This window comes from Cornus florida, unplaced genomic scaffold, assembly GCF_030987335.1.
Source record: "Cornus florida cultivar Cherokee Brave unplaced genomic scaffold, ASM3098733v1 CherokeeBrave_3.0.0_Hap2_Chr02, whole genome shotgun sequence".
Taxonomy (NCBI): domain Eukaryota; kingdom Viridiplantae; phylum Streptophyta; class Magnoliopsida; order Cornales; family Cornaceae; genus Cornus; species Cornus florida.
In genome coordinates, this window is record NW_026775572.1 from 46,755,761 (window position 1) to 46,827,849 (window position 72,089).

A 72,089-nucleotide genomic window follows, 5' to 3' on the forward strand; every position below is an offset into this window, starting at 1 on the left:
TATAAGAACTTTTGAGGCTTTAAAGATGAATTATTTTATAAGATGTTTAATGGGACATTAACCAGTTGTGAGCACTTTATGTGATCTAAAGAGAAATGGCTCAAGGGTGTTAAAAGTGAATCAGCTCATTTTGCCTTGAATAGTAATGGCATGAATAACTGTAAGAAAGTAGGCAGCAAAAAAGGAATCAGGCAAACAAAAAAAAGGGGGAGCAAAAAATTAAAAGAAAGAATAATGATACAGAGTCTGAGAGTCAGACACATTCGACTAAAATTACGTGAGTGAGGGATGACATCATTAAGTCAGATACATCCATCATTATTTTAAAAGAAATCTTCAAATGGAAAGGACATCAAAAGAAAAAGAAAGGTTATTATGGTTTTATAAAATAAGGTAGGAAAGAAAATTGCAACATTACTACTTGAGCCCAACTTGGTAAAAGTATATATATATATATATATAGACATAGTGGATAGATTACATATTCACAACAACATAAAACGGTACTATTATCAAAGTTTTTTTTTTTTTTTTTTTTTTTTTGATTAAAGGGTAAGCTTGTATTAAGAAGGGAAAAGAATGTACATGAGGTCCAAGTATGACAAAAGAAAACTGCCAGAGGCAGGACCCCAATGGCTCAAAACAAACACAAGCTATGTGCAAAACAATAGCTTGGGACAATACACTGCTAAAGAAAAATGTGTGCCATACCACCTGAACCACAGATGGACAGCCCCTTGAGCTGAGACAAATGCCGTAACCATCAATACTTAGTCAAAGGCAAGAGCTTGAGCATTAGCAAAGCAGTAACCTTCGATGAAAAGCCTCTGCAAGTCCTCAACTTTATCAATCTTCCTCAAGTCTGTTGCTCTTTTAAGGATGATTGAAACAAGCCTCCCTCTGATACACTTCTTGATTTGGTTAATGATAGAGGTAGTGGATGATGAAGTATTTCTGAAAGCCCTATTGTTCTTCTCCATCCAGATGAAATAAACTATAATAGAGAGCAACAACCTATTCAATAGAAAGCCTTTGGACCTCCAACTAGCTGAACGCCATAAGATTAAATCTTTCCAGGATGATGGTTGGATGTAAAATCTTGTTAAGTGCTGTACAAAAGACCAGATCTCTTTTTAAAACTTACGTTGAAAGAATAAGTGATCCAATGACTCATTGTTAGCCAAACAGAGATAACAGGCATTGATATGATGCTTGTGCTTCATTGGTTTCCTGTCAAGTGTGTTTAACCTACCATTTGTGGCAAGTCAATCTATAAAACTGTGGTTGGGGATATGATGTTTGAACCATATGATGTGGTGCCAAGGGAAGATGAATATGGGAGGAAGAAGGTATTTGATTGTATATGCAAAGGAGAAGTTAACATTTGGTGAGGATACCCAAATGATTGTATCTGATTCATCTAATGGGGTTGGTAGTTCTTGTAGTTGGGAGTGAAAGTTATGTTATTGGAAGAATGGAATGTGTGCTAAAGCTACTGGAACAACCCAATGATTAAAGGAAATTAGACTATCAACTTTGACTCTCAAGTCCAGTTGAAGAATTTCAGCTGGTTCAAAAGTGGCCCATTTGGTAATCAATAGTCCAACCACATCATTGTGTCTATACCCTTCCCCACCCTATGCTTTACTAAGCCCCTTGCCATATCCCTTAACTCCAGCAGCCTTCTCCAGAAAACTGAGCTTAAAGCTGTAGGTTTTACAGTCCAAAAGCTCCTATTTTTTATTAGGTATCTATAGGACCATGCAACCCAGAGATTATCCTTTTTTCTAGCAAAGAGCTTCCATATATGCTTCAGGTTAGCAATTTTGTTTGTCATTTCCAGGTTTTGGAAACCCTAGACCCCCATTAATCTTGGGCCTACAAACCATCTCCCAAGCCACCTTAGCACATGATCTCTTCAATTCTGAACCAGACCACAAAAATCTCTTCAATATCTAGTTCACTTCCTCAATAACCTTCTTAGGTAAAACAAATGTTTGAGCCCAATAGGATTGCATTGAGCAAATGATGGATTTAATGAGAACAACTCTTCTAACAAAGGAGAAAAATCTGGATGTCCACCTCTTCACTCTTGCAATGATTTTTTCAACAAGGGCGGTGCAGGCAGTTGAGCTAATGGCTTTAGATGATAATGGCAAGCCCAAGTAACCTGTAGGTAGTGTGCCAATCCCAAATTAAAGAAGTGAAAGTATATCAGCTCTTACTTGGCACTCCTGAAAAGAAGACTAAGCTCTTGGAGAGGTTTATGGTTAATCCAGATAGAGCTAAGAAATGGTTGAGAGCTTAAAAAATAATTTACACTAAGGAAAGGCTACCATGGGAAAACAATAACACATCATCAGCAAAAGTTAGGTGTGATGATGCCAATTTGCTACATCTCCAATGGTATTTAAAGCCTGAATTACTACCAATTGAGCTATTTATGGAGAGAGTGGGAACCTCCATTGCAATGACAAACAATAATAGAGAAATGGGATCCCCCTATGTAATTCCTTTTTGTCCCTTAAAGAAACCAAAGAGTGCACCATTGAGAGAAATGGAATAAGATGGGGTTGTAATGCATTGAGTTATCTAATGGACTAAGCAAGCAAGGAAGCTCGTACGCTTCAAGGTATCAATGATGAACTGCCAATGTATACTATCAAAAGCTTTTTTAAGGTCAACCTTCATTGCACAATTAAGAGGATATGATGCTCTATGATATGCATTAAACAATTCATGTGCCAAAATCACATTATCAGATATGTGTCTTCCCTTCACAAAGGCATTCTGTGAGGGACTAATTAAAAAGGGTAAGGTAGAGCTAATTTTTTCTGCTAACAACTTAGAGATATATGCATTCGTAGATCAAATTGCAACAAGATATGGGTCTAAAATCATGAACAGAGGTTGGGTTGGGGATTTTGGGCACTAGAGCAATTGATTTAAGTGAGTAATTTGCCAGAAATGAAGAAGTCATTTATGGTAGCAGTGACTTCTAGTCCAATAATGAGCTATGAGAGTATCAAAAATATATATACATTTTTGAGTTTATCAATCAAAAATGTATATATATTTTTCTGTATATCTACAAGGTTGTGTCATTTTTTTTTTTTTTTTTTTAATTTATGAAAAAAAGAAATGACAAAACCTTTTAGGATATACAGAAAAATATATATACACTTTTGATTAAAACAACTTTGATAATAGTGCCGTAATATGTTGTTGTGAATCTGTAATTTGCATTATGACTTCCAAATTTGAATTATGTTTACGCCTCTGTATTGTGTGTAAGTGTGTGTGTGTGACCAACAGGCTTGTGGCCTAGCGGTACAAGACTCCTACTTCCCAAAGGGAGGTCAGGGGTTCAAACCTCCGTGGAGGCAATGTGTGTGAGTCCCAACTAGGGAAAAAAAAAAAAAAAGTGTGTGTGTGTAAGTTTAATCTTTTAAATTATGTCAGTTTGATAGAATGAGAGAGAGTAAATACACTAATCTCATTCTGATTCTGTTTAACTTAGGCGATCGCCTAAGGCCCCTAAAAGTATTCTTTCCTTATTGTGTTAGACTTCTTAAAATTTTATTTCCTTTATCAGTTAGGCCCTAAAATTATTATTTCAACTTCTATTTCCTTACCTTATTAGATAGCCGAGCCAATAAGAAGACTCCTAAAATTATTATTTTCTTCTTTATTAGACTTTTTAAAAAAATTATTTCCTTATATTATTAAGCCCCTAAAATTATTATTTTATCTTTTTAAGTTCCTAACATTTTTATTTCCTTATATTATTTATTCCAACTAATTGTAACTATTTCCATACTATAAAACCCTAAAATTATTACTTTCTTACCGTATATTATTATTGTTATTATTATTACTATTATTATTTACAATATATATATATATATATATATATATATATATATAGTTAACAATATATTATAGATTTCTTTATTTTATTATATTATTATACTCCTCGTAGCTAAAGAATTTGATTAATTCTAAAATTTTCATTTCACTTTCTATCAAAATTCACAAATCTATCCTTATCTAATTTGTTTTCCTCCACCCCTTCTTCCATGTTTCTATTGAATATATATTTAACTAATAGTTAAGCTAAAAAAATTAACTAATAATTGTGGAAACTAATTTTTAAATAATTTAAAAATAATACAATAGTGAAAAAAAAATATTATTCACTTAGATTTGTGTTGCCCTACTCTCAAACAGTTTCATTTAACTAATATTATTAATATATTAAGAGATCACTTTTATAATTTTTGCCAAAGACCTCAAATTATATTGAGCCGCTCCTAACTACACGATGGCAGTGAGACTTTCGACCCCTCCCTCTCAACAATTAGTTTGCCATACTTAATCTCATTAAGGCTTGTAACAACTTCAAATTTGCTATCCAAGTTTTCTTATTTACTTATGGAAGCGAGAATCCCTTCTATATATGGGTGTGACATTGTCGATCATGTCGTCTTTTTTTTTTCCCCTCTCTCAAAATGCCAAATAACAAAAAGGATAAAAAGAAAAACGATAACAATAGCAATATTCTATTTTCAATCCTCTCCTTTTTCTTTGCCTAGCCTATGTAATTTGTAATAACAATATCGTTAGGCTTCACATCCATCCCAAAAGGTAAAGATGGAAGATAAAAAATGAAGAACAAAAATGTGTTTAGTTAACAAGGCCTGTTTGGATAGCAATTTAGTGCACCCGCGTCGCGGGTGAGTCTGGTCACTTGTGTCCCTGACTTGGCTTTGATCATATCCCACCTTGAGAATGGTTTCTTTTTGAGTGGTTCCCCAGATTCAACAAAGTACGCTCCATTCATCATCAGATCTCCATTGCCAATTCCTCCACACATTCTCTGGAGCATAGTCCCTCATAGTCACCTAAAACGGCACCAAAAATAATAATGTGTTACATTTCATCAATGACAGAAAATCATTCTTATTCTTCTAAACTTCTTCTCATTTATCATCATATTTTCTTTATTCTTATAAACTTCTTTCTGGAGAGTTAGTAAAAAATATGAAAAGGCCTTTGAATGTTTGGTTCAAACCTCAACTTATATCAAATTCTCCATGAATACATGACTATGTATGTGGATACATGTATATTTGTGTTTGTGCATTCATGAATCATGTAATGGTAATTTGTTGAAACTTGATTGTATAATTACCTGTTTACAATTATTATCAGGAGGGGCCATGAAACGATTGCCTTGGCTTGATGATGGTAGGATGCGAGCTACCACCAATGGCGTACATGAACCAATGAGTGCAGTCGTTGTTCACGACATGGACGAACCCCCATCTACACCTTGGCATCCTCTGTCTTAAACCCTGTCCAAAGTCGTTGAATGCCACTGTAATTTGCATCAGCGCATCGCCCGAGTACCCATCACTTGCACCAAACAACATCACCTGCATGGATCCATCCATCATTAATTTCTTAATCACACATTACGTATATTCTATACACTTACACGCATGGGCAAAGGTAAAAAGTCAAATTAGAATCATATATACCCTTTGCATGGGAGAAGGGCGGATATCACCCTCACATGAGACATAGTCGGTAGAGTACTGAACCCATCTCATGTGAGCTGATCTTCATCCTTTCCTCTGCGTGATCTGGATTCTTAAAAGGTCAATCATAAACTACCCCTGGTTGCACTTAGAATGAATAGTAATATGTAAACTTTAAAATATGACTGTAATAGTCTGTTATTGAATAAAAACTCTAAAAATATAGTATAAGCTAATAAAAAATAAACATACTAATTAATAAGCAACCAATTAAAAACCATCTTTTTGTACTTGAACACATGTTCTCTAATTTTAAAATTTTGCTCCTGTTTTGTCACTCGTACGTTGTCCAATTTTACTATTTTGATCACATTATATAATTACCTCATTGTGGTGAGTGAAATGGCAGTTGGAGATGGTGATGGCAGTTGAGCCCATGATAGCATCAATGAGACCATCAGTGCAGTTGGACATGGAAATATGGTCAATCCAGACACTGCTTGAACCAAAAATGGAAATCCCATCACCATCACTTCTGCTTCTTAAACCAAAATGGTTAGTAGAATCTCTGATGATACCACCATTTTCCGGAACAATGCATGCATGTGGAGTCCATGAATAACGATGTTCTTGACATACTGGATGGTAATGCCAGCACCATATGCAATGTGGACATTCACTCCCCTAGCATCAGTCGTCTTATCACTTATCATGATGAGTTCCTGATTGAGTCTAATAATCATAGGCCCCGAAAATATGATCCAGAGAGGCTTCTCCTGGATCACAGCATGGCGAAGGGTTCCGGGCTTGGGATTCTGCATGTCATTGTCCGAGGGATCGTTTACCAGATAGAATTCTCCGGACTTTCCACCGGTGGCATTGCGCCCAAAGCCAAGCACGCCGTCGGCCAGCCTCTTCCTGATGCTAGCCCAGTCAGGGCGGCACCTCCAGCACCGGTCAATGGGGTTCGTCGCCTTGCATTTGCTACCTTTTTCTGCAAGGTCCCTCCTTGTGCTATTAATACTACCACCTAATGCCCTGTGAGAAAACAAAAACAAAAAATAAAAAATAAAAAAAATTGAGAGGTATTGCCTGAATGATAAGGGCCAAGCCTTATTAATTAAGTAATTGCTAACTCTCTAACCATGGTCAAAAATAAGCCTCCTTCAACTTTCACCATTTTATAAAATTAAAAAAAAAAAAAAAAAAAAAAAATTACAAAAACTCTTCTAAATTGCACAAAATCCCCCTTTATACTATTCAAAAAGTATGCAGATACCCCCACTTTACAAAGTGACTGAAAATTGACAATTTTTGAACTTGAAATGTTTATAATACTCTTCTTCATTCATCAAAATGAGTTTGAATCATTTTTAAATCGATGAATTTACCCAGAATCTAAATGGGTTTTCTATATTTCTATTTTTGTGACAAGGGTTTATCCTCTTCTCTTTTTTTTTCTTCATTAGCAAGAAATTCACACACACCCTCTTTGCTCTTTAAATAATCGAACTCTCACCATCTATTTTGCAAGGTAGAAGGGATACTACTAGATCACAAGACCCTTTGTGGATTTATCCATATTTCGTATCATATATATATATATATATATATATATATATATACACACACACACACACATTATACCTAATTTTCTTGTCATAAATAGTTCTTCTGTCATTATAAACTTTTTTTAAAAAAATTTTAAGGGTAAAATGGTACTTTCAAAAAACCTATAAAAATGTATGAGAATTTAACTCACTTGACAACATGATTATTGAAATGATGAGTGACTTCCTCTGGGTTTGGATGATATGCCTCCAAGGTGGCTATATGGGCTTCCTTGGCCTTGATTTGCCAATACTCTGATGCGTGAGCATCCAAACTAGGCACTATTGAAGCCAAGGACAAGAAAAATAAGACAATAATTGAATTTCCATTGATGAAATAAGTCATTGTTGTAGTTTTTCTTTTTTTCCTTTCGATCTTTCACAAAAAAAGAACTTTAAATTTTTTGGCATCCACAAGCGAGCCACTGGGCAGTGACTGGCTTGGCTTGGTTCGGGATAGGGCAAATTGCTCTGAGAGAGAGTTTATACACTACACCACAGGAGTCCTAAGAACTTCCAAAGAACTGAGAGACGTTTGAGACTCATAACCTAAGAAATATGTGGCGGGAAAAGTGGGGTGCCACTTCTATATATAAATATCAATATTGGTTATAAATCTATTTAAAGAAAATTATTATCTGAGGAGTATAATAAAGTCGAGGAATTAAGGCCTTACTCTGATTGCCACTCAAAAAGCAGTCTACTGTTTTTCCGAGTGACAAAAAACCAAAAAAAAATAAAATTAAAAAAAAATTGTATTTGTTCCGCTTGAAAGCTGAGTTATAACTGTTATGGTTTTCAAGAAACCACTAGATAGTGTCAAAGTGTGACAGAATAAAAAGTTGTGAAATATTTACAAGAAACACGGATTATTTTGAATTCATAAAGTAATGTATTTCGAATTTACGAAGTCGATAAAATTCATAGAGAATTCTAGAATGTTATTGATAATTGAATGAATAGTCCGCTATGCAGTAAATGTATTTATAAATAAAAATCCTAATTAAAAAGAACACCCTAAAAAAAAACTAGCAGTATATTACCCATTTTAATACTTATAAGATTTTGTTAAATGAATTGTCACATGCAAATAATTAAAGAAAATAGATTTGCCTGGTAATTAAATCTTCGTTAGTGATAGTGATTACTAGAAGACAGAAAACAACTTGAATTACTTCTAAAAATTTCACATTAGTACCGGGAGCCATAGAAACTATAAACGGACTTCCAAAAAGTGTTTCTAATTAATTTCCAAGGAAAACCTAGCTGCATCTTTAGGTAAAAGAGAATTACCAATATTATGAGCATACTTTCTCGAACCCTCTATTGCGAGATTTGAGTAAGATCAAATGTATGCAATCTTACTTGCGCATTTGAAGAAATTATAGGACCTCCAAATTACAATGAAACAAACTTACCGTTACACCAAGACTCACCCCTCTATTCATACTCATTACATTCCAACTTATAGAATGGATCCATTTGAAAAAATACCCTTGCAAAGAAAATGTTTAAAATCATAAATTTAATAATCTCATACAGAGAAATGAACAATCCGGAATAAACAGCTACCCCAGTGCAAGAGACTCTCGCCATTACGAGATTTAGAAATTGTCGGATATACAAGGCCTTACCTCCGCATGAAGAAACTATTACTGATTTCGAAGCCGTGACATCCAGGTCACAATAGAGCTCCGGAATCATATGGGATATCCCCTATTTTAAAAATGTTTCCCTTCAAAATGATGATTTAAACCATCAACGGGTTCCATTTCAAGGAACTTCCAAACAGGGCCTTGAATCATTACTTCATACAATAAAATGGATATTCAAAAAAAAAGGAGCTATTAAAAGACAATAACAAGATGAGAATAAGGAAAAGGTCAAAAACATATTAATTAATTGAACATTAAGAGTTACAACAATTATACAAACTTTTACATTGTAGATGCCAGGTTATTATTCCCCAAGCATGTTTACCTCAATTGTTTCCAGAAGGTATTACAATATATATATATATATAATGTATACAGGTACATAATCCTGCCCTAGACTCAATAATTTATTCTCCTCGTCTTCATCTGACCCTACTACCTTAAGACAAGTTATTCTCACTCTTATCTTGATAAGAGTCTAGTCTGAGTATCTGCACTTAAAGGAGCATAGCTAGAAATCTTGAACAAGTGCAGCACCCCGACCTTGCGAGTTTCAAAACAACTAGTAGAAAAATTACGGTACCTCGGTACTGGATATATTCTGTCAAATGCTTCATATGCTTTTGACAAGAACAGCGTCACTGTCAAATGTCTTAAGACGCTTCCCAGACCTTGTAATCTTTTCCCTCAAAGGCCACAGACCATTTTTGGGATTCCGTTGGGGGCTCATAATGACCTGGTCCGATCTTCATTGCCACTTTTTTATCAATTATGGCAGCATAAACATCCCTTTCTGTCTTGGTTATTTTAACCTGAATTGCGCGTACAACATTAAGTGATATATGTATAGTCAACAGTTTTTGAGGCCTATGTTATACTATATATTAAAAGAAACATTATCAATGAAGCTAACTTCTTTATACTTACCGTACTACGACACTGTATCTTGTTCCGGTTTCGGATAGATAAAAGTGCTTTAATTTCAGAATGATAGTGAGAGAATAGGTGATCATAGAAAACTGCCGGTGTTCCAGGGTGAGTCAGGATGTAAGCATACCCTTGCATCTCCTTTCCGCCAGGAAATCTCCAATGACCCTTTAGGGAAGAAAAGGGAGAAACAAATTAGATTAAGTCTCCAGTGACATCAAAATTGACAAGCAGCATTGTAACATGATTCATATTTACATTCTCTATTTAGAAACCATTCGTGTCTCGTGGATTAAATTTTAACTCTCGCCACACCTGATGTTTTTTTTAAGGATCAATTTAACCATTCTACAAGTGAGGAGCACTGCTGAGTTTTAACCCGCACAAAGCCCCGGGTTCATACAGATTCAATGTCCACTTTTGTCGGGTCTATTGGAGAATCATCAAACATAATGTGTGCAAAGCTGTATCAAACTTGTTTCGGAGTGGAAATCCCTTTAAAAACAGGTCAACTCAACTTTCACTGAGCTGGTCCTTAAGGTGGATAACCCAGAGGCCTTCGAGGATTTCAGACCTATCCCATTGGGCATCATGTAGATCCCAGTTCAGAAAGGAACGGTAAAACCAAAATGTTTATAATAAAGATAAGAGTGGTTTAACCTTAAATCTGACAGAAGCTAATCTTTAATAATTGGGAAGGCTTACATGCCAAATGGTAGAACTTCTAAATTCACCAAAAACTGCACAGCAGGATTAGTCCAGTTACTCCAGTATGGCAATGTAACAAGTTACGCGAATAACGTCTCCCAGTCAAACAATCTTTTGAGTCCAGTAAGAAATTATATGGTGGAAATGAAATATCTCATCTATTGCAGCGGCATGTTTTTTCATAGTTGGTACTCACACTCACGTCTCTACTGAGACTTGAACCCCTGACCTCCCTTTGGGAAGTAAGAGGCTGATACCGCTAGGCCACTGGTCCGTTGGTAAAAAAATTGAAAAGTTAAGCAGGTGGAGTCAATCCACAAGAATGAAATGCAGGAAAGGGAACAATGAATTAGCAAGAATTCAAGATTGACCACTGCATGAGCCTTAAAATTAAGCAACTGCATTTAAACTTTACAGTAAATCACATTAAAAGCTGACAAGTTTATGAGTGAGTTTACCTCAAGGGTGGAGCCAAAAATTTTGATTTGGAGGGGGCGAACTCATACTATGTAGTTAACATTTGAAAATTTTATAAATCTATTGTAATATATATATATATATTTATAATACTAGTCTTAGTATATATTTTGAGAAAAATATAATCTAAAAAATGATAAAAATGCAACCTAAATAAATAGAGATGAAAAATTATATGAGAGAGAGAAAAAAAAACATAGAGAAGAGGAAACAACAAGTTAAATGTGAAGAGAGAAGTGGTAAAGAAAAAACATTGTTAAAAACTTAAACTTTGATTCTATTTTTAAAAAGATATATCATTATTACTTTGATTGAAGATTAATAAAAATATATATATATATATATATATGTACCATTTTAACTAAACTAAACAAGGAGTAGCTATAGAATTTGTCATGTAACAAATGAGAACTAAAAATATTAGCATATATGATACCATTATTGTTGTTGGCATTTTTGCAATCTTGGTCTCATAATACTTCATTTTTTCTTCCTTCCCAGTGCTCCCAAGACTCGACACTGGAGAATTAAGCAAACACCATCTAACAAAAATGTTTGACAAGGAAGGTTCTTGTATTTTTATTAAACATGGGGAGACATTAGTATAATTTTCCTTTTTCTCTCTTGCACTCATATAATGGCGATTATACATGTGTATATATAAATGTAAAATGGAGAAATAATATGTTTCAGTAAAGCCTATTGTTTCACAAAATTTGGACTTCAAAAGTAAGGCTAAAAAAGTTCAAGCTGAATTTTTATGAGTTTCAAGGAGACACGAGTTATATTTATTTCCACTCTCATTATTTTTGGAGCCAATAAACAAGTTTTTGGAAAAGAACCAGAGGGGCCAATCAGAATTTTGGACAAGTTTTGGGGACCAAAATTTAGGTTTATTTACAAAACAACTTTATTGTGGGGCTATAAACAAAAGTTTGAAAATTTCAAGGGGGACCTTGTGCCCCTCTCCCTCCGCCCCTGGTCCTCTTTGTCGGCAGAGTCTTACCATAAGTAGTAATATCCTAATCAATTTTCCATCAGGCATGAGATTGAAATTTTCTAATTACTCGAATATAAAACTAGAAAATAGCAAGAGTAAATGGTTAAAACAAATAGAAAGGAGTCTGTACCTGAGTAGAACCAGTATCATGATTCTCTATGAAGGTAACAGCACGAGACGGCCACCACCCAACAACCCCTGGAGGTTTTCCCTTCTGATCTGATAATCGCCAATATTCACATCTGTCAAGTGCCTACAGAAAGAACTGTGCTGTAAGTGCTATAATATCATACAATTAATAATAGAAAAGAAAAAATAGCTTGGAGGATAAAGTGTTACAAGAGATGAGAGCATTATTACAAACAAATTACTGTTTTTCTTTTCTTTTTTCCTTATTTTTGTTTAAGTTTTTGTTAACCCTAACTTTTAAAGGCAGAAGCTAGAGGTTCCACAACAACAGGCATGCCAGGAAGAGTAGCAGGTACGATTGATCCTATTAAAAAAGATATTTAAAATAAAATAAAGCTGGATGCATGAACTGCAGTTGGATTATTATGCAGATTGCATAGCACGTATCAAACTGAAGGGAAATCTTACATAGTAGCAAAAAAAACAACCATGTTTCATGCCGGGGTGGGGTGGGGTGGGGTGGGGTGGGGTGGGGAATAGGCCTAATAAGAAACAATAGTTTGTAAAGTGACTGGGTCTAAAGATGCGATGTTTGGACAATTGTCTGTCAAGACAATGGATGATTGAATTAGAAACAAACATATTCATAAAAGTTCGAAAATAAAAATCAAAGAAAAAATTTGTGAAAATAGTTTTTCCATGTGTGCAAAATCTAGAAACTGCAGAAGTGAGAATGGCTGACATGCTCTAGGCTGAAGTTTCCGCAAGGATGAGAAGAAGGTTGAATTGAACATGAATTGAAATAGTCAAAAGACATGCTAGCTTATGGTCCAAGTTGGTCTAGAAAAGTGGAATCCTAAAACACAAATCAGTAGCCTCCCATGAACATTTAGGACATTATCTTCATTGATTTGAAGATAGAAATGGGTTTTAGCAACTTGTATATAATTTATACTTTTAGAAATGCCAACAATGTTCCCCTTGTTCACAATTTGCAGTTACTTGTTCCCAGATATTGCATCAAATAAGTATCTCTTATATAGCATTTGAAAACACATTGACTCCTTAATATAAACAAAATCAAAATAATTCTCAAAATAATATAGAAATGAGAATAGTTAACAAGTCTCCACCAAAAATATATTTGTATATATATATATAATAATAATAATAATAATAAAATAAAAAGTTGTGGAAAGATTTTATACTCAAAAGCTATTAAAAAGAATTATAAAATTGTGTAAATACAAAAAGCAGGTTTAATCTCCATGCCAAGTCCGTACTCGCAAAAAGAGAATATTCTGAATGAATGCTTACAGCATGAAGAATTCCTTTGGTTGTGACATCAAATGCACCAGCAGTTCCATTTGTAGCATTGATCCAGTCAATAATTCTCTGCCTATGCGCATCTTGATTGTGATCCATCTCGCCATATGTGTAACTGAGGGAATCCCAATACTCGCCTACAGCGAAGTAAGGTTCAGTAGCATCCAAGTAGTCCTTGACATAGCCACCCCAAAATCCCCGAACAAAGTCAAGCCTCCATCCATCATATCCAACTTCTTCTCTGCAGGTCCCATATCACCAGCAAAAACGTTAGCAGGTCAATTATCCAGAGAAACGGAATGCAAGTATAAGCTCACAGAAATTACTCGTCAATTTAAGAATAATAGAACTCCCATTGAACTGTTAAAGATCAAATGCAAAAAATGCAATGTATGAATGAAACTTCTTCAACTCATACAACTTTGCATTTATATTTAGCTCATTCTTGTCTTGTTCAACTAACAAAGCGCTGAAACCTAGGAGTAAATGGTTAAACAGCACAACTATTCTTGTTGAACAAGCAAAACACAATCAAATCTACCCAAATAAAAAGAATAAGATACCCAAGTATATTGCAGAAATGATGCAACATGTCTTTACTTCAAAATACATACATACCAGAAGATATGTTCCCCTGCCTGACAAGTTAAGAAAAATACTACTCTTTTCTCATCATCCTTGCCTTGGTCCCATTCAAATGGGGTCAGCTACGTTACTTTTTCATTCTTCATTCTTTTCTATTAAGTCGTGTCGCATATCATATCTAATATCTTAAGATCTTTTTAGGTTCTCATCCCATTTTAGCTTTGGTCTTCCTCTTTGCTCCTTACCTTCTATGTTAACTAGTGTTCCTTTTCTTATTGACACATTTTCTGGTATAGATTGTACATGACCATACTGTTTAATCACACTTTCTCTTATTTTATTATCAATATGTGTTACCCCTATCTTTTCCTAACATGTTGATACTAATCATGTCTCTCCTAATTACTCCCATCATCAACCTCAAAATTCCCATTTATACAACACGAATGTACAACCACCACCACCAAGCCTTTCCCAATTACTTGGGGTTAGCTTTGACGACATGAATGTATCATTTTTATTTCTTATTCAACGGTGCTCCATATAAGATGGCCTAATAACTGACTAACCATTCTATAGAATTTTCCATTTAACCTATTTAATATCCTCATATCACAATACCGCCAGTTTGCCCCTACTTATTACATCATCATCTATCTCCCCGTTACTTTGTATTATTGATCCTAAATATCGAAAATGGTTACGTTGAAAATTTCTTTGACTTTAGAATTGTTATACATTATCAACATTGTCATACTACTGATTTACATTCCATATATTTTGTGATGGAGGTCGTGAGCCGAGTGGTCTACGCACTTGCTATAGGCATAGACACATAGGTTATTTACAATTTATTATGTCTTATTATATATTTGACTTTCCGATTTATTTAGGGTTTATGTTCCCTAATTTTTATGTTTGACTTTCTTTAATTATCTAGGGTTTTATGCCTATATAGATGGCTGATGCATACATTGTGAGGCACGCTTTTCTGATTATTGATATTGATATTCAGGATATTGCTTGAGTTTCTTCCCTCTATTCTTCTCTTTCTCCCTCATTCTCTATTCTTCTTCTTCCCCTACATCAGTTTTGGTATCAGAGTGAAAGATTCTTCGCTTATTGAATTTATTCAGCACAAAGGATCAAGTTGCACGCTGTTCACGCCACAAACAAAATACCCTAGCCTTCGTCATCACTCAACCCCAGCAAACATCAAGCCAACAGATTCTCGCCGTCAGTTCTTGCTGCCGTCTTCAGCCTTTGCCGGAACCTGCAAACAGCCTCGCCGTCTTCTTATTCATCATCGGAGCACTGTATCGTCAATGTCGGATTCATCCCTGGTCGTTGCCGGAATCTTTGCTGGTCATCGCCAGAATTGGAGCTTCCTGTCGTCGCTGATTTTTGATCGTCAACTAGCAGAAGCCTCAGGTCCCTGGTTCGCGATTTGGAAAGCCGTCCAGATTTATATCCTATTCCAAATTAGGCCTGTTTGGTTACAGTTACAGAGGTAGTCCAGTCCTGGAACTGAACCAGTTTCAGCAGAAGCCAGCCCAGAAGTAGACCAGTTCCAAAAACAAAACAAAAAATCAATTTCAGTTACTGCCGCTTTTGGATTACCTGCTTCACTTGGGATCCACTTATAGGACTTCGGAAAAGGTACTTTTTTCCTTCATTTGAAAATCGTTCTAATACTTTATATATTTATTTGGTAGTCTAGAAAATTTTGCATGGTCCTAGCTGAAACCATTTAAATTTTGAACCTTTTTCACAATCACAAAAATATAAAAATATAGAAGAAAAAAAAAAAATTTTGAAATCATCTCCACGCACCTTGTTTGCACCCAAACCCCTATCTCTTGTGCATGAACTTTTAGTATAATCGATTTCATTGCATTCTAAATTCCTATTTGTGCATCATAGTATTTAATAATTTGAATTACTTGGTTCAATTTAAAGTCAAATATTGGCACATATTCCATCAAGTCACCATGACCATTGGAGACTTATACAAAGGTCAATCTGAAATGGAAGAGAAAATTCAAAACATGGAACAAAATATGAATACTTTGCAGAATACATGGCCCGACTCAGTGAAGAGGTGGCTAAACTGACCACTTCTATGGGTAAGCGTCCTAGTAATGAAGTCTGTTTCTCCTATACTTGGGACAAGTCCCAATGGCAGTCATCATGATAATCCAATTGAGTCTTCAAATCCTCACCGCGGTCTTCTCCCTGTGCCAGAGACATCTCGAACCCCTCAACAAAGGGATTCTAACTTTAGGGAGAGTCAAGTTCCAAATTCTAGAAGACCTATATCACATGTTCAGCCTGATCATAGGTTTCCACAGGTATACTTTGAGGATTTAGATGACTTTGAGCCAGTGTTTGAGGATGACCGAGAGAATCTTAAGAGACCTTTTAGGCCCCAGGGTAGATACCAGGAGTCATCACTTCCCTCAAAGACATTACCATGACCAACCTAGGTACTATCCTAATGATTCGGGCGACATTACCAAGAAAGTTAAGGTCGATGCTCCTAGCTATGATGGTAGGTTAGATCCTAATGCGTTCCTTGACTGGTTAGCTGACATGGAAGACTACTTTGAGTGGTATGATATGCCAGATAGTCACAGAATAAGATTTGCAAAGATGAAATTGGTGGGCTCTACCAAGAGGCATTGGCTGGGAGTTCAAAGCAATTTAGAACGCTTGGGTGAACCACCTATTACATTGTGGGCTAAAATGAAACAGAAATTTAAAAAATATATATCTTCCCACATACTACAGGAGGCAATTGCTAGACCACCAATAGATGAATCTGAGACAGATGTCTTCTAGTGTGACTGATTACTTGGCTCATTTTGAAGAACTCATGATAAGATGTGAGGTAAACGAAGAGCAATGGGTAACAGTAGCTAAATTCATCAATGGGTTAAAGCCTGAGATCAAGAGAGAAGTCAATTTGCATGCGCCTGACACGTTGGAAGAAGCTTATCACAAGGCTTTAGAGATTGAAAAGTATTCTAAGCTTCCTAACCCAAGGCGAATGACTTCTCAAGCCGGGGAGTCCCAACAAACAAATCAATATCTTTCGAGGGATCCCGTGGGTTTGCTGCCTCCAAAGATAGCAATAATTTCAACCAAAGATCTAATATTTCCAAGGGTAAGGAAATTTCAATGTCCAACACTAGGCCTGACAAGTCATCTATTGAGTGTTTTCATTGTCACATTAAGGGTCATTATGCTTCACATTGTCCTCATCGTACAATGACAATAAACATTGAGATGAATGAAGTTGTTGAAGATGAAGGGCTTAGTCTAGTTGACGCTATGAAAGATCCCTTCGGAAATGAGAAGGTTGAGGCAGATTTGGATATCGAAGATACACACATTAGCGTCATGAGGTGCATTCTATCTACACATACTGGAGAGGATAATTGGAAACGCACCAGTATCTTCCATACATACCTAAGATGTGGAGATAAGTCTGCAAGATTGTCATTGATGGAGGAAATTCAATGAATGTAGTTTCCAAATCAGGTGTTGCTATGATGAAGCTTCAACCTGAACCGCACCCGCAACCATATAAGGTAGCATGGGTAGAGAAGACTTCCTTATCAGTGTCAGAGAGGTGTTTGGTTAGCGAATATTCAGATAAGATTTGGTGTGATGTCCTACTTATGGATGTAGCCCATATCCTTCTTGGTCGCCCTTGGCTTTATGATTTGGATGTTACTAATTATGGTAGAGATAACACACGTGTGTTCAAATATAAGGGAACAACCATCATATTAACACCCACAAAGCCAATTGAGAGAGAGAGTAAATCCAAACATAAGTTGCAATCTCAGTCTGATGCAAAGAAACACCTCCACATTTTGACCCGAAAGGAGTTTGAGAAAGAAGTAAAGGAATCAGGAATTGTACTAGCACTAGTTGCTAAGGAAGTTCCTGAAGAACCTTCTGATGAAGTGGTGGATCCACCTCCCTTTGAGGTCACTAAATTGGTACAAGAATTTCAAGATGTGACACTGGAGGAGTTGCCTGATGAATTACCTCCCATGAGGGATATTCAACATGCAATTGACTTAGTTCCAGGATCCCAATTGCCTAATCTTCTTCATTATCGAATGAATCCTAAGGAGCGTGTTGAATTGCTAAGGCAAGTTGATGGACTTTTGCAGAAAGGTTTTATTAGAGATAGTCTTAGTCCATGTTCTGTGCCAGCTCTTTTGACTCCTAAGAAAGATGGTTCTTGGAGAATGTGTGTTGATAGCCGAGCCATTAACAAAATCACAATCAAGTACAAGTTTCCCTTACCTCGTTTAGATGATATGTTAGATGAAATGGCTGGTTCCCGGTGGTTCTCCAAGATTGATTTGCATAGTGGTTATCACCAAATCCGCATTAGACCGGGTGATGAATGGAAAACCGTCTTTAAGACACAAGATGGACTTTATGAGTGGCTAGTCATGCCCTTTGGGTTGTCAAATGCACCAAGTACATTCATGAGGGTCATGACTCAAGTCCTGCGACCTTTCATAAGAAAATTTTTGGTGGTTTACTTTGATGATGTTTTAATCTATAGCCGGTCTAAAGGAGAGCACTTAAGTCATCTTCGACAAGTTCTTGACGTTCTTCGAGTTGAAAAGTTATATGTTAATCTCAAAGAAATGTTCTTTAATGAAGATTGAAGTGATTTTCCTAGGATTTATTGTCTCTGCGCAAGGAATTGCTGCAGATCCCGAAAAGATAAAAGCAATTAAAGAGTGGCCTGAACCTAAATCCATTTCAGAGGTTTGTAGTTTCCATGGTTTAGCTACTTTTTATAGGCGATTTATCAAGGGATTTAGTTCCATTATGGCTCCTATCACAGACTATTTGAAGAAAGGGTAGTTCAAATGGACTGCACATGCAGCACGAGCCTTTAATGAAATCAAGCAGAAAATTACTGAAGCACCAGTTCTACGTCATCCTGATTTCTCCAGAGTTTTTGAGGTTGCTTGTGATGCGTCTGGAGTTGGAATAGGAGGTGTCCTCAGTCAAGAGGGTCAACCCATTGTGTACTTCAATGAGAATCTTAACGAAGCTAAACAAAAATATTCTACTTGTCGGAAAGAGCTTTACGTTGTTGTACAGGCACTCCGCTATATGCGATATTATTTGCTTCCTCAAGAGTTTGTTTTATACTCTGATCACCAAGCCTTGGGGTACCTTCAGTTCCAAAGAAAGTTAAGTGCTAAACACGCAAAATGGATTGCTTTTCTGCAAGAGTACACTTCTGTGTTCAATCACCGTAATGGCTCAGAAAATAAGCCTGATGATGCACTCAGTCGAATTGTAGCTGTTCTTCAAGCTATGAGTATCAGGGTTGTAGGCTTTGAAAGGATGAATGATGAGTATTCCACTTGTCCTGACTTTGGGGAAATATTTCAAGAGATTCAGAATGGTAACCGTAGAGATTATGTTGACTTTGTGATTAGAGACGATTATCTATTCCGAGGTTCTAGACTTTGTACTCCTCGCATGAGATTTCTTAGTCTGGGAGTTACATGCAAGAGCACTTGCTGGTCACTTTGGTAGAGATAAAACAATTTCCCTAGTAGAGGTCAGATTTTATTGGCCTTCTTTAAAGGGTGATGTTGCTAGAATCGTTTCTCAGTGTCGCACATGTGAGTTGGCTAAAGCTAAGAAGAGGAACACTAGATTATATACCCCTTTGCCTGTTCCACACACACCATGGAGGGATCTTAGCATGGATTTTTTTCTAGGGTTGCCTAAGACCTTTTAGAGGACACGATTCGATTTTAGTTGTTGTGGATAGCTTTTCTACTAAGAAGCAAAAACACGCTAGAATGGGCGAAGAATCCGTGTCCGACACGCGTCGGACACGGACACGCCCCGACATGTGTTGGACACACCAAAAAACGTGTTTGGAATTTTTTTTTTTTTTAATTTTCGAACACGGCTCGGACACTCCGCAGACACGGCACGGACACTCAACATGTCTGGAAATTTTTTTTTTTTTTTTTTTTTTTTGAATGCTAATAGGTTCTGTTTTTTGTTTTGTACTACCCTTCTGGTATTGTAAATGGTAAAAGTCCTAGGTCAAATGATGGATGGAATAGATGATAGTACATTGACTTGTTTTTGTATCTTTTTTGAGGACTAGCCTTTAAGTTTTTGTGAATGCTAAGTGCTAACAGTAAAGTCCTAAATGTTAAACAGTCATGAATGTTAATAGTCCTTTCTTTCTATGCTTTTGTATTTGGAGTAAAGTTGCAATGATGATTAAATGATACAAATTATTATTCTAATGTCTTGTTTTTTATTTGGTCTTATTTGGCTTTATAAACATTGTTCTTTTATAGTTTATTAGTTATGAGTTATGATTTGTGTTTTTTTTTTTTTTTTGTGAGGTTGATGAAAAATAGTAACACTCACTAATTTTTAAAGTACTACATTATATATATACACACACACACACACACTATTCACCATGTCCCCGCCGTGTCCGTGTCCTAATTTTTTTGGATTTGCCGTGTCTGTGTCGTGTCGTGTCGTGTCGTATCCATGTCCGTGCTTCTTAGGTTTTCTAAGATGGCCCACTTCATTCCCTGTAGCAAGACAGCTGATGCTTCGCATGTGGCTAAGTTGTTCTTTGGGGAAATTGTTAGGCTTCACGGATTACCCATTTCCATTGTGTCTGATAGGGATGTCAAGTTTATGAGTTACTTTTTGAAGACACTTTGGAAACTTTTTAGGACTAATTTGAATTTTCCTCTGCTTTTCACCCCCAAACTGATGGTCAGACCGAGGTTGTTAATAGAAGTTTAGGAGACTTACTTAGGTGTCTATTTGGAGAGCGCCCGAGTATATGGGATTCATTGTTACCTACAGCTGATTATGCATATAATAGTTCGGTGAATAGGGCTACTGGTAAGAGCCCCTTTGAGATTGTTTACGGTTTTCCTCCTCGCCAGCCTGTTGACCTTAATCCTTTACCACCTGAATCTCGTCCTTCTGAGTCCATTGATTCCTTCGCCTAGCACATCCGTGATGTTCATGCCGACATAAGACAGAAAATTGCTCTACGTAATGAAAATTATAAAATTGCTGCTAATGCTCATCGTAGGAATAAAGAATTCAATGAAGGAGATTATGTTATGGTTCGTGTACGCAAAGAGCGTTATCCTAAAAACTCTTTCAAGAAATAGCATGCATGTGCCATTGGGCCATTTTGTATCATTCATAAGTTGGGACCTAATGCTTATTTACTTGACTTACCATCTAATATGAGTATTAGTCCAATTTTCAATGTGGAGGACTTGTTTCCTTACTGAGCCACCCTTGAGCCTCCCACTTTTCCAGCAAGTACACCCATAAGTGGAGTTACATCTTCATCAGCACCAGTGCCAGTTCTTCCACCAAGTCAGCCATGGAGGAAAGATCAGATTGCAGAGATACTTGACCATCAGATTATTGCTTCTCATCAGGGTGGTTATCAGCGATACCTTGTCCGTTCGAGAGATCGTCCAGATACAAATGATGCATGAATCACAGAGGATGAGTTTTGTCGCATTGACCCAGATCTTCTGGAACAGTATCACGAGCTTTACTCTCCGGAGGAGAGTTCTTCTCAGCCGGGGAGAATTGATAGAGGTCCCGAGCTGAGTGGTCTACGCACTTACTATAGGCGTAGACATAGAGGATAATTTGCAATTTATTCTGTCTTATGTCATATTTGACTTTCCGATTTATTTAGGGTTTATGTTCCCTAATTTTTAAGTTTGACTTTCTTTGATTATCTAGGGTTTTATGCCTATATAGATGCCTGATGCATACATTGTGAGGCACGTTTTTATGATTATTGATATTGATATTCAGAATATTGCTTGAGTTTCTTCCCTCTATTCTTCTCTTTCTCCCTCATTCTCTATTCTTCTTCTTCCCCTACATCATTTTGTTTTTGCTCTCCTAATTTTCAGACCCTTTTGACTCTATTACTGTTTTCCAACAAAGCTAATTGTTCAAAATCAAAAGAGAAAGAGAGAGAGCAAAAGCGTATTCTCTGTGTATATAAAAACAACTTACAAAAGGCTTATATATGTTACAAGGTTTACATAATAACACAAACAGCCTGTTAACTAAACATAATTACATAATGACCCATTATTATATATATAACTTCTAACACTCCCCCTCAAGCTGGAGAATATATATCAAATAATCCCAGCTTGGAACAGATAGTTCTTAATCGATTATGACCCAATGCTTTGGTAAACATATCAGCTAATTGATCTTCAGACTTCACGAATGGAGTAGAGATGCTCCCACGTAATATTTTTTCTCGAATAAAGTGACAATCAACTTCAATATGTTTGGTCCTCTCATGAAACACAGGATTTGATGCAATGTGAACTTCTGCTTGATTATCACATAACAATGAAGTAGGAGCTTCAACTGTCAACCCAAGTTCTTTTAGAAAATGTTGTATCCATGTCAACTCACTAGTGGTATGGGCCATTGCCCTATACTCAGCTTCAGCACTAGATCGAGCTACCACCGTTTGCTTTTTACTTCGCCATGTAACTAGATTTCCTCCTACAAATGTGCAGTAGCCGGTAGTAGATCTCCTATCTAAAGGAGAACCGGCCCAGTCGGCATCTGTAAAACCTTCCACCCTGAGATGACCATTTGGTTTATATAGTAACCCAAAACCTGGAGCTTGCTTGAGATATCGGAGAATCCGAAGAACAGCAATCCAGTGTGGCATTCTAGGGGCTCCCATGAAATGATTTACAACACTAACAGCATATGAAATATCAGGTAGAGTGATAGTGAGATAAATTAATTTCCCAACAAGGGGACGAAATCTGCCCAGGTCACTAAATAGATCACCCACATCAGCTACAAGTTTTGTATTTGAATCCATAGGAGTATCAACCAGACAACCACCTAACATCTGTTTCTTCTAATAAGTCCAACACATACTTTCGTTGGGATAAACTTATACCTGTCTTGGATCTAGCTACTTCAATACCCAAGAAATACCTAAGTTTACCCAAGTCTTTAGTGTGGAATCGATATTGCAGAAACAACTTCAACTTAGCAATGCCTTCAGAATCATCACCTGTGATCACAATATCATCAACATACACCATAAGAATTATGAAACCAGCTTTAGTGCGCTGGTGAAATACCGAATGGTCAGTCTGACACCTCTGAAGACCAAACTTTAATGCCGCCTCAGAGAATTTTCCAAACCAAGCCCGTGGAGATTGTTTCAAGCCATATAGAGCCTTTTTAAGGCGACAAACAGTGTGAAGATACTCCCCCTGAGCAACAAACCCAGGTGGTTGCTCCATATAAACCTCTTCTGCTAAGTCACCATGCAAAAAGGCATTTTTAACGTCTAACTGAAACAGAGGCCAATGTTTATTAGCAGCAAGAGAAATCAAAACACGAATAGAGGAAATCTTAGCAACAAGTGCAAACGTCTCGTCATAGTCAATACCATAAGTCTAGGTATAACCTTTGGCAACAAGACGTGCTTTTAAACGCTCAACGGACCCATCCGGAAGATACTTCACAATATATACCCAGCGACAACCAACAGGTTTGACACCTGGAGGTAATGAAACAAGAGTCCACGTGCCATTCATATGCAAAGCATCCATTTCATCCTGCATTACTTTCCTCCAACCCCGAATCAGACAAAGCATCCTGCACAGTCTTAGGAACAAATGTAGTAGACAACTGAGAGGAAAAACATGAGAATGATGGTGATAAGGAATTATAAGAAACATAATGAGCAATGGGATGTTTAGTGGCACACGAGCAAGGAGCTTTACGAAGTGCAATCGGCAAGGAATCAGACACAGTGGAATTTGTCGGATCCAAAGACTCTGAAGATGATGGAGGAGGCACGACAGCAGATGGCTTTGGTCTTCGAGTGTACACCTGTAACGGGGCAGATGAAGGAACCAGAGATTGAGATTGAAGAGAAGGTGAGGGAAAAGGAACTGCAAAAGGAGGCAACTCAAGATTGATATCAAGAAGTGAATCAGTATTGAAAAATACGGGATGGACTCAGACAATGTGACATCCACGCTAATAAAGTAAAGTTGAGAAACAGGACTATAGCAGCGATAACCTTTATGAGAGCGAGAGTAGCCAAAAAATACACACTTTGTGGCACGTGGGTCTAGTTTATCAAAACCAGGACCAAGATTATGGACATAACATACACATCCAAAAACCCTAAGAGGAAGAGAAAACAAGGGAGAATCAGGAAATAAAATAGAATGTGGAGATTTGCCATTTAATACAGATTACGGCATACGGTTAATAAGATGACAGGCTGTAAGAACAGCATCACCCCAAAACCGTTTAGGCATACGCATATGAAACAAAAGAGCACGAGTTACTTCTAAGAGATGTCGATTCTTACGTTCTGCAACTCCATTTTGTTGTGGAGTATAAACACATGAATTTTAATGAATAATTCCTTTATCACTAAGATATGTATCAAAGGGAGTTGAAGAATATTCCTTAGCATTATCAGAACGTAGAATACGAATTGGACATCCAAACTGAGTTTTGATTTCTTTGCGAAATTTTTGAAAAATTAAAAATAACTCAGAATGATCTTTCATTAGAAACAACCAAGTCAGGCGAGAATAATCATCCACAAATGTCACAAAATAATGAAATTTATTGATTGAAGAATGTTTTATTGGATCCCATACATCTGAATGAACCAAATGAAAAGGACTAGAAACACGATTATTAACCCTAGACTTGAAAGACACGCGATGGTGCTTACTAAGTTGACAAACTTCACATGACAAGAATTTCAAATAACTAAGACTAGGAACTTGACGCTTCAAAACTTGAAGTGACGAGTGACCAAGGTGACAGAGCCACTAGAATGGAGACAGAGAAGACTGAAGAGCCACAGGAGAAGGTTCGAAATCAAAATAATATAAGCCACCGGCTTCATACCCCGTACCAATCTTCTTCTTCGTCTCGAGATCCTGAAACACACAAGAAGTAGGATCAAATATAACAGAGCACTGGAGAGATTTAGTAAGCTTACTGATAGACATTAAGTTAAAGGGAAACTGCGGAACATGTAAAACAGACGAGAGAGACAATGAATCACTAAGTTGAGTTGTCCACAAACCTGAAACCTGAAACCTGAATGGATGAACCATTAGCAAGAGTAACACTTTGAGAAGTAGGTACAGAATGAAAATCAGATAGAAGAGAAGAACATCCGGTCATATGATCAGATGCTCCAGTGTCTATGATCCAAGGACTGCGAGTGGAAGACAATAGACATGTGTGTGCAGTACCTGAATGGGCAAAGGTAGCCGTGGAAGATGAATTAGATGCTTGCTTATAAGACAAAAACTGAGTATACTCATCCCGTGGAACATGAACTGTATCTGATTCAGCTACATTGTGCGATCCAGAAGCGACATCATTCGGAGAAGAGGAAACTTGATTTGCATAACTAGATGGTTTCCCATGAAGGTCCCAACAAAAGTTCACAGTATGATTAGAAAGACCACAATGAGTACACTTTCTTAATTCCCTGCCACGGCCACGTCCTCCACGTGAATCACGACCACCACGTGCGGAGCGTCCCCCACGACCTCCACGGTAAGTATTATGTTCACCCTTTGAAACTACCAATGCTGAACGCTCACCACTCTGTCCAGTATTCAAATTTGAGGTATCACTTGCTAGTGTAGCACGCTGAAGTCGAGAAAACACCTCAGCAAGAGATGGAAGTGTTGGACTGCTCATAATCTGTGCACCAAAAGGCTCATATGCTGATGATAAACCAGTAAGAAAACGGACAACATTAAAGTCCGCACGCTGTTGTTGCATACTGCGAACATCAGCAGTAATGGGCTGATACATATTCAGCTCTTCACAGACTCCCATAACTTTGGAATAACACTCTTCTATACTTTGAGTACCTTGTTCAAGATTGAAGTACTGTTTACATAGCTCATAAACACGGGTGATATTACCTGTCCCAGAATATAACTGCTGCAATCTATCCCATATCTCCTTGGCTGTATCCAAATAAAGTAACGTTGAACTAATTTGGGGTTCAATACTGTTTATCATCACAGAGATGATCTGAGCATCTTCCTTTTCCCATGCATCAAAGGAAGTATCAGTTGCCTTGAGCTTCTCTTTAGTCAAATGAGAACCAAGACCTCTGCCTTTGAGAAAAATGGCAACAGATTTGGCCCACAATATGTAATTCTTCCCATTGAGCTTAACTGAAGTCATGGGAGAATTAAGACTGTTCGTGGGTGAAAGCAAATCTGAACTTGAACTTGAGGCCATGTTGAATTCAGCAAAACAGAGAAGAAAAAGGAGAGAGAACAAAAATTCTGTATTTTGGCCGAACCTGGAAGCAAGTCTGAAACGGGTCGGATTCTGAAACCGGGTCGGATCCTGGTACGGGCCAGGTCCTCAAACGGGTCCGGCCCTGATATGGGCCGGATCCTGGTACGAGTCGGATCTTGGAACCGGACAGGATCTGGACTATCCCTGGTTTAGTAAATCGGGATTGGAATAGCACAACCGTGTAGCCAAACACGGGTCTTCTTCTTCACTCCGGTAAACAATACGGCGGAGGCGACGGCAACCCAACCACGAGCAGCGGCCGAATCAACTTCCGGCCGAAAACCAATCTCACCTCTGCAAATCGAGACGAAGAAGCTTCTGCCGGCGACGACGAAGAAGCTTCTGCCGGCGACGACGAAGAAGGCAGAGACGACGACCACCAAAGAGGAGCTGCCGGTGACGATGAAGAAGGCAGAAACGACAACGAACACACTTCAGATCTGATTACGGTGAACAAGAAATTGCCAACAGAGACATCAAAACCACAATCACGATTCCGATCGTGATTCAAATCGTGATTCAGATCATGATTCACCACCAACCCACCTACTAACTCTCACACTCATGATCATTGTGCTCTGATACCATGTTCAAAATCAAAAGAGAAAGAGAGAGAGCAAAAGCGTATTCTCTGTGTATACAAAAACAACTTACAAAACCTAATAAGCCTATGTAGGCTTATATATGTTACAAGGTTTACATAATAACACAAACAGCCTATTAACTAAACATAATTACATAACGACCCATTATTATATATATAACTTCTAACACTAATGAAGTTCTTATATCATAGTTTCCTCATTTTCAAACACCATGTCACACCATTAGAGATACCATGACTAAAAGTACATATAGGTTCTTTTGTAGAATGTTTGATGAGTTGGATCTTTTCAACTTAATCTTTTGTCTTTGCTCTTATTTGTCACTCCAACCGTAGATATCTTGCACTTGGATTGTGCACCCTTTCGCACCAATTAATACTTAGCTTAAATATGAGGGAAAAGAGAATGAAAATGAAGGAAGATGTAGAAATCATAGAAGATGCAACACATGGGTTGCACAGAAAGGAGTTCATAACCAGACTACCAGTATCACAGTTTCTCAAATTTCATCCAGTATGACTTTTAATTATGAAAATCTGCACTTGATGAGTTCAGCCATTGGGTTAAGTTCCATTGCTGACTACTGAACCATGATCTTTTAACAATCTCCAGTAGTGCCACAGAACTTGGGAAGAAATTTTAGATGGAGCATCTAGCTGATAATGTAATTAAACACAGGATAGTCATAACCCCACGCACACAAGACGAAAAAATAGAAGATAAAATGGACCCAACAGTAATTATGCACCACCGTTCCAACCTATTTGAATCCTTCTATGAACCCATCACTGCAACCGCTTATCCAAAGAATAAGTAGGTGCTGATTATATGAGAAAATCAGGAGAACGACTCTAAGATCTACTTGGAAATGTTGCAGTTTGTGACTGAAAATCAAGGTTTGATTCTGTTTATGCAATATACTTAAAGCCAACACAGGCTCACTGTGTTCCTTTATATTGCGTCAGCTTTCCGTTGCATGATGTAGTCATTAGAGATTTCAACCCGAGTGTGAGATGCATTCATTAGACTCCACAATTTATTAGAAAAAAAAAAAAAAAAAATGCTAAATTGAAATATTCAATTGGTAGTTGGTCCACTTACTTTATTTAAGGTAAGGTTGAGTCCAAAACTAGCTTCTACCATAAATTAACCCAGAAATGTTTTCTATTTTCCAGAGACCATGTGTTTTGAGCCTTTGTGCAGCATAGTAATGTTCATTTCTGCATCGTCCATACTTCCCTCAGTTCCTGTGTAACGTAGCATGGTAGTGTTGATAACATTTGACCCCAAACACAAACACTTGAGCCACTCTGGCCACAACAAGAACTATTAGGAACTTAAATTTTGCTTTTCAATATATAAATATTAACCTTATAACAATATCTTAGAATATTCAATAAATAGTTACTGTTTTTGTTCAGGACTGTCTCAACTATATAATTTATTAGGACTTATTGATGGATTTTAATAGAGAGAAACGAATAATTGGTTTCCCAATCCTTATCCAGCAAGGGATTCAGTCTAAGGGCTCTATAGAAGGGGTTTGGAGTTTCACGGTAGGAATCTGACAGCACCCAAGGTAGAAAGATCCAGCGGGGACCATGTTTGGTGTGAGAGATTTCGCGAGGTAATCCTTTACATGAGAGTTGAAAGTAATTCTACAAGTCACTTATTTACGGCTTTGGATATCATATCCATTTAACAGAGTTTGGTTTCAATTTTGCTTTGTAGTCTTTAAGTTTTTGGTTGGATAAATTTCACTGTTTTCTGGAAAATATTTACCGTAATCTCATTATTCTAGTAAAGTCCCATTAATCATCCCTATCTGTGGAGTAGCCTTACTGGTGATCCATGATAGATCATTATGTTCTGTATTTGTCTTCTTGTTACATTTTCACATTATTTTTTGCTTACCAACACACCCGAATTAATATTTATGATTCTGCAGTAAAGCAACAACTGGTATCAGAGCTTGGACCTACTTTCACACAGATTTCGAGAGAGTGAATTTAGCTTACTGCGCTGCTTGGGAACCTTCAGAGTATGCAATCCCACTGCCTTCAACTAGCCAAAACAAGTGAAAAAAACAGGGCAAGGAAAACAAATAGCGTACCAGGCCTAAGAGGACACCTATTAAGCTATTCTTCTTATAGGGGATTACTTTTGAAAGTCATTTTCCACTTACAGTAATTGTTTCTACTTACTTATCAACAACAATATATATAATTGCTTCTACCCTTGGAAAGAAAATCAACTTATCAGTGAAACCTCAACAGAAGGTCGAGATTACTAACCTCAGCCACAGCAACCATTCTTTGAGATCTTTCCTCACGAAGTCTTGTGAATGATCAATATTTGGAGCAGCATGGAAATTATCTCCGCTGCTCTTGTTGCCCCTCCCCTGTATGACAAAAGCAAAGTAGTTTACACATCCCATAATGTTCATGCAACATAAGCAGAAGTTCCACAGTTTAAAATCATGCATGTCAGTTCTTATAAATAAAAAATAAAAAAATCATGCATGTCAGTTAACAATCTGGAGAGGATTTCTGGAAGTTGCAAGTTGCTCAGTTATTAGAATAGAACTGCTGGAGTTTGATATATAAAGTTTGGCCTATTCCATAACAGCTTATTTGCCAAGTGGTCCTTTGGTTCAAGTCTCCCCCAATCCGTCTCTATGTTTGCACTTTGCACTCTGCTTTATTTGCCTCTCTCTCCATGTGATAGTACGTGAGGAATGGTATCGGAGTTTAATGTAAATTGTTTGGCCTAACCCCTCACAAGTTAATCTTTTGAGGCAAGTGGTATCCTAACAAGAAGGGGGGAGGGGTTGGAAGTAACAATGTGACACTGGTCTGGTTCACATAAATAGAATGTGCACTAGCCAACAAATAAGTTTAGTCATTCTACTGATGCTCTGCAGCTGCATTCAATAGGTGCATTACAAGCAAACAAATCAGTCTTAAAGCATATACACAGCAAGCAAACACATAAATCAGATGTTCAAGTGATGTGTGGTACTTTGAATCGTATTACAAGAAGAAAATAGAAATTGACGGCAAACTTCACAGAACTAGGTAATTATTTCTGATTTAAATTTATACTTGTGGAAGACAACTAGTTAATCCTTCCAACGGAGGCATGGAGAATTTTATGAAAGGTATGTATTGAATGCTTAACAAAGTTGTTTAATAAAATTCTAAGAGAAGAATTAATGCCAAGTGAGTGGAGGAAAAGCACAATAATACCAATTTATAAATATAAAGGAGATATAAAAAATTATGGAAATTATAGAGGAATTAAATTGATGAGTCATACAATGAAATTGTAGGAAAGGATAATTGAACAAAGATCAAGGAAGAAACATCAATATCTGATAACCAATTCAGATTTATGCCACCAGGTAGATCCACTATGGAAGCCATATCCTTAATACGACAACTAATAGTAGAATATCAGAGTAAACAAAAAGACTTGTATGTGGTTTTCATAGATTTAAAGAACATGTGCCAAGGGGCATAATTTGGTGGGCTCTACCGAGAAAACGAGTACCTATAAAGCTTATAACTCTTATTCAGGATGTATAGTGAGACATTGACTAGAGGTCATTCTACATGTGGCGAAACTAGTGAATTCCCTATAAAAGTGGGACTACAGCAAGGATCGGTGTTAAGTCCATACCTATTTGCAATAGTGTTAGACAAAATAACAAAAGATCGTGAAGATAACATTCCATGGTGTATGGTATTTGCGGATGAAATAGTCTTAGTAGATACCTCTAGGGAAGCCTTGGCAACAAAATTGGAAATGGGAGAAAGACACTAGAAGCAAGAGGCTTAAAATTTTGTAAAACTAAAACAGGAATATATGGAATGTAAATTTGATAAAATAACAGATGAAACAATATAAATATCACAATTGAAGACCAATAAGTTACTCAAAATAGCTAATTTCGTTACCTAAGATCAATATACAAAAAGATGGGGAGATCGATGGTGATGTAGTAAGTAGGATTGGAGCAGAGTCGACAAAACGGAGGCAATCTAGTGGTATCCTTTGTGACAAAAGAAAAATTCTATAGAACAGTTATTGGACCAGCTATATTGTATGGAGTAGAGTGTTGGGCGTTGAAAAAAAGGAAAGAAAAAAAATAAACCATCCATGCAGCGGAGGAAATGAGTATTGCTACGATGGATGATAGGAGTAACTAGAAAAGATAAGATTAATAATAAACATGCGAGGGAAGCATTAGGTATAGCACTTATAAACGATAAAATGAGAAAGTAGACTTGGGTGGTATGGCCATATTCATCGTAGACCCGATGATGCACCAGTTAGAAGAGGAAGAATTGTTTGACTAGAAGATCAACGACAAAGAGGCCAACTAAAACTTATGTGGGAGGAAGTAATTAAAAACTGTTGGAGAATATTATTGTAGGAATGATTAAAGCCCTTAAATCACTCCTTAACAAATTGATATGAGTGAATCATGGGAGTGATTTTAGGAATGTTTCCTATATCATATTTACCACATTTTTGTATTCTTTCACCTATAAATAGAGGTGATCAATGTATACAAAAATTAAGAGAGATTGTAATGAAAAAAATATAGCTCTTTGGACTTTGTGAGTCGTGGATGTGAGCCCTAGTGGCTTAACCATGTTATATTCTTGTGTTTCTCATGTTTAATTTCTCTCTTCAACTTTTATATCTTTTAACATGGTACAGAGCAGGTTTTTTTTTTTTTTTTTTTCCTAGTTGGTACTCAAGAACACATGCCTCTACCGAAGTTCAAACCCCTTACCTCTCTTTGGAAAGTAGGGGCCTACTACCGCTAGGCCACTGGCCCGTTGGTACAGAGCAGGTTTATCATACCCTAGTAACCCTACTCTATACTCTACTCAACTCAGATCTTTCAGATCAACTCGTCTCGAATCTCCGGATCAACTCGTCTTAGACTTTCGACAACTTTGTATTTAATTTCAAGTTGGACATTTGAGTTGAGAGTCTTGGAGATTAAAGCCCTTAAATACAAAGTGGTATGAGCAAATCATGGGTGTGATTTTAGGAATGTTTCCTATATAATATTTATCACCTGTTTTTATTCTCTCACCTATAAATAGAGGTCATCAATGTATACAAAAATTAAGAGAGAATGTAATGAAAGAGATGTAGCCCTTTGGGCTTTGTGTGCTGTGGATGTAAGCCCTAGTGATTGAAACAAGTTATTTTGCTATTCATGTTTAGTTTCTCTCTTCAACTTTTATATCTTTCAATAAAAACGATTTTAAAAAATTAAAAATTAAAAGAAGACATAGTACATAATAGGAAAGAATGGAAAAAGAGAATTAATATGGTTGATCTCTTTCATATGGGATAAAGGCAAGGATATGATGATGGAAGGAAATAAAAATTAAAAAGATCCAAATAGAGTGGAAGGTACAGATGCAAAAACAAAAATACAATATATTTTAAGTACCATACAACAGATTCGCATTTGAGCATTGAGGGTTTAAGATTTCAAGAATTCAGTTACTAGACCCACCCCGAGTAATGGAAAAGTATGGTGGGCCAGGAAAAAAAAAAAAAAAAGATAGCAGATATATGATAAGACATCGAAGTGATATCATTACTTTTAACTGACACATTACACCTACACATGAAATTGTTTCCTGAGCTGTTTGAGTTTTCAAACAACATCTGAAACTACAGATGACATGATCTAATTTTCACCACGACTATGATATTGTGGTTACTAAACTTAAGTTTAATGGCAAAATTATTACTACCTCATGGCACAATGAGAACTGGAACAAAGTTAGGTGTCTCTTTGTATGTCATCCATAAGCCAATCCATTATCTTCAGTATTAAATGTGAGATACAGACACAAAAACTTGACAATTATCATTGGTTCATCTTACTCCACTGGCTTTCTATAGATGGTAAAAGTCAACATCCATGATTGAACTAGTTAATAAAATATTGTTATCAACCATCATATCGATCGAGGTTGCCTGGTTCAGCGGTGCAACGCTTGAACATCAGTGCCATTAGTGCAAGTTCGAGCCGCAAAGCAGCCACTTTGTGAAATACCAAGGTTAGATCTGTCTCGATTCCTCATTCCCCTAAACCTGCTGTAGTGGGACAAGAACCGAGTAACATTCCTCATCAACCATCATATTGAAGTTGCAAAATACAAAGATATCGAATATGTAGTTTTCTCATAATACAACTGAAATTGGTATCAAGTCATGGAAATTTTCCACAACATTAAAAATCACTGAAGTGAATCAATACAAGTATATGAGCGATATGGATCATGGTGTCACAGAAAAGATGCATGCATAACACACTTGCAAGAAATCAAGTGCAAAAGGTACAATGAGAAGTTGAGTAAAATTAGTTTATATTATGATAGTAATACACTCACCCCATGCACTTCCAAGAGGAACATAAAGTAAAAATCAACAAGGTTGCCTTCAATATCATCAAAGTTTGTGTTGGAAAGGAGCATTTTCCTATTTATATAACAGATCATATGGTTGGGCAAAAAAAATGGAAGACTTTGCACCTACTTAAATTTCCTAGGACATGCAAAAAGTGATAATATATCTTGTCGTAATAAAATAAATATAGAAGCTTATCGTTCATTAGTAGGAAGGAAAACCTTATGCTGCAACATCTGTTATATGTTGGCCAATACCTAGTATTTATCAGAAATTAGATCGCCAAAATCTAGATGTAGACAACTATATTGTCAGGGAATTTGATATATTGTGCGGATATTCTTAAAATTATAATATCTCCAGCTAAAAGGCTAAAACGAGATCCACCAGTCATGTTCATCTTGACAAGAGCTGACTACATGTCATGATTATAATCTCACCTATCTCATCGAGGTTTCATCCCATGGATTGAACTACTGGACCTGGACTTTTACAATCTATAACAAAGAAGTATCACCTGGAAATGTGGATCATCCGCAACAACTGCACGATCATCCCAATTTAAACGCCCACCAAAAATATTCCAAACACCATTTTGATTTTTATAGTGTGCGCAGCGGTGATTTAAGACAACATCTCCAAGAACCTTGATACCAGCTTCGTGGAATTTTTTTACAAGAACCTTCAGTTCATCCATGCTTCCATATCTAACACATACACAGTAACAGCTGTCAGTCATATTCATAGGATCCAGGTGTACAATAAGTTATAACTATTTTCCTTCCAATTGAAGAGAAATAGGGAGAGGGATACGAAGGCTACAGAAAGACTTTTCAGGTGATTCAACTCAACTCAACTAAACTCGTCAAAGAAAATTTGTTATCAAATATACTCCAAAAAATAGAAAGACAAATGGATTTTAAGGTCCAAAGTTCAATGCTTAATGTCGATCACATATGAACAAACAACAAGCAATGAAATAATCCCAATTCTTTCAGTCTCTAGTTCAGCAACAAGAATTGTCAATTGTAATATAAGAAAGTTGAAAAGAACAAAATCTAAAAACAACTGAGTTGATATTCCCAGTGAATGACCAATTTTTCACCTACAACATCTAAAACAAAGAGAAAATATTCGAACATGGAAGTGATGGCACAAGTGTACGAAAGGACGAGATGCATTACGAATTTATTTACAAAAACTGCTATAAAAGTTTTGGAACCATTTGTAACTACATACCAATGATTTGTATTAAATGTAGGACGGAAGTGGCAGCATGAAATACCACAATAAAATCTCAAAACTGTAGCTCAGGCTTAACCCTTAAGTTCTGTATCAAATTTTATGTAAAAGCTAGTACAGCATACAACACTTACTAAAAAGACTGGCTGCTGTATGATATGTAAGAAAAAAAGATCATAAAGGTGAAAATTAAGAGTATGACAAGTATTTTCTTAAAAAAAAAAAAAAAAAATTAGATGGTGAGCTAAAGATAAGGTTTAATAAATGAAATGAACAACTAACTAGGGATGGGATATATAGTCAAAATTATACCTTCTAAATTCAGACTACAGTGAACAAAACCATTTGATAGCAATAGAATAATCATCATAATGGGCTTGACAAGGAAGCAATTCAGCTTTTCTAGGTTGTTCATCCTAAGACAATACATTTTTGTGCACCTTTCTTTATTTCTTCCAAAAGATAAAGTGGAGTATTAGATTTGAAAAATAAGCATCGAGAATGTGTAGAAATCTCTGTCTAAATTACTATATTACCTGGAATTCAAGTTATATAAATCCTTAGGCATGTAGCCTTCAGGAGAAACAGATTCTGTGGGTGGAGGTAACCAGACAACAGTAAAACCAAGTGAAGATAATTCTGCAGCTTTTTCATTGAGCTCCATATACCATCTTCCAGATTTATGAGACTCCCAGTTAAATCCTTGGCACAGGATCTCAAAACCTGAGCCTGTTCCTGAACATATTTTTTTAGCGGGTTTTAGTGCCTCCAGTGCCTCAGTTTCCAGTGCCTTGGATTCCTGTTCTACAAACGTCGGAATCGAGCTTCTGAAGATGCTATAGGCTTCCGCTGCCAGCTTTTCAATTTCTTGAAGAATGCTTTCTTGTGCTTCTTTGCTTTTTGTATTTTGACGCTTCTCGGAGGAAATTCCAATCACTAGATTCCTTATTTCATTGATGATTCCGTCAGTATATGCAGTATCAGAAACTGCTTGATCTTTTTCCCCTGTTGTCTGTGAAGAAGCTGATTTCTCTCCTTCAGAAAATTCCTTCAATCCCTGACCTTCAGATTGACCATCTCGAGATTGAGAAAGAGGTATATGGAAGTCATTTTCCATAAAATTCAACCACGTCTGTTCTTTTATCTTGAGCACAAACTGGAACGCCACAAATCCTTCATCTAACGTAAATAATCCCCAACTACCATGTCCATCCTCTTTATGCTGCAAAGCAGTATGCACGAGTCATGCATAAACGAGAACAAGAAAAAGCACAGCCATTTTTTACCAGAAAATTTTGGTCAGTTTCAGAGTGTGATGCACAATTTTTTAGTTGAAAGAATAATTATAAGTCAGGTTCTCTTTAACTAATATTAATACAAAAAATAAAATCCTTCAAGTGCTTCATAGTATTTCTCTGAGGCATTAAAATTTACGTCTTACATTAGTAGAAAACTTTGTAGAAACTTAAGATATTCCACCAGATTATAAGAAAAAGGGAAACAAAAGTTAGTAATCTGAATCTTTTTAAGGATATCTGCAAGCATTAATATGCTTATGAGGTACTTATCCAAAATAATAAATAAATAAAAATAATAATTTACGATGCTTATAAGATTTACTTAAAAGGCATACAAGTGCACCTACTGTCCTACTCCTTCAGAAACAAAGAAGCTTTGAGTTTGTCTTACAGTTGTTTGTCTTTAATTAACCTTGAAACTTCTCAAGTGAACAAGAAAATCAGTTTTTGACATCTTCTTCATGCAAATTACAAGACTTGGCATGTTTGCAGCTGGAAATTCTTTATTTAAATCAGTTTAATTATTGGCATTTCCTTTAAAAGCATAAGCTCAGAGAGCATGTAAGTATTTATATCATCAATATGCCTGCTGCATGTGAGACAGTCGGATTCGGACCCAAGACCTTTCCTGAGATAAAATAGAAGCAAACTGAAATGAGAAAATACATTCCCTCTGAATAATAGAATTTATAATAGACAAGGCAAAATTACAGTAGCTCTTTTCTTCCACAACTTCTAATCTGTTAAAATCCCCCCTTGAATGTACAAGGATATCCACATGCCCAGCTTTGCTGAAAAAAACTCTGTCATCTCTTCTAGTCAAATGTCCCCAAGTTGGTCTCTTGTCCTCAAAAACAGTGTAGAAATAAGACACTGCATTCTTATCTCACTTATAAAGTCCCTATTTACCACAATGGATTTCCTCTCATAATGTTACACTGGGTTATATGCAAATAATGAAATATAATTAGCCGTCTTACTATCACAGTAAACTCTCGTAGGCCTTTACTATACGTTAGGTATATGAGTGTTAGCATATATGATACCACGATTTATGGTATTACTTACCATAATAACAAAGATTTGACTATGCGTATGTTAGCATATATGATAGCCACTATTTATGGAACGACTTACCATAATAGCAGAGATTTGATTATGCTATAGAATATGCCATAGAATATGCTTTAGAATAAGTTGTGATTTGATTTAATTTCCTTTCTTGTAATATGAGCATGTGTCTATAAATACTAGAGCTGTGAATGAGTAATTCATATGATTCAAGCATTTACGCAATTCTCTCCTTTCTCTTCTTTTTATATTTCTCCTTGGTATCAGAGCCAACACCTTTCAGCAGCCTTGCTATTTGTGCGACAGCTACCTTAGGCTGTTTGTGACATAGTGTTACGTTGCCTACACATGTTTTTCTGTGTTGCTATTTTTGTGATTGAAAACAAATATTTTTAAGTTTTACAATTTCTTTTTTACTCTTCTAGAGTTGGGTAAATTGGGATAGTTGGTTTCCAACACCTAGAAGGGCTTGGGTAAAAAAAAAAATTAGTCTACAAAGAGGTTTCGGATATTAAGGAGGAGGCTGTCTGGCTATATGTAAGCAGGCAGCGTTCCTTAAAAAAGGTATGTATTTGGATTTTTCGGGAATGGTCTGAGGAGACATTGTTATTGTTTATGGTCTGAGGAGACCCTTTGATTTATTAACAGAATTTGTGGTGTTTTTGGAGTTTTTTATCGCCGTGTGACAAATTATGTCAGATCCAGGGTCCTCAACTGTTAATTCTCTTGGCTCAAGTTCTGTGGGTGGTGGTGCATTTTTCCCACCAACTCATCGGAAAATCCAGGACTTCAAATCACCACAGTGAAGTTGGATGGTTCCAACTATTTGATTTGGGCACAGTTTGCCAAGATGTTCATTGGTGGCAAAGGTAAGATTGGCTATATTACTGGTTCTGAGAAAGAGCCAGCTGAGTCAAAGAAGGCATATCCACAGTGGTTTGCAGATAACGCTATGGTTATGTCTTGGCTAGTCAATTCGATGCAACCAAACATAGCTGTTGGCTATATGTTTATGAAGACTGCTAAGCAGATTTGGGATTCAGTTCAACGCACTTATTCTCAGAGGCAGAATAATGCACGAATTTTCCAGCTAGAGCGAGATATCACCAGGATTTCTCCGGGTGACTTGACAGTTTCAGGTTACATCACCAAGCTTCGTGCTATTTGGGAGGAGATGTCATATTATGATTCCTTCCACTCTTAGAAGGATCCAATGATGCAATTTTATATGCAGGAATTGTGGAGAAGAATCGAGTGTTTCAGTTTCTTACCGGGTTGAACGATGATTTTGAGTATGCTCGTGTTCATTTATTGGGCTTATCTCCATTCCCTACTCTTGAGGATCCATACTCCTATGTGTTGTCAGATGAGAGCCGTCGGACTCATCCATTAGGTGTTGCTTCTGTTGATCGTTCTGCTATAGCAGTTCGGGTTCCCAACCTATCAGGAACTTCACTATCCCAGTCAATTCAGAGCACTTCCACCAGTCCTCCTCTGGGACGACAACGCGGACGGTGTGACCATTGCGGAAAAATTGGTCACATCAAATCTCATTCTTATGCTCTACATGGACGCCCACCGCAACAGAAACAACAGCCTCGATCCTCTACACATTCTGTTACACAACCAATCTCGTTGTCAACTCCTGACAACCCCGCCTCTACATCTTATGCCACAGTTACCTTGACTCAAGCTGATTTGGACAAGTTCAAGCAATTCTTCAACCAAATGGAGGCATCATCTTAGCCAACCTCCACTTATGCCCACTCAGGTACTATTGCGTCTGCACATAGCGTATCTACATCTTCGACACCGTGGATCATTGATTATAGTGCTTCAGACAATATGACTAGTATGTCCTCACTCTTCCAATCTTATAGTATCTGCTCTGGCCAACGCAAGGTCCGCCTTGCGGATGGCTCTCCATCTTCCATTGCTGGGAAGGGTCCACATATCAATTACTCCTTCATTAACTTTGTCAGATACACTTCATGTTCCAAAGTTGACTATAAATCTTATTTTTCTTAGTACTTAGTAGCATTACCAAACAATTAAATTGTAGTGTAACGTTATTTCCCTCTCATTGTATTTTTCAGGATCTGGTGTCGAAACGGACGATTGGCAGTGGGCGTGAAGTGGACGGTATATACCTGTTGGATGCTCCTTTGCCACCTCAAGCACATTCAGCTTCATTTTCTAATATTGTTTCATCTAATAAAGCACAGCTTATGCATTGGCACATGCGTTTAGGACATATTTCTTTCGGTTACTTGAAACATTTATTTCCTTCCTTATTTTGTAACGTGGCAGTGTCAGATTTATCGTGTGAGACATGTCATATGGCTAAACATGTTCGTCAGTAGTAATAAATCTGCTTTAACACCTTTTGATCTTGTTCATTTAGATGTGTGGGGTCCTTGCCCAGTTGCTTCTAGTCTTGGATTTCGATATTTCGTGTTGTTCATTGATGATCATAGTCGTGTTACTTGGGTTTATCTTATGAAAACCAAAAATGAGGTATACACCATTTTTTTAAAAATTTATGACAATCGTTCAGACTCAATATGGTCGTACCATTAAAAAATTCAGATCTGACCAGGGTATAGAGTACACTTATGGGGAGGTACAACAGTTATGTGCAGAATTTGGGATTGAGCATCAGATGGCTAATGTTAAAACTCCTCAAGAGAATGGTCGTTCTAAGAGAGAGAATCGCCATATCCTTGACTTAGCCAGAGCAATCTGCATTGCCATGAATGTTCCCCAGTCATTTTGGGGAGATGCAGTTCTTACCGCTGTTTACATCATTAATACGATTCCTATGATTCTTAACTTTGCAGCCCCACTGTCAATCTTACATCCCAATTCATCTCTTTTTTTTATTCCTCTACAAGTCTTTGGGGGTGTGTGCTTTGTTCAGCAGTTGGGGCAGACTCGTACAAAGCTTGACCCCAAGGCTTTGAAGTGTGTGTTTTTGAGCTATTCTCACTCTCAAAAAGGTTATAAGTGTTACCATCCTCCTAGTCGTCGGCGGTTTATATCCATGGATGTTTCTTTCTTTGAGTATAAACCATACTATAGTGGTTCAGTTGGTTCTCAGAGTGAATGGTTCCCATTGAATATAATGGATGATCACATTCTTCCGTCTTCAACTCCTCTACCATCACCTGTTTCGTCTTCTATGATTCCTCCTCGTGATACCCCTCCAGCAGGGGGAATTGTTCCTTTTTCACAGGTTTATAGTTGGAGACAACAGGTACAAGCTTTTACTCCCAAGATCGACTACCCTGTTCCTTCGGCACTAGCTCCGCCTTCTCAAGCTATTGTTTCGCTTGATGATCGTCTCATTGCTCTTCGAAAGGGTAAACGTTCTTGTACATACCCTATTTCTAATTTTGTTTCTGATTATGCTCTTTCACCCTCCTATCGGAGTTTTCTTGTTTCTGTTGCCTCGGTTCATGTTCCTTCTATTGTTGCAAATGCACTAGCACAGCTTCAATGGCACGATGCTATTTGTCGTTGGGTGTTTACAGTTAAGCATAATCCAGATGGGTCAATTGCTCGTTACAAGGCCCTATTGGTTGCCAAGGGTTATGCTCAGACTTATGGCATAGATTATCAGGAGACTTTTGCCCCTGTTGCCAAGATGAATACCATTCGTGTATAATTTTCCGTTGCTGCAATTCGATCTTGGCCTCTATTGTCAAGAATGCCTTTCTCAATGGTGATTTGCAGGAGGAGGTGTACATGGTTCCTCCTCCGGGCTTTCGTTCTCCTGCTCATTCTGGTATGGCTTGTCGTCTTCTTCGTTCTCTGTATGGCCTCAAACAGTCTCCTCAAGCTTGGTCCGATCGCTTTGGCACTGCTATGCTCAAGTTTGGTTTCCATCAAAGTGCAACTGATTATACCTTGTTTTTACGTCATTCAAGCGATAAGACAGTTGCTCTCATTGTGTATGTCGATGATATTGTTCTTACCGGCGATGATATTACCGGAATTGATGAGATTAAGAGTTATCATGGCCGTCAGTTTGAGATTAAGGATCTTGGTCTCCTACGATACTTCTTGGGCATTGAGGTGGCTCGCTGGCATTTTCATCTCTCAACGCATGTTCATGACTTGCTTTCTGCTTCTGGTCAGCTTGGCGCTCATCCTGCTGATACTCCGATTGAGCAGAATCATCGGTTAGCTGATTCTGAGGGGGAGTTGTTATCAAATGTTGGTTAGTATCAACAACTTGTGGGGAAGCTCATCTATTTACTTATGACTCAACCTGACATTGCTTATGCCGTGAGTGTCGTGAGTCAATTCATGCACTCTCCTCGTACCCCTCACCTTGATGCAGCTTTTCGGATCCTTCGCTACTTAAAACGGTGTCCAGGCTGTGGTATTTTGTTTGCTAATCATGGTCACTTACGTGTTGAGGCTTGGACAGATGTTGATTATGCGGGATCAATTTCAGATAGGAGGTCAACTTCAGGTTATTGTACCACTATTGGTGGTAACTTGGCTACTTGGCGTAGTAAGAAGCAGGATTTTGTCTCTCGATCTAGTGCATAGGCAGAGTATAGGGCTATGGCTCTTGGGGTAGGTGAGTTGCTATAGCTGAAAACCTTGATGACAGACTTGTGCCTTCCAGTGAATTCCATTCTCACTCTACTGCGACAACAAGTCTGCCATTAGCATAGCAGTTCACGTTCAGCATGACAGGACTAAGCATATAGAGGTGGACCATCACTTCATTCGAGAGAAGATCATCTTTGCTCAAATTTGCACTCCATTTGTCACAAGCTCTCAGCAGCTTGCAGACATTCTTACAAAGGGCGTCAGCAAGATTGTGTTTGAGAATGCATTGTCTGTAATACCCCTAATTTTAAAAGGACAGTCCTGGAATTTAATTTAATTATTTATTGTATTTTTATTAAATTAATTGATTATTTGCTTGTTTTAATTAATTAATTATTTGCTTATTTGATTTATTTTATTTTTAATTCAATTAATTGTGTTTTTCTTTCATTAATCGTTTTAAATTGTTTTTTCTTTAATTAATTGCTTAAATTGTATTTTGGTTTGTTTCATTAATTTAAATGTATTTCTCAAGTTTAATTAATTACGTGCTTACGTGAATTCACTGTTTTGGTAATTAGGGTTTCATGTTTTACATCGTGTCTAGGATTGGAGCCGACATATAATTGGTTTAGGATTTACTTTAGGGTTTGGTTTAGGATTTAAATTAGGGTTTCAATTAAAACCTATAAATACATAAGTATAGGTCTGCCAAGGGTTTTGTTAACCCTATTCACGTAACAGAGAGTTGTGAGAGACAGAGAAACAAAGAGTGAGTCTGACTAATATACAGAGAGGCTCAAGGAGGAAGGAGTGGAGTGCTTTTGGGTTGAACCAAGAGCACCGGAGGTGGTGACCGGCAGCCTAGGACGTTGACGGGAAATCCATAGACGTTGGTTTACAGTTTCAAAATCTGAAACTACAGGCAAGTCACTGTTCTTACTCTTTCCCTTTAATTCGTGTTCTGTGCATGTCTAGTTAAACTCCAGGAATTAATCAAACATCAAAACAGATTCAACGAATGTTATAATTCATCTTGTATGCATGTTGAATCAGTATTTTGTTTCCATTGAATTAATCTGTTTGATGTTACTTAAAAGTTTTAACAGAAATCTTGTTGCCGATTATTTTAGCACTTGTGTTAAATTCCTGTTGTGATTGGATATCTATGTTTTAGTATTAGTTTGAGACATTTAAATGAACCCTAGAATAAGTTCTTAAAACAGTAATGAAGATCACTAAATAAATCTGTTGTGGGTTGCTTAAAATCACGGACTAAGTTTCTGTGATCGATGCTTCAAAACCTAGGTTAAGTACTTGTTATATTTGGATATCAGAGATTTAAAATCAACCTTGGACTGAGTTTTAAGCCTAGAACAAGGACTAAAATCAGTATTTAAGTTCAAAGAAGGAATCTGTGTGGAATTGCTTAAAAATTTCTAACTGACAAATTCTGTTGTCATAGTTTTCAAACGGCGTGTTCAATTCATGTCATGATTGTGTACCATTGATTTAGAGTTAATCTAGAACAATAATGGAACCCTAGAACAAGTACTAAATTATTTACCAAGGCCTGGGTATCGCCGGATGCGAGGAAGACATAGTGGCAAAAATGCAGAACGCGCCGGAAAGGGAGAGAGCAGGCTCTCAAAAATGAGAGAGCCAACTCCCTCACACAAGGAGCCGGCTCCATGCTGCAAATAGCAGGCTCCCTAAGTTAGGGAGCCGACTCCAACATTAAAAGAGCAGGCTCTAAATTTGTATGGAGCCTACTCTCACCCAAATACACACAGGTTGGTATTTTGGGCATTGTTTGGACTGTTCAGATGATTAACACTTCGTATAAACTATTTATTTGATGTGTTGGGACTATAGTAGGCTTAATATATTATGGGAAATATTAATCCATGATTGAGCATAGGAATGGAGCAAAATAAATCTAAGGAAAAGCGGTAGATTGCAAACTAAAATTCTATTGTCGTTGGTTTCAAATATTGTGTTCAATACATGCTATGGTTGGATGTTAGAGGTTTAAAATGTATCTAGGATTAAGATTGAACCTAGAACAAGGATTAAAAACATCGCAGAGGGTCTAGGAAAACACCAGAGTTGAAGAAGATGAAGCTGGAATGGACAACGGCATGCAAGGGAGCAAGAGCAAGCTCCAAAAATGGAAAGAGCCAGCTCTAATATTCTTAGAGCCTGCTCTTGGCTGTTTAGAGCTGGCTCTTAGAGTCATAGAGCCAGCTCAATCCATAAAAGAGTAGGCTCAAAATTTTTTTAGAGCCTGCTCTTTCCCAGAAATTGCATACTGTATGATTTTTATGCGTTAATTGGACTGTACATTGCATTAGGACTTCGTCTAACTTATTTTAAATGTTGTATGGGCTGTTATAGACCTATAATAACATGGGAAAATAATAACTCAAAAATGGATTAAAGGATGGACTGTATAAGTTAAGAAAACTTGGGGGTTGCACACTGTTGGACAAGTTTTATTGGCACCGAAACTTAACAAGGATTGTGTATATGATTTAATTATAAAAATAAATAATATTTCCATAGTATTACAAGTATAGTGAATTAACTAAAAATTCCCTATGCTTACCTTGGGTTTAATTGATACTCAAATTTCTATTAACTGTATCAATTTGTGAACTATATTGGAGGATTTGCTAGGTTTATATACCTGAGCTTGGCAAGGTTGTTGTGTATGATTTAAATATATATATATAAATCATAATTCTATAGTATTTGAAGTATAGGGAATTAACTGAATTTTCCTATGCTTAGATTGGGTGTAGTTGATACTTAAATTTCTATTAACTGTATCAATTCTTGGACTATGATGGAGAAGGTGAATGCTTAAATTTATTGTAGCACTTTACATTATTGGAATTGGATTTTAGGCTCGTACTGAATGCCTATTATTTATGTATATGCATTAAATTTATCTTGTGCATATTGTGGAATGTGGTTGATGACTATTTAATATGGTATGGTCAACTGTGTTAACTGGAGGATTGTATGTACCGGTATGGGACGGTAACATACTAGGTATGGATTAGTTAAAACGCTAATCCTACCTAATTTGGAATGAGTTGGATTAACCATAAAAAGGTTAAGTCCTACTTATATGGATATATATATATGAACCGGTATGGGACGGTGTCATATTGGGAATGGATTAGTTCAAAATACTAAGTCCTACCCAAATTGGATTAAGGTATGGATTAACCATAAAGGTTAAGTCCATCACCTACATGTGTCATATCAATTGTGAATTGAAAGACTTACTACGGTTTCAGGATGGAGTGTTTACATATATCAGACCACTACATAGATGGCTGATATTTTGTATTGGGAGTACGGACTTTATATATTTATTTTATATGCCATGGTTTGGGCTTGAGTCTCAGGACCATAGTTAGGATGCGTATATCGCCTAGGATGGATAACTGGACATAGGTGTTGTTCCCTGGTAGGTTTAGATACTCATGCCCACCCTCAGGTACGTATTTGCATGTTGTCTTCTATTCAGGCTGAGACAGACCTACTGGACTAGCGAGCATCCTATAGTGTGTACTATATATACAGCTATGGACTACTCTAGATATTGTTGAGTCTTCCTAGGATGTATCTGCGTATCGGATTACTGTTTGGATCGTAGTAGAATAGGACTTGCATGTGGGCCTGACCCACTTCTTTATTTTTCAGGTGTTCATCAGTTCCAGGGTTAAAGCTTGGACGAGCAGAGCAAATACAGACTTCCACTCTACCGATGACGTAGGATTTCTTTCCAAATGTTCGATTTGGATTTTATCTTCAGTTTTTACTTTCATTCAATTTGGAGTTTTATTAGGAGTCCATTAGAGATGGATTCCCGAGTTGTATGGATTGGAGGAGTTTGAATAAGTTGGTTTTTAATTAGTTTAAGTTGAGGATTTCTTATTAATTTAGTATTCTTTCAGTTTTTAACTTTTATTTCTTATTCACTTTGTATTCTATGTTCGATTTAAAATACTTTAATTGTTTGATATCCCTCGGGTTTGGGCTCAGACCTGATCAACCCGCGTCTCGGATCCGAGGGGTATCACATTGTCCAAGTTGGGAGTTTCAGATATCCACGCACCAACTTGAGGGGGAGTGTTAGCATATCTGATACCACGATTTAGGGTATGACTTACCATAATAGCAGCAATTTGACTATACATATGTTAGCATATATGATAGCCACTATTTATGGAATGACTTACCATAATAACAAAGATTTGACTATGCCATAGAAAAAGCTTTAGAATAAGTTGTGATTTGATTTAGATTTGATTTAGTTTCCTTTCTTGTAATATGAGCATGTGCTCATTTTATCTATAAATACTAGAGCTGTGAATGAGTAATTCATATCATTCAATCCTTTACGCTGAGTCATGTTGGCATGTTCCTACTCATGCCCAACTTGCCGAAAATAGAAAAAAATAACACTGTGCACTCTTCTAGTCAAATGTCCCCAAGTTGGTCTCTTGTCCTCAGGTACAGAGTAGAAAAAAGACCTGCATTCTTATCTCACTCATAAAGTCCCCATTTACCATAATGGGTTTCCTCTCGTCATGTTGCACTGTGCTAGATGCAATATAATGATGGAGATCAGTGGCAGCAGCCTTTGAAGGTGTATATAAGGAGTTGAAAGGAGAATTCTAAGGCTCAAGCCTTAATTTGGAATATGCTAGATGGTGGGGGGGGTCCACTTTGGAGTCTTGGATAATTGGGTGTTTTGGTTAAGTTGCATCATTTATGAGTTTGGTGGGCATTATGATGCAATGAAAGCTGGGTGTTACTTACTTTTATTTAAGCTATTTAGACATAAGTTATGAATTTGAAGAGTTGCGAGTCTTATTGATTACGTCAATTATGAGGTAAGTTCAAAAGTCATGAGTTAAGCTCCATGTAAGTCTAAAAGGCATGAGCAGAATCCTATAAAGGGATGAAGTGTAAACTTAGCTGATGAGTGAGTGAGTGAATGAATACTAAAAGACTTTTGAAATTTCCTTGTGAGTGATTCGCAAATTAGGAGGTGTGAGGAATTCCTTAGGTGTGATGCCTAGGCTTATTGGTGTGACTCCAATAGGTTGTTATTTCCAATCCTTTCTCTCTACTAATGCATTTCCAATCCTTTCTCCCTACTAATGCATCTTGAAGTCCTACATCATATAATTAGCCGTCTTACTATCACATTAAACTCTCGTAGGCCTTTACTATCCATTATGAGTCATGTGTAGGCATGTTCCTACTCAAAATTTGTGTTATAATGTGTCAAAGTGTCTTGAGTCACTCCAGTACATCAATTAAACACAAGGTAGACACAGAATTGCAAAGAACACAACATGAGATTTGCATTCTCAATCACATAACTAGGCCATAGGTAGATCTTGGTTGGACTCCTAAATTTGTTTTATAACTGTTTTTGACAACAACAACAACAAAAAATAAATAAATAAATAAATAAGGCTTTTAAAATTGAAGTTTTTGATATTCAATCGAATTGTCAATCGATCAAACACTGTTCAGTGGGTATCAATCGAATAGTCATTTGACTGAGTTTTTGACTGAAATTTTCCTTCAAATCCAGTAGGCCTCAATCAAAGGGTCAATCGACTGAGGGGTGTCTAGTATAGTTCGATTGAAGGCTCGATCAATCAAACAATATGGACATATACTTTTGGAAATTCTTTCAATTTTGAATTCTAAAAGAATTTTATTTACCATAGTACATGTGTCTCCTATATTAGCAATAAGTATGGGGTTATAACCAATTTAGGGTATCTCTCACAGGAGCTTCCAACACTTTAGATATATTGAGAGAAATTTATATTTAATCAATCTAGGATTCTTCAAAAGTGGCATACTATATGTGATTGAAAGATTCAAAGCAAGGAGTTGAATTGAGAATATTCATCCGATCATTAACCAAGTGATGGGGAACGGGATATGATTTGAATACATGAGTTGCACATGCTTCAACATTACTTCTGGAGAAGAGGGAAAGAGAAATAAAATTGGGGATTTTAGTATTTTTAGGGTTTTTATTTATGTTTATTGTTATTTTTTGCAATGTTTGAATTTTAGGGTTATTCTGGTATTTTTATGGTTTGGGGTTTGCTTAATAATTTGCCTATTTAAAGGCTCCTTTGTAATTTGAGAACTCAATTTTTGGAGATTATTGATTATTACTTTCTTTGAATTCTCCTTCTGTGTTATGTTGCTTCTCCCATTTATGTTCTTGCTTTTCTCACCCATTCAATCTATCCTGCCTATCTATTCATTCTATTATCACCCCCTTTCGTCTATTTTCTCATCCCCTTCTTCTAGTCTATCTATTCTTCTATTTTCTTATCTCTTTCTTTCTTTCTGGTTTCTTGTCCAGCATCAATTGGTATCAAAGCAAAGATCCAAGTCCTAGAGTAAAGTATCAAGGTTAAAGAAAACAGTTCAAGCATTGTTCTACTGTTCAATTAAACACAACACAATTTCTGTTCAGCATCCACCCATACTGCCATCCACCCAAACCGCCACTGTAATCCACAACCCAACAAATCAATCTAACCCAAACAAAACCCAAAATCAGAACAGCAACCATCGCCAGAAAACCAAACCCCAACCTTTCACCGAACCAATAAAAAAAAATAAAAAAAAAAAAGACATCACGCCACACCACCAAAATCTATTGCTGCCGAAACCCATCTGCAACCACAAACCCTGTCGCCGCGTCAGTGTCAGTTTGGTACTTCAACAACCACATCGTTCAAAGACCATCACAGATTGTTGTTGCCGGAGTTTTCTCTTGTCACCATCGGCATCGGCTGCATCGTCGCCGTCCCTTTTGTCAAGCCCGTCTTCATCTGTTTTACATCATTGTTGGATTTCTCATCATCAACAATTGTTGCACCAGAGTTTGCCGTCAATTTCATCGCCTCATCATCACCGACACTTTCTGACCATCAATAACATCTTTACAAGTGTTCCATCCATTCTTTTGGAAAAGGATGACTGAGAAGAACCAACCTATTTCACACATATCTCTAATGCGGAGATAAAGTGTGCAAAATAATCATTGACAAGCGAAGTTCAATAAATGTAGTATCAAAATCAGGTGTTGATAGAACGAAACTCAAACCCAAGCCTCATCCACAACCATATAGAGTGGCTTGGGTAGGAGAAACTTCCTTGTTGATCTCTAAGAGGTGCCTAGTCCCAATTCAAATGGGTGACTACTCTAGTATGATTTGGTGTGTGTTTTTAACAATGAATGTAGCTCACGTGCTACTTGGTCACCCATGGATTTGTGATTTAAGTGTAACTCATTGTTGTCTTGATGAAATCATGTTAGCCAAAGGAGTGGCTAAGGGAATTTCCCACGTTCCATCTGGAACTGTGTTTAAGTCTCAACCACCTGAATCTAATGTCCCACATCGTCCCATTTCCGATAATGATGCAGAGGATGTTAGCATTCTTGACTCACACATTTCCATTGTTTCAGATAGGGATGTTAAATACAAAAGCCAATTTTGGAAAACACTGTGGGCATCTTTAGGCTCCAATTTGAAATTTCCCTTTGCATTTTGTGCTCAAACTGAAAAGAAAATTGGGATGGTCAGCCAAGGTCTAGGAAAGTTGGTTGGTTACTGTGAAATAATGCACCTTAACACTTGGGACTTACTGTTATCTATCGTGGAGTTTGCATATAATAACTTGGTCAATTGGTCTGCTCAAAGTTATTCTTTAGAGATTCTATCTGGGTGTTTACTTCGCAAACCAATTCACTTTATTTTGTTGCCTCCACATCCTTGTGCATTTAAAATCTCTCATTCCTTTGTCGAGTATGTCCATGAACTTCATGCCAATATACGAAAACAAATTGTTTTGAGTGATAAAAATTATGAATTTATTGCATATGTTCATTATAGGAATTATGAATTCTTGGAAGGAGATTATCTTATAATTTGTGTACCACAACCACCTTATCCTTATAACTCCTTCAATGCATTGGAAGCCTAAGGCATTCAACATTTCCACATCACTTATAAGTCTAGACCTAATGCATATTTTATTTGACTTGTCAACATATAGTAGTATTAGTCCAATTTATCATGTGGAGTATTTGATGCCTAACTGAGGTACCTTTGAGCCTCGTTTGTTGTTATCTTGTGCTTCTACAGGTGGAAATATATTTTCTTCAGCAGCAGCACTTGTCCTCCCATCATGTCAGTTATGGCATTTAAATTGGATTAAGGAAGTTATTGATAGTCAGAGTGATTCACAACGGATGTATTATCGAGCTTCAGATGTCTCATGGATTACAGATGAGTCTTGCCATGTTGATCCGAGCTATTTTCGGCTGTACTTTCTGCTTCACTCTTAGGGGAAGAGTTCTTCTTAGCCGAGGAGCACTTATGGGGAACGGGATATGATTCGAATACATGAGTTGCACATGCTTCAACATTACTTCTGGAGAAGAGGGAAAGAGAAATAAAATTGGTGATTTTAGTATTTTAGGGTTTTTATTTATGTTTATTGTTATTTTTGACAAAGTTTGAATTTTAGGGTTATTCTGGTATTTTTATGGTTTAGGGTTTGCTTAATAATTTGCCTATTTAAAGGCACCTTTGTAATTTGAGAACTCAGTTTTTGGAGATTATTGATTATTGTCTTCTTCGAATTCCCTGTGTGTTATGTTGCTTCTCCCATTTCTGTTCTTGCTTTTCTCACCCATTCAATTTATCATGCCTATCTATTAACTCTGTTCTCACCCCCTTTCGTCTATTTTCTCATCCCTTTCTTCTAGTCTATCTATTCTTCTATTTTCTCATCTCTTTCTTTCTTTCTGGTTACTTGTCCTGCGTCACCAAGTGGTTCACAATGAACAAGTTGGTCGGATGTCACTAGTCATTGGTTATCAGAAGTACATGGAGGAGCAAATCTCACAAGTAGTGTTTGTTAACTTAGATTGTAACCTCTTTCTCATACAGTGAATTTTGATTGCCTAAACTAGGTCCCTGGTTTTTCAATCATGTCTCTGCTTTATTTTATATATTGCTTTGTGTGTTTGTGTGATGATAATTGGACACGTGATTAACTAATTAACTAATTTTTGATTACGACTCAACGGAAATTTGATAAGTTAGTTAAGTGCAAAATAATATCCATAAAGACCTATTCACTCCCCTCTTGGTTTATATCACCGGCCTTGCATGATTCTTTGTCAAAGCCTCGGGTGGTCCAAACTATCACTATATAAACCTCTCTCTCTCAATAAAATTTCAAATTTACAAAAATTAACACATTCCATGAGCCATAGCCCTAAACTCTGTTTCTGCACTTGATACTACTACAAATTTATATGATTAATTTTTGCTATTATATATATATATATATATATATATATATATATATATATATATTATTTTTCCATTATTTTACTCCAATCATTCACCAGTATCCCTATTAACACTTCAGAATCTCCATCATTTACTATTAATACAGGTCATTTGGGGTAAAAATTGTAATATTGACAAGGGATTCCAGTTTATTTACCAAAGCTTCTATATTGTTCATGGTTGCCATATATTATTTGTGTTGATAATTTATTCCTTGTATCTACCATGGAATCTTATTAATTACTCATCATTAGATTATGGCCGTTAGTTAATACAAAGCTAAAAAAGTAGCAAATTCATGCAGGAAGGGCAATGCTAAAACCGGAAACCACTTGTCCTTCAAATGTTCAAAGATTTGGGCTGTGTGAAAATCGTCTCAAACAAGATATGCATTAGAACAAACATATATGTGCATACATAGTAAGAAAAAGAAATTTAAAAGCACTATCAATATATCAATCAAAAATTTTGTTGGATGTATATCAAGTCAAAAGGCCTTAATCCCAACCCCATTTACTTGGAGCTGGTGACATAATTCCCTCTCTCCATTCAGCTCTCGGAATCTTTGTTAAGGATATTGATACTGATACTGTTGCATAATGGGTTGGGAAAACACAAAAACTGCAATTTCAGACTAAGATTGAGTTTGGGTTGACCGAGGCTTGAAATTATACTGAATAAATTTACTTCAGGTTGAAATAACCTTCTAATTAGCCAACCCACTTAATGGGACAGTCCTAGATAGAGACGGATAAACAAAATAATGGTATGTCATTTATTTATAAATAAATAAATAAATATGATATTTATTTTCCTAAAATCAAGGGGTAGAGCAGGAAGCAGTTTTCAATCTACATCATAAAAATTTGTTCCCCTATATCTCCCGGTTTAAAAGTTGTGTCTCTTTTCCAGTAGAAACTATTTCCATAAATGAACGTATTGGTATAGTTATAACCATGTCAAGTTTGTTAAAGGCCTTCTTATAAAAGACACTCATTGTTATCGTAAGGATGGGGATTCTCACAAGATTTGCCTGTATTGAACAAAAGTGTAAATATCTTAAATATCTTCCCCTTTCTGAAAGGAAAGGACTAAAAAGCATAAATACAGAACCAAAACACTGACACAACACAGACATGTTGACACCAACAAAAGAAGTAGAATGGGAACAATGAATTTCTTATATAAATTTATATTATATATGACAAATATTGCTTTATGATAAGTAGATTTAATATCCTATAACAGTAAAATTTTTAACTTACAAATCATGTAATTATGATCACCATATCGAATAAACAAAAGGTATAACAAGGACAAAACATTCGCGTGTGTGTGCGCGCGCCTCCCCCTTAGAAGTGACGGTGCTTTTTTCTCTTCATGCACACATGCATACACACACACAGATAGACACATATATTACATATGCATACATTATATAATGAAGCATATCACTATTAAATTTCCAGTGATAATAACAGATCACTAGGTCCAAATTAATAAATTATTATTTAGATTATATACCTGTAACAAAGTCTGCAAAGCCTTATTTTTGAATACTACTGTTTCAGCTGGAAATGGCGCAGATGGAATTTCCCACTTTTTATCGTTATCCTTGCAAACTCCCCAATGAACAACGACGTCACCAGGTAGATCAGTTTCTATACGCAGAATATTTTTAGCTGTCTCTGGGCATTTCATGACAGAAGCACTCAATGAGTTTTGAAGTGGAACTACTTTCACAATGGAATGCTCTTCATAGAACCCTTCAAGTCGCCTAGTTTTCTTGTTAGGGTCTCCAGATTCATTATTGCTATCTTCGTCTTTAGGGTTAGCTCCTTCTGAGTTGAGGAGTATGTTGGATAGTTGTCCCAAAGCCCCTGGGATTAAAGAGGAACCAACAAAATTACTCAGTTCATCCTCAGAACTAAGAAAGGAGAAAAAATGTGGCAACCACACAAGGAGATGATTACATCAACCTCTGCATTGATGCATGTTTTCAATTAGTAACCCCAAATAGAAACAATTTCTATTCTCAGAAATTAAAGCATCTGAATTCTGAACCAAAAAAAAAAAAAAAAGAAAACTCTGAATGACACTGACTCGACAAGCTTAGCAATGCCAACTGAAACCAAATTCACCCTGCTTATATTATCATCATTCATTAAAGCAATCCATTCAGCAAAAGGACCTCACTCAGGGACCTACTCTCTTCAACAATTGCAGAAAACACTGGGCTATAGTTGAGTCGAATATTCAAAAAGGTCCTTTCTCAACCATGTCAACCCAAAGAAAGAAGAAAACAGGAATGGACAAAGATCAAACAAGCTACAAGTGGCACAGGCCCCATAGCATTGAACTGCAACATGAATAGAATGCAGCATAAAAGATGTTGTACAACCTGGCCATATGCCAAAGCCCTTTTTAGCTCCTACAATATTGCCATCTTCATGAAGGTAGTCAACAAGAGGCACCTTGAAGTCTCTCCCTCTATGCTGATACCAAGCTCCAGTTTCCTCATCCTATACAATAACACATCCACCCACCCAGAAAATAATATATAGATAAAGATAAATTAATTTCAAAGAACCTAAATGAGATAACTAACATAAAGCAGAAAAAATATTAAATGCTAGTAACTCAAAAACAAACCTTCAAAACAAAATTTATAGCTGCAATTGCACTGTTGGTACTAAAATCAATCTTCACTTCCTGAAAGGTATCTCCTTCTGGTGTTGCGGATGATTTTTTCAAAGGAGTCTCAATTGCATAGTCCTGAAAAGAAATATAAATTTTACAATATGCCAGGAAAACCTCTAACCTCTATACACAATCACAGATTTCAGTACACAACCTTAATGGGAATAGAGCCTGGGGGTCTCATCTCAAGAGGGGGTTGATCCCATTCACTGCAAATTCGAAAGAGAAAATATTTTTCACAAACTCTTGAGACAACCAAAGCTGATCATTAAGATTGGAATGATAAAATGAATGAAACCATCGATTCCAAATTCATCAAAAATTAAACACCACTTTCAATGGACGGAGTGGGAGCTGGGCCTAGGAGGGTAGACTTGCTCCAAACCTAGCTTGACCCCATTTGCTTACCAGAAGGTGCATTCACATGCTTAATTGTTCAAGCTTCTACAATTGCACTGAGCAATGGTAACTCCAAAATGAGATAATCATGGAATGAACAGTAAATGAAACCATCTCGCACATAGTAAAGAATAAAATTCTGTGTACATGTAACTTCCAGTTCCGTTTATGCAAGTTTATTACAATTAATTAAAATCAAAACTAAAAGCATGAGCCACCTACAAGGCAAAACATACCTGCTAATGTCATCAACCAAACTTACTCCCCAGTGAAGAACCCTCAAAACTAAAAGCATGAGCCACCTACAAGGCAAAACATACCTGCTAATGTCGTCAACAAAATTTACTCCCCAGTGAAGAACCCACTTCCCAGGAATATTACATCCCACGACAAGCTCCCAGTTATATTGATCCTTCCCATTATTTAATCTGATAGATATATTTCCCTCGACCTGCGAAATCAATCAATCCATAAACATCCCCAATCAAAGCCAAACAAATCCCTTCCTTAGGTTGCAACAAAAAATAAATAAATACATAAAAACTCGAATTGAATTTTTTTATAACAAATTACAGTCGGTCAAGTAGAGGTTTTTTTTTTTTTTCTTCTAAGGATCTACATTATACAAAATAAAAAATTCTGAAATTCGATTATCTTCATGCATCTATTTTTTCAAATCAATCAATACACACTCTAATCAAAACATAAACTGATTTTCTGCTTGGTTGCTGAGAAAATGAAAGGATAAAAATAAAGAAGGAAAAGAATGCAAATATATATATGTGTGCGTGCGCGCGCGCGCGTGTAAATATCAATATATTTTATAGAATTGTGTGCAATTGTGTATTTGGATTCTCAACTTTTCAACTTGTATTTTACTTTAAGGAACTAAAAATGCTCAATTTTAATAAACCAACAAAACAAATGCACAGAAAGTTCATGTTAATGTATACCTTTTCTTCTCAAGTCCTAAAATTCTTCTTGCTTTTCTCATCAATATACAAATGCACAAAGTTCGTGTTAATATATAATATATATATATATATATATATATGAATATATCTATACAAACATATATATATATATAAGAATTGTTAAGAGTTGGAACCTTTTCAGTCCGGTTTAATGGAAATGTCTTCTTGAAGAAGACTTGTGTAGATTCGGAGGTCTCGAAGACAGCTGTATCGGTGGAGCTTGCTCGGAGATGGAGAGCTGTGGAAGGTCTGAAGTTGCAGAAGCTCCTATAATTGGAGAACGATCTGAGAGTGTAATTTATAGAAGATTGTTTGGCCTTCTTCGAATTTAGGCGAAATTTGGGGCTCTCTCTGCGACAGTGATGAAGAATAGGCTCCAGAGCAATGGTCGACATAGTATTGAATCTATTGAAGAAAAAGATAGATTCAGGAATTGTATGTACGAAGAACAGGAAAGAAAGAGATTTGAGGAGGAGAGGAGAGAAGAGAGAGATTTGTTTGCAGATACATTTATATGATTGAGTGACGGATATTTTATTCAATTTTTCAATCACTTTTCACTTTTTACTGTAAATTATGAAATCCTCCCCCAATGTTTTTCAAAATCACGATTTCAAAATTGTTGATTGTAGGTGTTCTTTTGTGTTTAAACTCAACCTGAAAGAGAATTTTTCCGAAGACATAATGTCCAATGAAACCCTAAATAATTATCTACCACAAACCTTATAAGTTCTAAATCTTCATTGATCACTATTAATTTCCCTTTAATTCATAATTCTAAACATTTTTCTTATTTTTCTTGCATCACACCTGATTATCATATAATAAAATAAATAAATCAATTAAAATGAGTTCTGCACTAAATGATGTCCTCATTATACTTGAAATTAAGGAAAAGTTAGACAAATGATGGAGAAATAAGTACAAAAACTATTTTATGATCCGGGATTATACGGTCCGGACGAATTACTAACAAATATGTTATTTTTATTTAGTTTTTTTTTCTCAAAATAAGATATTTTATAGGAGGCTTCTGTAATAAAACATAAAGGAAGGGATTTATGTGTAAATTTGGCATTTCCAAGAATCCGTGTACTTTTACGATAAATTTATAAGTGGGATTGTGGCCGCATATGCAATTTTGGTGACGTGAATCGGGGAAATATCAGGCAACTTTCCGTGGATTAAAGGGGTCAACTATCACCACGTGGGCATTGCAGGATGTTAGTAAAGTGATGAAATTACAATTAAAAGAGGACCTGAAAATTTAATATAAAAAATTATTCAAAATTGAGTTAAACTAAAACCGAATATATGATGTTTACCAATAATATTTCCTTAATGGCTAAGGAAACACAAAATATCTAAGACGCCATAATCATCATTAAGAAAACATAAAAAATTTCAATCAGAGATAAAAAAAACACATATATATATATGCAGGTTCATTGAATGCAGCCTTTATCTACAAAGATAGGATCCAGCTTGCATTCAGCCTTTGATTCAGGGAGTTTTCAATTTTTTTGGGGGCCAAGTTCGGTTTGGATTCAGAGGCGGGCGCAGGAAACTTTGTCGTTCCTCTGGCCTTTCTCGTCGCACAGTATTTTTGATGTCTCTAAAGAGGATTCAGTAATAAAATTAGAAACGTGAAGAATTACCATTTATGAAATGTAAATTTATTTCAAAACCAAAAAATTATTCCAAACAACTTTTATTGTCTAAGATTTGATAATATATAATAAGGGCAAAGTCTAAAATACCCCCTCTAACTTTCACCATTTTTCACTAAACCTTCCTTCACTATTTTTATTCCAAAAAAATCCCCACTCAACTATCAAATGGGGGTAACAGATTCATAATGACATTAACTGAGGATGCAAAATGACTAAAATATCCCTTATACATATTATATATGTAGTATCCCCATTAAATTTCACGTTGCTGTCGTCTTCCGAAAAAATATGTATATATATATTTTCTTGTTGCTGTCAAAATAAATAAACACGTGAAATAACATAAAAACACCATAAGTCCATAACCATAAAAACCACAATAGAAATTTTTTGTACCTTTAAACAAATAAAATTAAAATGGTTGTTGGTAAAGAAAATGAAAACTCATTATAATAAAATGTTTGATCTAATACTAACAGCCACCAGCAGTTAAGTTTCAAGTTGATAGTCACCAAGCCCTTGCAACAAATCATAGACACCCAACACTGCTTAGTACATGGCCAAAAAAAAAACACAACAACTTAGTACACAAAAATCAAAACCCATTATCAGAAGACCAATTGGTGGTGTTTGAAGCAATTAAATAGAACCAAACTACAGTTCTAAGTTAATGCATTTAACAAGCTTATATAGATTCATATTGAATATGAAATTAAAAAATAGTTATATGGGTGTGATTTGCTCACATTGGTTTGGTTTTCACAATAATGTATAGCTAAAAGACGTTTATCACAAATCAACTTCAAATATCATTCTACAATACTAGATTTGGGACTCAAAAATTAATTTAAACATCAGAATAAGCATAAAATAAAATAAAATAAAAAAGTGTATTATATCTCTTTCCTGAAAACAACCACTGATGAGTAAGTAAGTATTCATTCGCAAAAGGATAAGTACTGCTACTTGTCTGATGATGAAATGAAGGAACAACAAAAAAAAATAACTCATAGAAAATTGAAAAGTTGCTTTAGACTCGGTTAGTGATTATTATTATTATTATTCCTTGGGTCCTATATAGGAGAAAAATCAATTCATTATTATGAATTTTAGCCTCTCCGTTGAATCTTTGCAAAGGGGATGATGGCAATTCACAAATTTTGCCTAAGGGATACTTTAGTCATTTTGCATCCTTAGTTAACGTCCCTTATGAATCTGTTACCTGTTTTGATAATTGAGGGGGATTTTTTAGAATAAAAATAGTTAAGGGGTTTAGTGGAAAAGGGTGAAGGTCAGAGGAATTTTTTTGGACTTTGCCCTATATAATAATGGAGAGATTTTTTTTTTTTTTTTTGAAAGATTAATGGAGAGATTGATAGTGATATAATTAGTAGGATTGATTTGGTTAAACAAAATGGAGACAACTTAGTTAGCTTTTATGTCATAAAAGAATAAAACTTGAGTTAAAAGGAAATTATTTATAGAACCATTGTTAGACATATCAAATTGTATGGAACGGAGTATTGAGCCTTTAAAAAAAACAAGAACAAATGCTTTCATTTAGCAAAAATGAGAATGTTAAAATAGATAAATAAAGTGACTAGAAAAGATAAAGTAAACTTAAAGACAAACCGGTCAAGCGAAAAAAACGGACCGTAATATAAAAGATTGGAGAGATTGATTAAAACAAAAATAACGATGAGAAATTAAAATGCTAGAATCTACCATTGAAATAATCTATAACTCATTTCCCGTTCAATACCCAAAATAGAACTATCAATACATTTTTAGTCCATGAGCAATTTGGTTCACAAAAATGACATACTAGTTAAAAAAAAAAAAAAAAACACATTTTGTCTAAATTTTAATTTAAGAAAAATTAATAATAATGGTATGAGACAATTTGCAAGGTTTACAGTAATATGGAGGTTATTTGTGAAATTATTATTTACAAAAGTTGTACCTTCTAAAAATGGCAGCATATGATTATGAAAGGTCCCTTTCGCTCCCTCTGTCTTTTTGTTTAGGAAAATTATTTTGTAGGTGAAAGTGGACCAAAAAGTTGCACGGCACTCCGATGCAGTGGCCTAAGGATATAATGGTAAAATTATATAATTTCGTTTTTTTGCTAGTCAATTTCAATTGGATCAAAGAAGGCCTATAATCTTTTGGTATTTATTTTTTATATATGAATATGAGACACACGGATACGACAAGATATAAAAGTAGTGATATGACAGATTTTTAAAAACAAATAAATAAGACTCGAGTGTAGTAAGAATTTTTGTGATTCTCAAAGGATGAGGGGGCAAGAGGACGTATCGAAAAAGATCTCTTGTTCTTGTTATAAGATGATACACATATATTTGAGAGATATAATAATCTTTCCCTTTGAGAATAATAAAAAATAATATAATTTGACATTTTTATAAATATGTCAAAAAATAATAATATAATATATTATATATAAAAAATAATAATAATAATTTGGTTTTCTAATATTTTTATATTATTTTTTAAATTCCATTGAATATTATTTTTCAAAAAAAAATACAAAATCATTTCGTTATAGCTTGAAAGTGTGTAAAATGTATTATTTCTATGTCCATGTTCCTCTGACCCTTCGGCTTTCTGTCCCGCCCCTCTCTTAATGGGGTAGATTTGGTAGCCTCTTAAATAGGTTTGGGACGTGTATAATAAAATAATTGAAAATCCAAAATGAGTTTGGAGCGGGATAGATTTATTGATGAACCCGCTCTCGCCCTAATTATATATATATCTTTAAAAAATTTATAAATATAAAAAATATATATTTAATATTTTTAAGACCTTGTTACATTACTGAAAGTGTCTATTAATATAATAAATATTCACTACTTAGTTATTTAACATTTGGACCAACTTATTTTTTGAGATAATTCCAAAAAAATGGATTTTTGGGGGTCAAAGGACAAAAAAAAAAAAAAAAGGAGTCAAAATCAAGTTTTTTAAATGAATGAAATTTTTTGAAAGTACATGGACATGAAAAATTAATGTACATCATCTTTTTTATTCCCAAAATACCTTTCTATTGTTGTAATGAAATTATGTTATTAACCCTCTTATATCTAGAGAGAGAAACCCATCTATGACTACCCTTCTTCCCAAATGAACAACCAATAATCCCCATCTGCCATTTCTCTCTTTCACCCACATAACCAGCAAACCCATTTAAAAAAAAAGGTAAAGTACAGCTACACCCTCTGAAGTTTGACAAAAGGACATTCAAAGGAAACTTACCTATTTTTTAAACAAAAACATCCCTTAAAGGTTCAAAAATGGATAAAGACACCCTTTACATGAGAAATTAATTAAATTACCCTTTGACCGTTTAGGGGACTTTTTTAACTTTACAATTTAATAAATTGGACCAATCTACCCTTATGAACAATTAATGCATAAAAAAAGAAGTAAAAAAAAAAAAAAAAACTTTATATTATTCACTTTTTTCATTTTTACTTTTTTAAAGTAAATAAAAGAAGTAATAACAAAATATAATTTATTTGAAATATATGTATTAGATAAAAAAAATCATTTTAGACGTGGACATTTTTAAGAAGTTTGGACATTTATAACGTATATAAAAATAAATAAATAAATAAAAATAAATAAAAAGTGAACAATATAAAGTTTTTTTTTTTACATTTTTTTTTATGCATAAATTGTTCATGAGGGTAGATTGGTCCAATTTATTAATTGTAAAGTTAAAAAAAGTCTCCTAAACGGTCAACAGGTAATTTGGTCAATTTCTCATGTAAATGTAAGGCTGGCCACAGATCGGATCGGATTGGATTAGGTATCAAAACTAATCCGATCCGCTAGCAACGGATTAGGTATTTTTAAATCTGCCACCAATCCGTTAACCCATGGATCAGATTGGATCGAATCCGTGAAATGACGGATCTGATCGGATCCAATCCGCGAACTAAATTTTCTAAAATTGCCTATTTTCACCAATGATGAAAGTGCATAAAACTATGAAAGTGCAGATCCAGAGGATGAAAGCACAGAAGAAGTCGAGAAGAGAGGTGAGGAAGCGGTATTCTAAGAAGAGCAGATCGATGGCTATGTTTCGATTTGGTGAAAGAAATGGCAAAGCAAATCAGAAGAAGAGAGGTGAGGCGGCGGTATTCTGAGAAGAGCAAATCGGTGGCTATGTTTCAATTTGGTGAAGAAGATGGCAAAGCAAATCAGAAGAAAAGAGGTGAGGCGACGGTCTTCTCGCTGATCGATGGCTAGGTTTTGATTTGGTAAAGGGGATGAAGATCAAAAGAAGAGAGTTGAGGTGAGGCACTGAGGCGGCCGCTTGTCAGTTTGCTCTTCTTTGAGTTATTTTATCTTGGCTAGGTTTAGGTTAAATGAAAAAAAAAAAAAAAAAAAAGTTGGTTTGTGTCTTTGTGACGTCTGTCGGTGCACTACTCCACTGGTTGTATTATATAATAGTATAAAACTAATACCATAATATTATAAAACTAATTGTGTTATATAGTACTATAATATTAATATTTTATATATATGTGTGTGTGTGCGCTAAACGGATTGGCCACGGATCGGATTCACAGATTGGATCGAATTTTTTATAGCCTAATCCGTGATCCGATCCGTGAACTACGGATTCAAAAAAATTAAATCCGCCACCGATCCGTAGATTTGACAATCCAATCCAATCCGTACGGATCGGATCGGATTCGCGGATTTTTTGCCCACTCCTATGTAAATGGGTATTTTTGTCATTTTTTGAACTTTTAAGGGGTGCCTTTATCCAAAAAATAAATAAGTTTCCTATGAATGTCCTTTTGCCAAACCTCAGGGGGTATGGCTGTAATTTACCCTAAAAAAAATAAACAATAAAAATAAATAAAAAATAAAAAATCAGCAAATCTTTGTTCTCCCTCTCACACTCCCTTCAAAACATGAAACCTGATTTAAACCCAAAAACAAGGCAACATCAAGATCCAAGCTGAGATTCAAAAACTCAACATGAAAACATCTTGAAAAGACCAACACAATCCTCTGTAATGGTTGACCCATGGCTCGGCAATACAAAAGGTTAATACAAATGCTTATGGATCCACAAGAAAACTTCAAGTGGAAGTGGGTCTGTGAAATCCAAATCACACCATAAAAATTGGAATATTCACAAATGAGAACTGGGCATCTCTCCATTTTTCTTGAAGGTTTAGAGTATCAAAGTAGCAAATATCTACCTTTAAAAAAAAAATAGCAAATATCTCTTAATTTCTAGGGTTTGGTTGGACTTGGCAATATCGGCAAGGGCTTGGGTGTAACTTCCAGCAGTGCTATCAGCCATCCTGGCTCCACCGCAAAAATTTTCGGTGATTTTGACGGTGTGTTTTGGGAGTTTGAGGAAAGAGAAGTTGTCGTGGAAGGAGAGTTTGAGAAGATTGGTATAAATATGTTTATCTTCTCTCTCGAGATATGAGGAATAGAATAATTTCATAACAACAATAAAAAAAGTTTTTTAGAAATAAAAAGATAATGTACAATAATTTTTCACGTCCACAATAGACTTTTATAAAGTTTCATTAATTTGGAAATTTTGACTTTGACTTCATTCTTTTATCTTTTGACCCCCAAAATTCTATTTTTATAAAATTATTTCTTATTTATTAACTCAATTTAAGTAAATTTTGTTAATTTTATTTTACTATCTAATAAAATTAGCGTAACGCGTTTAACCTTATAATTAAACATAAAAGTGGAATTGGAATGATAAATTTTTTAACGAAACAAAATAAGTTTACTCGCCCCGTTACCATTCTTATCCATGTCATGTTCCAATAGTATTCAACAAAAAATATATATATATATATATAAAATATTTTATTTTCAAGGCACTTCTAATCATATTATTCATTTGGCATTCTCACATCCAACAAGTGTCCCGTACTACACAACTTCCTAAAAGAAGAGATTCCTGTTTTGTTGTCCCTTTGCATTACAGTACTACCAAAAGCAAATCTGACATCTTCTCCAAGCTATTCTTGAATGGAACATAGGAGTTTTGTCGCTGGGGATTTGGCCGAATAGGATCTGAGCCGAAAGAAGGACCGTACAATTATTTTTCTTTTATTATAGACAATTTTAGTCCAACTAAAAAAAATTTAATCTATTTCAAAAAAATAATAATTCCTGAATCCGTCGGCTAAGATGCAGAAGGGAAGACTAGTGGATGACACGACACAACTAGGCAAGTGGTTCAAGTATTCCGCGAGAAAATTCTACGTCACAACGAAAAAAAAAAAAAACAGGAAAAAGGCATCGGAGCACACGTGTCACATATTAGAAATACGAGCCTGTGTATTGCATAGTCAAAGCTGTCCGTCGATTCCTCCTGAGGAATTTAAACAGCATATACCAATGTGTTTCTATCTAAGAATATTTTGAGTATTTTTAATCCATCAAATAAAATAGAAATATTTTTATTTTTATTTTTATTTTTTTATCTCTGTTACTTTTGTACATTGTCAGTAACAGAAACACTGTGTTGTAGTTTATCCACACTTAGATTATGTTTGGTAGGGCAGACAAGAAAAGAAATTATTAAATTAGTTAGGAGGAAAAAAAAATAATGAAAGTATAGTGTTAATTACTTATCGGTTGATTAATAAAGAAAATAATAGTAATAATGTTTTAAGAAAGAATTGAAATGAAACTATTTTAATGAATTTTACAATCATACATTTTTTTTTTTTTTTTTGTAGAGTTTGTCTTTTATAAAAATAAGGGCAAATTGAGTTTTAAAAAAATTTCATTAAAAATATTATTCTTTCCTTTCATTTCCTTTCATGTTTGAGAAAATAACAAAAATTACTATTCATGCCTTCTTCGTAATCTCTCCAAATCCTTCTTTTTCCTTTCTTTTCCATCCAACATTTCCTATCAAACACATTTTTTTATTTCCTTTCATTATCTTTCTTTTCTTTATCTTACATTTCCATTCTACTAAACTGGCCCTCAGTGTAAGAAGAACCACTCAATTCTTTCCCATGCTTGTTTTACGCCATGTTTGGTAGGAAGAAAGAAAGATAGAAAAAATATAATAATATTTCTTTGTTCGGTAGAAAGGAGGTAAGAAAGAGAAAAAAGACGATGGATGAAACATCATTCCTCATTCAAAAAATTTTATCCCTCCAAATATGAACAGCAAGACTTTTGTAAAAGTTTTAAAATTAAAGCTCCGTTTGTTTGGATGTATCGTAAAATATTTACGAAGAAAAAAAATATTAAAATTTAACAAAAATAACTTATTCATTAATTTTCGACAAGTTATTTTACATGTCCCGCCGGACGGATTCGACCTCAATCTCAATATAGATATTTGCCAAACACTAACAAAGTAAAAATAAAAAAATATATTATCTGAAAAAAAATATTTTAACATCGAAACAAACGGAGCCTAAAACATTTTCTTTATACGTAACGCTCTCTCTTTTCTTCTCTCCTAATAGAAAAAAATAAAGTATTCTCTTATTCCCTCCTCTCTTTTTTTCTTCATTTTTCTTCATTCCAACCAAATGAAATATTAAATTTTCGCACAGCTAGAGTCGTGGGCACTTTTGATGTGGATTTGGCGCCCATATAAAGTTCATGTGAAATTATGATAACAAGGTTTGACAAAACAAAATATATGGCTTTTACCAGAAAAAAACAAACACCAAAACAAAAAATCTTAGGGGCCCAGAAAATTATTTTTAGAAACAATTTTGAACGTTTTTAGTGTTTTATGATTTTGACATAGCAAAATATCTGTGAAAATGGAGACCATAACATAAAAATTTTGAACGCTAAATAAACTTCTTGTATGACAAAAAATCTGTCAAAGATTAGCAACTTCGCAAGATATTTGAATTCAGAAAAACAAAAGTTTGCATATATTTGCAGAAGATCAAGGGCTGTGATTTAATAACTCCTTCACTTTATATAGTAAGGGGTAATTACACTTGCCTCCCCTGGAGTTAGGCCTAATTACAGGCGATACCCCTAACGTTTAAGAAATTACACTGACTTCCCTCCAAACTGATCGGCATTTTATTCCGGCCATTGACCATGTTAAATGACTAAAACACCCTCTAATATTTTATTAATATGACATGACACTGAAATTAATATATTATTCACAAATAAAGTTACACTTGTGTAATACAAACCCTCGCCTACCGCTGTCCCCCACCCACCAAGGAAACCATTTTCTTTGGCGGCCAATTTTATTCAATGTAGTCATTTCCTCTGATGATCAATTACATTAATCATTACCACTCAACTTTCCCTCTATATCACACACACCATGAATACACATACACATACAACTACCACACAACCACCACCATCATAATCACCACCATTAGCGGACTCTTCTACAACGATACCCAACACGACACTATCATCCACAGGTGAAGCCAACGGTAACGACCTAAAATAAGGAGACTGAGGAAGAAGAAAACTTGGTGGATCCAAGAAAGTGTTTCAATTGGTCAAACTTATGTATAGGTATATAGATGTATGGGCAGGGCAGAACAGAGCTACCATCTCCGGCATAAATTCACCGATCTGAACATGAATATCTGCTGCCTCGACTTTGCCGACATGGACGTGATTGCCATAATATTCACCGACGAAGTTGCACCCGGAAAAACTCCAGATTAGATGCAAATCCGAATTCAGAAACCGTAGTGAGCTCGGCCGGTTCTCGCTGGTGAAGCGGTTTGAGTCGCCGATCAATTGAGAGCTGGGAGACTTGTGAAATGATGACGATTTGACAACGCTGAAGTTGTCACTCTTTTGGCACTCATTGAGTTCGTCTCGGTCATCGTTGTAAGAATGATGCTTTCGCAGAAGACGATGTTGTCGATTGGGTTGATTGAAGTTCAGATCGATGAAGAACTCGAATAGGTCTTGATCTATGCGGGTTTTTGGATTAAGGTGTAGCCGCGGACGACAAAGCCGAGAAGGAGAGCTGCTCTGTCGGCAGAGGGGTTTCCATAGATGCCGGCGGCAAGGGGCTCCATCGATTTCAGCAGCGATTGTTATGGCGGCGACGATTTGCAGCTATGTATATATATGTAGATCTAGAATGAGCTAATGTGTGTGTGTGTGTGTATATATATATATAGACCAGTAGATATATATTATGGGGAAGGCGGCAAGGCATGCCGGATGGCGGAGAGGAATACTAAGTAGCCATGAAGGAGCCGACGAAGAGTAGAAGGTGCGGTGGGCGTAGAGGATGAAGCCGCCATTGTTGGGGCAATGACGATCTCGGTAGTGATGAGGATACACACACACACACACACACTGATATTACATAGTATTTGTTCCCTTTTTTGTTTTTCTAGGTATATAAGTTATTGTAATACAAAAGTAAGGGTTAAAATGTCTTTACAAATATAGTAAGGGCAAATGTGGTATTACAGGGTTAAAAAATGCTGATGTCATCAAAAATCATCATTGACCACGTTGACTTTCACCGGAGGGGGCTAAGTGTTACGACGGAGCAAACCTTGAGGGAGGGTAGTGTAATTTTTTAAACGTTAGGGGTACCGCCTGTAATTAGGCCTAACCCCAGGGGAGGTAGGTGTAATTACCCCTATAAAGTAATAAAGCGAAAGGTAAGGGTTCAAATATATGCAAACAAAAGTTTGCATATATTTGTAGAAGATCAAGGGCTGTGATTTAATTACTCCTTCACTTTATAGAGAAAGGTAAGGGTTCAAATACTCAGAAAAACAAAAGTTTGCATATATTTGCAGAAGATCAAGGGCTGTGATAGTATTTGAACCCTTACTTTTCTCTTTATTACTTTATAAAGTGAAGGAGTTATTAAATTACAGCCCTTGATCTTCTGCAAATATATGCAAACTTTTGTTTTTTTGAGTATTTGAACCCTTACCTTTCTCTTTATTACTTTATAAAGTGAAGGAGTTATTAAATCACAGCCCTTGATCTTCTGCAAATATATGCAAACTTTTGTTTTTCTGAATGCAAATATATATATATATATATATACTATTATTAAATATACAAAGTGTTTCAGTATTTCAGTATTTATTTATTAATTTTAAAAAATATTTATTAATTGATATAAAACTCAAAAAATTACTTAATAAAATTCAAATTACCTAATAAATCTATACTATTATTAAAAGAGTTTATAAAAAATAAAATAAAATATAATTAGACAAGAATAACTCTACCAGAAATTATATATTTTATTTTCAATAAAACTCTATCACATTAAACAAAATAGACAAAGATATATTTAAAGAGTTTTATATTTAATAAAATTCAAATTACCTAATAAATCTATACCATTATTAAAAGAATTTCTATAAAATAAAATAAAATCTAATAAAATAAAATCTAATTAGACAAGAATAACTCTACCACAAATTACCTATTTTATTTTCAATAAAATTCTATCACATTTGACAAAATAGACAAAGATATATTCAAAGAGTTATATAATTAATAAATTTCAAATTCCCTAATAAATCTATACTATTATTTTCAAGAGGGCACATATCATCAAGCCTATAAATAGAGACTTAGAAGTGTAAATATTCATAGATTCAGAATATCAAATCATCTTTGTTAATTCAAAAAGCCTTGAAAATGGAATTTCTCGGAAGAACTCTTATCACATCATATTCTTAATTAAAGTCATTCTGGTGTGGGATTTTGGATAGGCAGTTATTGTGAATTGTATTATTAGATTTTGAAATGTGTTATTGAGTGGGGTTGCGATACACCAACCTAAATTTTATAATCTTTATATTCTGAATTTGATAGCTTTTCTCGGGATTTGGCCCAAGAATTTGACCATGTCTCTTTTCACCGTGCTCCACTTTTGGTGGGCGGAGTTCATACATAGAAGGAGAATTTGGAAGGTTTTGATTTCTTTCGAGTTATATCCCATAAATGATCCCTTTTCGTTCCCCTGTGAATGCCACGTTGTTGTAGATATGTTGTATATGTAGATTTTAGCTTCTTTGCAATTTTTCTAATTAAATTGAACTTTGCTTATAAAAAATTTACATCACTCACGGCTCACACTATTCTTTGTGCTTAAACAAAGAAAAATTGTGTGGTGTGTAATTATATTTCTATCAAGTAATTTTGTCGAATACTTTAGTGTCTATGCTACAAAACATTCACTTGACTTGCCTTTTCACTTTCAAATTACCTAATAAAATTTAAATTACTATAAAATATTTATCAATTAGTATAAAAAACTATATTATTATTAAAAGAGTTTCAATAAAACTCTAACACAAATATGTATCTATATCTATCTATGATATTATTAGATGTGCAAAGAGTTTTTCAAGTATTCATTTATTAATATAAAAAAATTATTCATTAATTGATATAAAACTCTAAAAATTACGTATATTAAAAGAGTTTCTATAAAAATGTAACAACAAAATATCAAAAAATATTTATTAATTAATATAAAAATAGTTTATATAAAAAGAATTATTTATTAATAAATATAAATATAGTTTTTATAAAACTCTAAAAATTACCAAATAAAATAAATCACTACTTTTAAATTACCTAATAAAATTCAAATTACAAATTACCTAATAAATCAATATCTTTACTAATATTAAAAGAGTTTCTAAAAATGTAACACAAAATATAAAAAAATATTTATTAATTAATATAAAAAGAGTTTTATAAAAAGAGTTTCTATAAAACTCTAACATTTACCTAATAAAATCAATCACCACTTTTAAATTACAAATTACCTAATAAATCTATACTCTTATTAAAAGAGTTTCTATAAAACTCCAACACAAATATATAAAATATCACCACTTTCAAATTACCTATTCAAATTCAAATTACAAATTACTAATAACATTCAAATTACAAAAATAGTTTTTATAAAAAGAGCTTCTATAAAACTATAAAATATTTATTAATTAGTATAAAAAAAGCTATACTATTATTAAAAGAGTTTCTATAAAACTTAACACAAAATATAAAAAAATATTTATTAATTATCATAAAAAGAGTTTCTATAAAACTATAAAATATTTATTAATTAAAATATTTATTAATTGATATAAAAGGAGTTTTTATAAAAATAGTTTATAAAAATAGTTTTTATAAAACTCAAAAAATTACCAAATAAAATCAATCACCATTTTCAAATTACTAAACAAAATTCAAATTAAAAATTACCTAATAGATCTAATTTCTATAAAACTCTAACATAAAATATAAAAACAAATTACCTAATAAAATTTAAATTAAGAAAATAGTTTTTATAAAAAGAGTTTCTATAAAACTATAAAATAATTATTAATTAATATAAAAATAGTTTTTATCAAAGAGTTTCTATAAAACTCTAAAAATTAGCTAATAAAATCGATCACTACTTTCAAATTACTTAATAAAATTAAAATTAAAAATTACGCTAATAAGTCTATACTATTATTAAAAGAGTTTCTATAAAACTCTGACACAAAATATAAAAAAATATCACCATTTTCAAATTACCTAATAAAATTCAAATTACAAATTACCTAACAAAATTCTAATTACAAAATTAGTTTTTATAAAAAGAGTTTCTATAAAACTATAAAATATTTATTAATTAATATAAAAAAAATCTATTGTATTATTAGAAGAGTTTCTATAAAACTCTAACACAAAATATAAAGAAATATTTATTAATTATTACAAAAAGAGTATCTATAAAACTATAAAATATTTATTAATTAATATAAAATATTTATTAATTGATATAAAAAGGGTTTTTTATAAAAAGAGTTTATGAAAAGAGTTTCTATAAAATTCTAAAAATTACCTACTAAATTTAATCACCATTTTCAAATTACATAGTAAAATTCAAATTACAAATTGCCTAACAAATCTATTTTCTATAAAATTTTAACACAAAATATAAAAAAATATTAATTAATTAATATAAAAAGAGTTTTTATAATAAGAGTTTCTATAAAACTCTAAAAATTATCTAATAAAATTCAAATTACCTATTTTATTTATTTATTTATAAAAGAACTATACTATTATTAAAAAAATAAAAAAAACTGTTAAAATTATCTAATAAAATTCAAAGAGTTTCTATAGAACTCCAACACAATATATATATTTAAAAAATATATATATATTAATTAATATAAAAAGTTTTTTTATAAAAAGAGTTTCTATAAAACTATAATTAAAAGAATTGAAAGAATTAACACTTAACAATGATTCATTTCATGAAGAAATGAGATATAAAAAAAAGATAAAGATTGAGAAATAAATAATTTAGAAATACTTTTATTTTCGAAGAGTTATATTTTAAGAATTTATAAAATAATAGTTTTGAATAGTTTGTGATACTTTTTAAGTACCTTTCGAATTTTCTAATATATTTTGTTTATTTTGAGGTGACAATTATTCGAATCTAAATATTATTGGTAACCTTTCGAATTTTCTAATATATGGATCATATTTAGGATGATTAATCCATCAATGGAAGATTTATTTTGTTTATTTTGAGGTGACCATTATTACTCTCTAAACGTTGTTGATATGAATTCATTTAATATCTGACAATATCATACAACGAAAATTATAAACAATTAAAAAATATATAAAAATAAAAATTCGATAAGATACAAAACATTTACCACGTGCAACGCACGTGCCTTTTCCTAGTATATATATAAAAATAAGTGTGTGAGTTAAATTATATATATGTGTGTGTGTGTGTGTAAAATAAAATATTAATAAGGAACTTATTTGTTTTCATGACAACCAAGCACATCATAAAAAGACTATTTTACACTTTCTCATTAAATTTGTTATTTCTTATTAAACTATTTTTTTTTTTATCTCTTCTTTTATCTAAATATTTATTATATCATTTACCTTAATTTTATTATTAGTATAAATTTATCATTTAAAAAAAATTAATTATAATTTCTAATATGATTAACTTATAATTAAATTTTACTATTCAAAATAAAACTTATTATACTCATTTTAAACTTTTTTTTACCATAAAAATACTTCTTTTTGATACAATATTCATAAAATTTAATAAATCACGTAAATAAAAAATACCTTCTTGTTTGTGCAATATATTCATAAAAAAAAAAAAAGAAATTACTTAAATTGTTTTAAAATTTTCTACCTAAGATTTTTATTTAAAAAATTAATATAAAAAATTAAAGGCAAATTTAATGTAGAATATGCCATGATTACTATATGACTTTTTTTTATATTTAGTAATTAGAATGAGATTTTTTATTTTTATTTTTTATTTCAATAAGAAAAATAGATTAAGTGTAATTAAAAAAAAAAAAGAAAAAAAAAAGGCATTATGGTCATTTAATGAAAAATAGTCTAGGCTTTGGGGCAATTTGCAATTTGCAACATGATGTGATAATTAAGAGGTATTATACACAAAAATATAATTTAAGGAAGTTATTTGTAAATTTAGACATAATTCAATAATTCTTTTGCACTTTACCCTTTATTTTATTATCTATTCCAAACCCGATGACACTTTTGTTTATTTGAAAGTTAAAGTAAACACAAAGTTACTAAATAAGAGGTCCTTTGATCAAGATGACAATTGAGGAGGCCACATTATTATTCCGTCTTTCCAATCTTCTCTTCTTCTCTAGTAAATCAGAGTAGGAAATTTACCTTCCATTTTTTACTTTTCTTTTTTAAAAGTAGGGTTTGTAGGGATGTCAATTTTTACCGCCCCGTCCTGCTCCATTAATAACGGATATGGGAAAATTTTTTATACCGTTGGGGCGGGTATGGATACAAATTTTATACCTGTCGCGAGTCACGGGGCGGGCGAGGATTCAATATACATATCCTAGGGGCCCCGCCCCGCTAAGCATATAACTATATTTAATATATATATATATATATATATATATATATATATATATATATATATATATTAATAACTTATTTTAGCAGCTGTAATATCCCTAAAATTAAAAAGGATAAAATTAGAATTTAAATTTCATTCTATGTGCATTTTTGTCTATTGATTTTGTAATTGTTGTATTTTGTTTGTTTTATTTTAAATTGTAATTTAAATGCCTTATTTGATTAATTATTTAATTATCTTATTTTCTTTATTTGAATTATGGTTTGTTTAGTTATCTGAGTTATTGTATTATTTGTTTTATTTTAAATTGTATTTTAAATGCCTTATTTGGTTAATTATTTAATTGTCTT

At 34.8% G+C, this 72,089-nt stretch overlaps 1 protein-coding gene and 1 pseudogene across 2 annotated transcripts; both read right to left on the reverse strand.

Annotated features, from left to right (window-relative positions):
- Positions 1-4,631: 4,631 nt before the first annotated feature.
- On the reverse strand, positions 4,632-7,499 carry LOC132296191 (pectate lyase-like; annotated as a pseudogene).
- A 1,526-nt stretch (positions 7,500-9,025) lies between these two features.
- Positions 9,026-55,642, reverse strand: LOC132294887 (alpha-amylase 3, chloroplastic). Of its 2 annotated transcripts, none has more exons than XM_059792901.1 (13): positions 55,266-55,642; positions 54,478-54,608; positions 53,913-53,967; positions 53,711-53,833; positions 53,460-53,580; positions 52,583-52,938; positions 35,229-35,914; positions 33,968-34,157; positions 29,298-29,404; positions 13,367-13,616; positions 12,051-12,173; positions 9,736-9,903; positions 9,026-9,620 (listed from the first exon to the last, which is right to left on the reverse strand). In XM_059792901.1, the coding sequence occupies exons 1-13, from the start codon at positions 55,524-55,526 to the stop codon at positions 9,462-9,464; spliced, it is 2,730 nt and encodes a 909-aa protein (XP_059648884.1). In that variant the 5' UTR covers positions 55,527-55,642; the 3' UTR covers positions 9,026-9,461. The 2 variants fall into 2 exon arrangements, with proteins under 2 accessions (XP_059648884.1, XP_059648883.1); XM_059792900.1 differs by having other exon boundaries at positions 54,394-54,608.
- Between the last annotated feature and the right edge of the window lie 16,447 nt (positions 55,643-72,089).

Excerpts from the sequence above, each read along its gene's own strand:
- LOC132294887 (XM_059792900.1), bottom strand. The coding sequence starts at position 55,526 with ATGTCGACCATTGCTCTGGAGCCTATTCTTCATCACTGTCGCAGAGAG. Across the intron at positions 53,834-53,912 it reads CAGGCTCTATTCCCATTAAG|GACTATGCAATTGAGACTCC; the intron begins GTTGTGTACTGA and ends ATTTCTTTTCAG. Across the intron at positions 13,617-29,297 it reads GAATGGTTGCTGTGGCTGAG|AGAAGAAGTTGGATATGATG; the intron begins GTTAGTAATCTC and ends TGGGACCTGCAG.